Raw genomic sequence first — 72,089 nt, forward strand, 5'->3', positions numbered from 1 at the left:
ATTTACTCCCCTCGTGCGTTGCCCGAGGGCGCACGCACGAGGGGAATAGATCACATAACCCCTCGCTTCAGGCCGATAACCCTTACTTATTTCACTCCATTATTATTACAACAGAAAATATAAACATATACATACAATAGATGATAGGGGTGCTAGCTGCCCGAAACTGAACCTGAAAGTTACAATTATGCCAGGCAGCCAGCTCTAAGAAAAGATATTTAAATGTTAAGGTCAAAGACACAAGAACAAACACACATAAATACACACAAAAAAAGTTAAACAGAGTTAAGTAAAGTACCAGTCTGGTTCGCTAACAACTAAGGACTCATAAATATCCTTTTCGCACGTCACCTAATAACTCCCGTACATATATAGCGCTGAAAGTTCACGTGGGCAAGTGAAGACTTTGTATCTTTTTTCAAGTTCCAAGTTCAACTTTTTGCTTTCTCTCTAGTTTCGAAAGAAAATTTGAAGTATCAGTGACTACCAAGTCAACTGTCCTTAGCCTGGTTCAAACGAGCCTTTTTTTCTATGACAAGTCAGTTATCTGACCACTTTTGTTTGCTCGTTTACATAAAAAAATTTTAACGAATGTCATGTGGGAGCTGCATTTGCTGAATAACTGATGCGCCAGTTTTTGTGTGGAAAAGAAAAAAAAAGTATCACATGCGAAAGTTCGTATAAAGAAATGGTCCATTGTAGTGAGTCAAATTCGTCTTCACAAGTCCAAACAAAAGCCTTTTGTTGTTTATTGCGCTCAGGGAATTGCTCCGAGACTCGGCGAAGATGAATTTCAAATCGTCACAAAATTGTCGGCGTGTCAAATTAGCGGCACTAGGGGAGAGGGGTTTGGAAAAATGCAGAGGGTTTACTATTATTGTTATTGACCCCAAGCAAGAAACCTGGAAATGCTGAGTTCCTTTATACGATTTTGGATCACTTGATAATAGCGCGCAGCACAACGCCGCAAAACAGTGAAGCTTTTATCGATGGTTTCACTTGGTCAAGAGTTGTGAATTTCAAAACTAACTTGCCTTACTCGTAAAAAAAAAAAAGAAAGGAAAGAAAAGGCTTCGTTTATGAAAACTCGCGCTTTGGATTGGAAAAATCGCCCGATTAGACCGCTTGATTGAAAAGGATCAATGTGGTCGTTGTCGTTTAGTCTTAAAACAAAAGCATCGGTTGCTAGCGCGGCTCATAAAGAAGAGGTGTTAGTTTTAAAACCATCACGCTTTCACTCGCGACGCGACGCTTTCGCCAAATATGCAAATTTCGAACTCGTGCAGTCATCGGTTATTTTTGAATTTCCCTCGTGAATTTCGCTATTGTAATAACAGCGAGTTTGAATTTCCCTCTTGAATTAATAAGCCTTTGTCTGGCGCTAAAGCTATTGTTTCAAAATCTCCTTTTATGGCCGTATTTGCGACGCTAAACAAAGATCATTGTCTGTGAATTTGATCAGCTTTTCTTGATACGTGCTCATGTGCACAACTCGTTACAGAAAATTTGTTGTATTCAGAGGTTGGCAGTGGTTTCCAAGCACCTCTTCTCAAAAACAAGATGGCCAGTCGTCGTCCTGTGTTACCCGGAATGGAACCCACAAAGGCTTCTTTGAATTTTCTGTCTTTTTTCCACCTCGAATATGTAATGAAAATGCCGTTATTCCACCTACAATTCTTGCCTGTCTTCTCGTAAGAGGCGCCATCTTTCAGAACGAACGATTTTAGCGCCCTAGCTTTGTTGTCATGCGTGTCTCCGCTGTCTAAATCCATTTCGGCACATAGACTGCAACGAGTTCGAGCAAATATCTTTGTCACATAAACCTTGCCACTGAAAATTTGCACGGGTGGCAAGGCTTTAAATAGCCAATCGCTGTTTACCACAGATCATGCATGATTTGCTGTTCTTCATTGTACCGGTAAGCCACATGATGTCTAAACTCCTCGGGAATGAGGCCATTTGTAACGCGTATTGTTATACTGCACAATTAAGTGCTGTCTTGTTAATAGCCTGCAAGACAGTCTTTAAGACTCCGTATTTAAGAACGCAACATAAACTAGTTTCTGTTCCACAAGTGAGAGGTTAAAGTTGTGAAGTTCGACTAACACGGCCATATTTTTATTGAACATGTCATCAACAAATGTTAGCAATAAACCAGGAAAAAAGATAACTATCGCTTCCAATTGAAATTTCTCTACGAAGCAAGATTAAACATTTCCTACCAATTTGATTGTAATAAAAACGCTGGCAGAGTTTCATTAAAGCTGGCATGTAACGAGATAAGTCCATCCGGATTGAAGCGAATTCACCGTCCACTGTCCACCATCATGTTTTTTAGCCGCTGACCAGTTCGTTTATTGACTCAAAAAATAAAAAGATGGTGGCGGACTAAAAATTCGCTTGCTTTTACACTCGATTGCAAAAACATTGACACCTAAAAAGCATAAACCGTGAACGATGAGACCCAACGGATTTGTGGGTAGTGTTTATACAATAACCTCATTTCCATAATCAATAATTTACCATTCTCATTCTTTGCAATAAAAAATACAGTGCCGACTTATTCTTTCGAATAATTTTCTACCAAATTTTGCTTAAGTTCATTGACTGATTTGAACTTAGGGAAATCGCGAATTGTATATCACTCAAATTGGTCCTTGTTGGCCAACTTGGACACTTTAAGGAAAGCTTGGACAATTTCCATCATTCACCACGTGCAACTAATTTTGGTCATCAACCCAGTCCACGAGAATAGAATATTATGCAAATAAATTTAGTACACTTGTACCCGTAAAGCCGTTGGGTCTCATCGTTCACGGTTTACGCCTTTTGGGTGTCAACGTTTTTGCAATCGAGTGTATATTAAAATACATATGAATGCCCAACTCAGAACTGGCGCCTCCCCCCCCCCCCCCCCCCCCCTTCGTCATCACTTCGTCTGTTTGTTCATAAATAACCCCCTTCCGCGGCTTCCATTGAAGGATAATGCCCAAGGCTGGAAGCCAAGGAGCGGAGCTTCGAGGGCAACGGTGAAATATTGAGGACATTCTTAAAGCCGAGGGCATTATCATCCGATATACCACCCAGACGGGAAGTGGTTTCGATTAATTTCTGGAACGCGCGCGCTTTACAGCGGAAAAGACAAAAATGCCACTGATGGTCACGGCGTGATTGCCGCCAAATAGATGCAGCCAAGCTAGTTAACTACATTTTATTAAACTCTTTCTTAACTCAACTTAACTTGTTTCTTTATTTTTGTCGTCGAAAAAAAATTAACGATTGTTTTCGTCTGATAACGGTTTCCCGATTTTGTACCACGCGACGTGTTTGGCTGGATTATACTTGTGAATATAGGTAGGGGTGCTCAATAAAAGTGCAAAATTTGACTTATTTGGTTCACGCTGAACTCGCTCCAGCCAGAACGCCACACAGCGTGGATTTCCCGGCATTTACTGTGTTGACGTTCAACGAGTGACATCCAGAAGTCACGTGGTTTGCAACAGTTGCCAGGTGCGTTTGTTCAAATACTGAATAAGTATTGATAACGATACCTGGCTTGCGATCATCCAACCAAATCCGAGCTTTCCCCCCGAAGCCGTTGGTACGAAATACTACAACGACAGATCTAGTGACATTAAAACCTAACATGTTATCTTGTGGTAAACATATTTGCAGTTTTAAAGTAGAGTTTTCTTTCTCCGCTTGCCATCCGCCAAACCCATCGGATCTTGAAGGCGCAACCATACCGTCTCCCTGTGCGCGTTTGCGAAAGCCGATAGCTTCGTTGTGAACTTCTTGAAATCCTATATTTTTGGTCTCCTTTGCATACAACGAAGGATTAAAGTACTTATCATTGATATCTGGTGTGATTAGACTAAAGCAAAGAGGTTTTGTACCACTATTGTCCTTTTCCATGGAGTAAAAGACATGCCTAGGTAACTGCCGTGAAGGTTCCCTTAATAACCCAAGCTGTGCGTTATCTATGGCTCCCAGTAAGGCATTGCGGGCACTGTCAATAATCATCAAGGCAATTTGTGCATGCCCAATAATACTTGCGTGATAGCCATCGGATGAAAACATTGCTGGAGTTTTAATATTTCCGGGATTTGGACATAGTGAGCTGCGCAAACCTACGCTTGTGATCCCATAATGCCAGGCAAGCATGGTCTGTCCGTGGTTTTCCAGATTGTCACACTGGGCGATGCCTAGCTCACCTCGGATAAAGTTTACAAAGATGACTGCTGGTGAATTCGGTTCACTCAAGACGCTTCGTGTGAGTTTCTCGAGAGATGATGCCATTGGCAATGAAGAGTGTTTAAACAGAAACATGTCGTTAAGTGAAAACTCAAGAAACACGATGTCTAAAGAATCTTGGGGTTTCAATAAAGTTTTATAACAATAGGAATAAAAGTTGCTGGAAGTGCCCCCTACCGCCAGATTGCGAAGCACAACCTTAGAGTCCGTGAATGGCTGTATAGCTTTTTGCCACCAATCAATAAACACTCGGTAATAAACGCCATTAACAACCGAGTAATCATTCATTAATCCACCCCCCGCCGATATTGATCCGCCCATAACTATAACGCCGATGTCTTGACCGAGTAAAGCCCTTGTCATAATGTTTTGAAGACGTAATTTCGTTGTTTCTCGTTCGATAACCGCGTTGTTGAGAAGCTTGGGCGTTAGAAGAATATCCTGCAAGGACTTGAACGTTTCTTTGTAATACCACACCTCCAAAATATTTCTTTGAACCGAGCGTTGCAGTGCATTAAGTTGGGCAGGGTTATTTACTTCGTCCCTTTTGGATTGCTCATCAGTTAAAGAATAGACTTGTTCCTCGCACGACAAAGTTAATAACATATCACTAAAAATAAGCAAAATTATATAGCGCCTCGTAGTTAGCTTCCTTCCCATCTGAATTGTTAGCTTTGTCGTTATTTGCCTGAGTAAAGTCGAAAATATTATGTCTTCAATCACTCTTGGCCTGTTGAATATGCCGTGATCTTATTTTTCCCTGAATAGAAATACGCGTTTCGCGCCCTTTAAACAACCGGTGCCAACAGAGTCACCTAGACGTTAAAGACTGGTACCTGGCTGTTGGTGGGACTAGCTCGGGATTTTTTAATTTTCTCTGTGTAGAGTACTAAGGAGGGATTGTCATGTGAATTTCGTTGCTTTTTGTCCCAAACTAACCAGTTTTCAGGGCGTAGGAAAAAAGTCCAGCGAACTAGTGCGACCGTAGATGCCTTTGTTAATACCAAAACAATTCTTAAACGCGTCACTAAACGGACAGGTATGGGCTGGTGGAAAAGCAAATAATACGCTTTCTTCAACCACTTTTTTTTTTTACAAAAAGGTTCATTTAATATACCAGGCACGCGAGGGTGAATCTCATCAGGAAAGTTACGAATTCTTAGATTCGCTCTGATGAAGGGCCAGTGCTCGAAACATCAGCTCTCGAACCTTTTTACGGTGACCAAATTATCTTATCAATTCTGTTGAGAAAACCAAATATACGTTTCGCCTCCTCTGGTGACGCAGCACCACAATTTCTTTTGAAACTAACCCATTTGTCTAGGTTGTTGCTAATATTTTTGTTTTGTCTTTATAAAGTTTGAAATTGTAACATCCTGATAAAACAGACCTTGAGTGTTGGTGTATTTGTTTTCTCACTGAAGCACAGGCCGAGAGCTAAATGAAACTAAACTGAACAAAATTATAAAATCTTTAACTTGTTTAATAGAGGACTGAGTATCCAAACTTCGGGTCTTGAGCAATTACTTGAAAGTCAGCTCAGTATAGTTTGGGATACAAAAATTTAAGGGTGGCCTTGAAAAATTGCTGGAGCTGAAAGGTTTGTAAATTGCCTAATCATGGACAGGATCGAGCTGAAACTGGTCAAAATTTGGCTTTGTTTTGCCTGGAAAATATATGACGTATCATTAATCAAGATTAATTAATAGAGGTTACGGGGACATTGGACTAAACTAAACTTTACAGCTGATGTCTGAAACTCTTTGGACATTTCCCTAAGACAAACGCCCTCCTTAGCAGCATGGCTTGTCCAAAGCCAAATTTTAATTCATAATAATATAGTATCCTCTCTTTATATGGTTCCTATTTTTTAACGCAATTTTTTAGCTTGTTAATATTCTTAACTTTTTCTGCTTTTCTTAATTTACTCTAATTCGCTATGTAACTTAAGGTTACCGTTTACCTTTAGAGGTGTCTCGCGTCCAAGCGATGTAGCGCGTCTGGTTAAAACTGTAGATACCTAGTAAACTCTTATATCAAATTAAAGCTTATAGAGCGGGCTATCAAACTATACAAAGAATTTTAGAATAAAATGAATTGCCGAACTTTTAGCACTGTTTTCTCGAATCAATTTTTTTACTTGGAGGGGACACTTTAAATAGCTAAAACACAAAGGGAATTTGTTCATTTGCCTTCAAATTTGGACAGTAGCTAGTTTAACATATCAACAACAAACTCGTGTCTGCGAATTTTTTCTTTCGAGATATTTTTTCTCCGAGAGCGATTTTTGTACGATCACTCACATTTTTTCTATCCTATTTCGAAAATGTTCTGTAACTTTTCACTGCGATTGAATATGGCACAACGCAGACACGGTTTTTTTTTAGCGCTTTGGATCCCACGGAAACTGAGGAGCAAATTACATTAACGAAAAACAAAATACGTTTTGACTTGTAGCTTTCAAAAGGTGATTCGGACGCTCGCATTTAGAGGTCGTGAAAAATTCGACAATTTACTTTATTTCAAAATTCGTGGTATAGCTGGATAGCCAGCTCTATAAGCTTTGATTTGATATAGGGGGTTTAGGTTTCTACGGTTTAAACCGGACGCGCTACATCGCTTAGACGTGAGGCACCTCTAAAGGTATACGGTAACCTTAATGTTTTCTTTATATTTGTTAATCATTTAGCTTTTTTTTTTTTCTTTTATTTTGTAATTTTTCTTTTTAAGACGTTACTGTAAACCACTCAGTTGCGTGATGTCGGCTTCCTTAATATAGAAAAAAAAAACCCTAGGGACCGGGTTGGCTCGCTTTCCGAGATCTTGCCTCGCCACTCTTTTCTTTACAAAGTATGTTTATACGAGAAGGCGGGCTGGCCCGGTTATCGAGATCTCGGTTTTTGCGACCGAGATCGGGTAATGGGCTCCTGATCTCGGTAACCGAGCTGGAAATTTTTTCCATTTGAGCACCCCAGCCCTGATACAGGGACTGTCCGTGACGAAACATTCTCAACTGCGCATGGCTTGTAAGGTCGCTGACAAGTCGGACCAAGGTTCCACGGGTATTTGGGGGGCCTTTTGGACATTTCTCATCTCGGTAACCGGGATAAAATTTCCCATATGAACAGAAGACAAAATTTGTCTCGCCTACCGGGGCAGCCCGGTTACTGGCCGGGGCTAACCTTCTGCGGAATGTATCTGTTATGGAAAGAAATGTGTGGACATTGCGTGCAACTGTGACATTTTTTGGGCTTTCGGACAGTCTGAGCAGGTGAAGATAAAAGTCATAAAATGCACCATCTCTCTCGCTTTACTAACATGCAATCGAGAAACGTTGACTGATAGATTTGATTACTTCCTACTCTAGATTCTTTTCTTATCAGTACAATGCTTTTGCGCCATGACGTTTTTCGCGTTTGTGAATGAATGTCTTTTTAATCGTATCCATGCATGTTACTTGTCAAATTAAGGAATATGACTGCATGCTGGCTCTGTTAGCATTCCTCGGAGACATAAAAAAGGTGATAACTTGTATAGCTTTCACGAATTAATAAAAATCCGTCAGCGATAATTTTTTTGTAGTTTACTTGGATCCAAGTGGATGATAAGCAACATAACTAATAAAGGCACGCGTCAGTTACTTCTAATTTAAGCTTTAGTCAGTTCGTCTTACAGGTTATCATGAGGTTCATTCTCTAAGATTATATCTACTGAAAGGAAATGTGATGTAATAAGCCTGGTGAACAAATGAGCATGATTTTTTATTCAGTAATGACACAGGCAAACTCGGAAAAAGAAATTCCGAGTACTCTTATCAGGAGTCGAACCTTAGACCTTCCGACCACAAGTTTGGACGCTCTACCACTGAGCTGCAAGAGACTCGTGGGAGCTAGAGCTAAGGCCATTTAACTAGGTTCATCGGACAAACATTCTGCAGACTGCTAGGATGGGAATGTCAATGAGTGACATATGCGTGTATCATTACTGAATAGTACATCATTCTCATTTGTTGACCAGGCTTAAAATATTACATCACATTTGCTTTCATTGCGCATACGCCACTCCTGATTCTAATTTAATGTATCATCAGGTCTGGATTAAGCAACAAAAAGTGTCTTTCCATGTCTTTATTTACATATGCACGTATGTTATACTTTTAGCTTCACTTATAGGTCAGTTTCATTACAGTGCGACGCGCCTTACCGTGGCCACCCAACAAACTTTTTTTTGTTTGTTTTCAATAATTCGTTGTTACGTCACTTGCCTGTTGGACTTTGCAAGGAGGCGTGTTGGGTGGCCACGGTAAGGTGCGTCGCACTGTACGTAAAAATAGAGAAGCATGGAAAGCAATGCCAGATGATAGAGCTATTCCCGGAGGAAGAGGGGGGGGGGGGGGGGGGAGCTCCTCGAAATTTTTGTCGGGGGTATGCGGCTTTGTTCTCCAAACCCTGATCCTATTTGAGATCAAAGGTAATTTTCCACTACTCAGTAGTCAGAATTTCAAACTAAAATGTTTAAAATTTATACCCTCAGTTTCAGATCAAAAGGACTCAGAAACAATACCCTTTTGGTGCCACAAACATACCTATATACCGGCATACACCCTTCCCCCCGTCCCGGTCACTATGATTAATAGGAAACCAGTAGCAGTTCCGGTTTCGACAAGTTACAAGTGCCATGTTGATGTACTATGAGCAAGTTTATTTTTTTAATCTGTGTTATTCTTGTAGCAAAGTTGTTGTTTTTTTTTATTATTATTATTATTATTATTATTATTATTATTATTATTATTATTATTATTATTATTATTATTATTATTATTGGGATCTACAAACCTTCCAACTACCTTCATATATTGACAAAGTTGTGGGCTCAGATGTTCAGTAACATCGAAGTGAAAGGTTGTTTATGTCCTTTTTCTTCTGCATCGGTTTGGGGAACTGGTACGTTTCGAGTTTTTTTTTCCAAAGGTTTTTTTCCCAAAGGGTTATCACTTTTGTGGTTTGAAAGAGGGTCGTTCATACGTGCCTCTGGTGTGCAGTTGAAGGTGAACAAAATGAATGGAATGTGGATTGCCTCCGGATCCTGTGTAGCGAAGTTGACCCTTTCATCTTGTGTGTCTGTTTTTATTTTTATTATTATTTTTTTAAATATATTTTTTAACTTAACAGGCTCGGATATCGGGGTCATAGCTTTAGAAAAAAAATCATTTACATTCCTGGCATGATAGTTTTAAAGTAATTAATCACGCAGCTAGTCCGAGACCACAGCTTTGCGTGATAAGTACGGTAAAAACAAAGTAGCCAGCATCTCAAACTTTGCGTATGTACATTTTGGCGAGGCAAAGGGTACATTGGCAAATAACAGCTACAATTAAAACTAACATTCTAAGCATGCTTCTCATTTGACTTTAAAGTGCCTTGTGGGACTTGTCTGTAATAATCTGTCTGTTTTCTCCCTCCGTCAGGAAAATAGACAGCAATAACGACAGTAGCCTGCCATGCAGTCGTCATTGTTTAGGGGACTCGTATTATCTCCTCCCTACGATTCCCCTAAAAACGACTGCGTGGGAGGCTCTAACGACAGAGGTCCCCTCGGGGTTTATTTTCAAGCGGGGTAGCAATACTTCGTTTATTGAAGTTGGTTAATTACGATTTAGTGCTTTGTGCATGTCTGCGGTAGAATCAGTATCTGGACAACTGGGTGGCACATATAATTATTTGTTTTCGTGACCCGAGGAATGGGTAAAATTGCAAGACTATCCCATAATGTTTCACAGGTTTTCGTTTTCCGCATTTCAGGTAAACAATTGAATTCCAAAAAAAAAAAAAAAAAAAGAAACAAAATCCCCAAACTCCGTCAAATTGGATTAGTGTCTTCTACAGTTTCGTCTCGAATGTTTTTACTGCTTGATGTATTTTTGATTTTTTTACAACCCACGGTTTATAAGCAGTAGGCCAGGACCTTCATTATCGTCCAAATTAAACAACTGACAGGCAGACTAAACAAGTTTTAATGACTTGAAGACATTTATTCGTATGTCCCATTTGGCAATTTTAAAAATAAATGACCTGTTTAGCATCCAATTCACACAAATGCCCGGGGTTCTCCTGCAAATGTAGTTACTTACTTGGCATGTCCTATCGAGCTATATGACTTGCAACACACAGCTACTTTCAGTTAACGTTGTCGGATAAAAGCTTAAAGCTAAACATCTTCAAAGAGGCTGCCACCTCATCCACTTGATATCCTTAAATTTCTTTCATCCTCGCCATCGTATATCTTCACTAGACGGAAGAGGCATGGCTGATTTTGATGAACTTATACATAAAAAAAATCCACAGAATCTTGAGGTCTCGTCTTACAGCTTTATACTTTGATCCGACAACGTTAATTGAAATAGCTGTATAAACTGAAATAAATGGACAAGGAAAAAATGTAATTTATTTAATGCCATACATTAACACGGGGAGCCCGGTACTTGTGCAATCTCCCGAGCCAGGGTCTCAATTGAAAAAGTGCTTGACAGTTTAAATCCAAATCAAATTGGAATTTGGAAATGTTGATTTTTTTGAGGAGAGGGGAAAACCGGAGTACCCGGAGAAAGACCTCTCGTGGCAAGGACGAGAACCAATTCAATAACTCAACCCACTTTTGACGTCGAGCGCGGGAATCGAACCCGCGGGCCACATTGATGGTAGACGAGTGCTCTCACTACTGCGCCACCCTTGCTTCCCCATTGGGCGGCTTGTTAACCTATTCAAAAACGGAAAACGATACCGCGTAAGGCGCTAACAATCAAGGACTAATTCTTATTACACTAAGTGGACTGCTTTTGCATTTTGTAAATGGATTTGCGCCATTTTGATAGGATTAGCTCCATAAGATCTTCACCATTCTGCTGTCTGAAATGATATTCCTCACCCCTCATAAAGAAAACACCGCAGCAGTTGGACACAGGCTGTAGTATGCGCCTCGCCTTGAAGAGATTTTAAGGTTGCTCTTGATTTGAAATTTTTACAACCTCCAAAAAAAGCATCCTTCCATTTCCATTTGAAATTCTCGAGACAGGTTTTGGTCCATGATAAGACTGTCTTCTAATGCTACTAGACTATTCATGACTCCTAACAGACATAGGCGTTTTACAATAACAGCAAAAAAAAAAACAAACAAACAAACAAACGCACAATTCAAACGAATGCAGCAAGATAAAAAAATATGCATCATACGGACACAAAATGAAAAAGAGATATTTTTAAATAATAGAAAAGACATTTAAAGCGGTCTGTTGACACTCTGGGAAGAATCAAATCTCTGCACACACTCGAATTTTCAGGCCTGATTAAAAAGAGGAGGCCCTCGTGTGCTGACAGAGTTTATTTTATTTTGCCGTTTGCTTCTGTTTGGATTTATTTTATGATTATTTTTCGTTTACCTCGAATTCACTTTTACTCCAGAAAGAAACCGAATCATGGCCGTCTGAAAAGTTCCTGTCTCATTTTTGTTTCCGTCTTCAACTGCCGAAAGGTACTGTGCGACGATTTTAAAGGCGGTGATTTTAGTTTTCAACGCGCTATCGGCTGAGCAAAGACTGAGAGGTACCAATCCACAAATTCTTCCATTGTACCCCCTTTCCCCGCAAAAAATATAAATAATAAATGAAAACGAGAAGAACAGAACACCACGTAATTTCTAAACGAGAATCAGCCAGCGGGACAACATACGGCAGTACCCTCACGGGCATCTCCCAATTAGGAACTACGCACTTTGTCCTGGAGAAATTAAGTATGAGTCATAGGCAGTGAGGATCCCTCACTAATAAACTATCATACAATCATACGAGCAAATTCATAAAGCTAACTTTGTACCCGAGGAAACAAAAAAACGTAGCTTCATAAGGCACACTCAGTTATGCCCTACGGTGCCCTGTTATTATTAAACGAGGTTCAACAATTCTCTGTTGACAAGGGAACACAATTTAAAAAAAACTTTTTAATGTCGGCTGCTTAGCAAACCTTCACAAATCGGGTTTAATCGTTTATGGTCTTAAAAACAATAAATACTTTACTTGGTGTCTGATCCGATAAGGGCACATTTGAACTTAGCTTGCGTGGTGTTGGAAAGGGCAAGGAAGAGGAAGTCGGACGCGCCGTGCGAAGTGTGTTCTGACATCTGCAAATGCAGTCTTCTCGGATAAGAGACGAAAAACCGTGTCACAGGGAGGACTGTGTGGTAAGTAAAAGAACCACCGTGAGGGACGTAACAAATCTCTCGCAGTGACCACCATTAGTGTCCATAACTAATTATTTCATTAATTGTCTGACTGCGCCACATGCAGTCTGGCTGTCAAAGTCCCCCACACGGTGGTGAAAATTATCCCTGAAAAGCCCCGAGAGGAGTGAGATATTTGATAAAAATCAAAAAAGTATCCCACAAGTTATACCCATATACCAGCACTAGGTAAGGCATGTGGCTCTCCTGGATCGACAATCTCGAGCTCATTCCGCCAAGAAAACTCATTCTGATGTCGGTATAAGCGTTTTCAGTACATTTTTTTGTTCTAGCCCCAGCTAGCTACATTTAATTTTCGACTACTGAAATGTAACAATTCTCCCATCTTAATCGGCAACCCTATCGGACCATGCCCACGTTCACCGGCCATTCAGTCACAGACCGGTAGGGAAGACCATACGTATACCTAGTATTTGAAACCGACATGGCTCTACGACTATTTAACGAGGATTTGCGTTCGCAAAGATATCACTTTCGTCGTCTCTTAACGGTGGTTTTCCATACCTCAGCTCTCCTGCCTACAAGTTAATTGTTCCCTTTAGCTTCAGGGTAGGTTTTCTGCTGCTTCAGAATGATTCGCAGATGGCCAGTCAAGTGTGGGATTCATACCTACATGCACTATTGAACCAAACGCAACAGCTTTTCTGGATACTCATTTGTCTTCTGGAAAATTGGTTGTCCCAACCCCTTACAAATTTATGCGCTTTAGTAAATTATTTTAAGTTATCGACCTTCGAATTAACAATAACGCCTTGTTCATCTGAATCAGATGGATGCTGCCGATTCAAGGTAACTTGAAACAAGTGCTCATGCTTGAGTATTTTCATGGCGTGATATAATTACTTTTACTTTTTTCAGATACTAAGTAGTGGTTTTGTACTCAGATTTTTAAAATAATTGGCCCTTAACAGCGGCAGATTCAATATGGTCTGATAGTGGCTTATCTCCTATTGACTAACAAGATTTGTCGCAACTCTTAACTAATCAAGATTAACGTACTTGATAAAGCAACCACCAACCACCAAAAAAGATAATACATACTCCTATTATTATACCTGAAATAACTGGGATGGTATAGAACATGACTCAAATTGAAGGCATGTATATATTGAAATATTAAAAAATAAATAAATAGATAAATAAATAAATGGAGTTCAATAAAAATGCTATAAAATTCTAGGCTTGGTATGATGCTTTATAGTGACAATACCATTTGACAGTTAAGTCGATATCAAAGCAGTCAAACTCTGCAAATAGTGATTATATGCGATTACCTTGAAATTTCACTGATTGTGACTGCACCTTAACCTTCAGCATATTTTACCACTGTCAATCATAATTACGACGGCAACCGACTGACCACAGAAACGGGCAAAGCGGATCGAAATCCGCCAATCACAGCGTAAGAACATGACCTATTGATCCCGTTTCTAAGAGCAATGATGGACGGTAGTAAACAGTTGATTGTTGAACTCCAGCGTTCACATGTTATTGAAAGGCGCAGAAACTGAATCCTGTTACAGAGGGTAAGTGTTACAAGTGTTTTTTTTCGGACACTCACAAGCCTCCCACGTAGTCGTTTTTGAGGGACTCAAAAAACGACTTCTTGGGAGGCTACTCGCTATACAACAGTGCCATGGCCACTATAAATTATCGAGCTCAAAGCCATACGCGCATTGGATGTTTATGCCGATAAAAACTTATTAGACCACAAAATGGTTACGAAATCTTGAGTCTCCAGCAGCAATGCATTGTCAAGTTAAATTACTTTTCGAAATATTTTTGTTTCGTGCGAAATTTACTTTCCCAGGTCGTGAACTCGAAAAGCTCAAGGGTTCTTATATTCACGAAATTTTTGTCTCTTATGTTCAGCATTCCCGTCATGGCATTTAACCTTTGCCCAAACGTTCATATATTTTTGTCATCGATCTCTGTTGTCGTGATAAATTATTTGAGTGATGTGTTTCAGATCCAGTAATGGAAACTTGATGAGGTGTGATCTTTTGCAGCAACCTGTAAACACGTTTGCTGTGAGACCTAAAAAGGCTCGTGGCTCGCGTGCGACGACGTCACTGACGTCATAAAGAAATATCCTGAAACTGTTGTTATAATCTGTTTGTTTCAACTGCATATTATTTTTGCAGTCACTGTCAATATAATAGTTGTCAATTTTACATCAAAAGAGCCGGTAGCATTCTCCTATTTCTGATTTTACGGTCGCACATTTGTGGTAACCTTTTAATGAATTCCCTGTGCTTGATGTCAAGAATAGGATCGGAAAAAGTGCAACGATTCCCAGACACTGCCCAAGGGTAGGGAGAATAGAATTCTTTCTATCTCCGGAAAGGAGTGCTCTTGATAAGACAGTACTTACAAAACAGCCATCGCGCAATGCACTTGGGTCTCAAAGAGGCAACTGACGTGCCACAAGTTTAAGCTGCCCAGCTCAGCCTTTTTAGCATATTTATGGTGGTACGTTGAAATTGCTGTTTACAAACACCTTGCCTTAAACTTCTGCTCACCACTTAATTAGGGGGAATGGATAGAATGGTACAGTGACAGAAAGGGGGATTAATTAAACTGAAAATTAACCGAAGCAGGCCTGATTTTATCTCCAAGCAACCCACTGACCTCGGCGCGACATCTCACGATCACATGCACACGTGTCTGTGAGTTGTCAGATTCGGGAGCAAAGCTTTACTTTTCGAGCTGTTAATCCGTTCAATCTCTTCTTCTCTTTTGTAATCCGTGTCTTACACTTTTCCAGGAGGCATCTATAACCAGTTAACCACTTGGGACTTGTCAGCAGAGACGCACGCAATCTTTCCATCAGAAATGTTTAAAGATTTTGAGTGGCTCTTCATGACTACGGATAGGGAACCATTTTTGCTTGTGCTGTCTGTGGCTATAGTCGCAGCAGTCAGTGTCGTAGCTTCTTTCGCATTTGTTGTGATTAAAGCTTACACATGCGTGCGAAACTTTGAAGGTCCACCTTGCCATTGGATCAAGGGACACCTCGATCAGGTAAGTGGTTAGGGACCATGCCTTCATAAGTCTATTACATTCTGACATGTCCATATCTCCAGCCTCTTTACGACCCTATTACATGTTTTTGTTTTCATACTGTATGTCTAAACGCCAAGCTTGTGTCCGTCGATTGAACTTGACAGCATAACTTAACAACGTAAGAGAGTGAACAACCGCATGAGCCATATATATTGTTTCTTGAGAATCAAGAATGCGATTGCAGCTTTAGGCAACCATGATTCTAAACGACTTAAATGCTTGATCCTCGAGCTTAATTGTCGGGGATTTTATTCATTGAAGGAGCACCATCGTCAACCCATTTATTTATATGTTCCTAAATGCGCGCGTGGATCCGGGCGTGACACTAATGGAGAAAACACGAATACGAACAAGCACGCGACATTATCGCTATTCGGACTAATAATACTATTAGAGTAGGTGCTGTAATGCAGACAATTCTAACAATTAGGATTAGCCTTTGCGCTCTTCAGCAAAAACAGACGGAAAAGAGTTCAGTTCACAAACTTGTAACGGCTTCCTGTCAGTAGATCTATAGCTCGTTAACAGTTCGGAATAAATCCCACCGGTCCAGGAAATCTGTCATTAATTTTGTTTAAAAACATTTATCTAGAAGGACGGTAGAAGATATAAAAGCAGTCGGGGAAATAATGAAGAGTATATGTATATGTAAAGACAGACGATTTGAGTGAAAGGGCGAGTAACTGGAAGTTCGAGATATCCCGATTTAACCAGTTTCGCAGCGGAACTGCCTGTCTGCAATAAGCGGCAAATTATTCATCCGCCTCCGTAACTGTAAAACGGAAAGAGGCAACAACGGAAGGAAGTTCTAGGAACACTACTTTTGTTCAATTATATTTCTGCTTGCCCAAGTCATGTCACTATCTTTACCTTGCTTTGACCCCTTTCTTTGTTTCACGCAACCTAAAGCTGAGATAACCAAATGGAATTCACAAGGCGGAAAATAGCTACACGTATCTACAGGCCAGCCAAGTAGTCAAAACATTGTCACAAACAGATATGTTTGCTATTTGTTGATGGAAAAAGGTTAATTAAAACCACGAAAAACAACAAAGTTTATAACCAAAAAGAAACAAACACAGGTTCTGTAAGGTGGAGCGTTAATCCGCCTCCACAAGTCAAAAACATTGTTGCCATTTTGCAAACCACTTGGGGTCTAATAATAACTAGCCTGGGTTTACTCGGCTTAGTACCCTGTTCATATTTGCGCTTTCTTAAGTTATATATAGTGACGCCTTTGCAATTTGGAGAGCGATTAAATATAAAGGCCTTTTGGTCTTTGGAGACGGAAAGCGATATTCTGGTGGCAAACTCAGAAACAGAGATGGGAAGTCGCGGAAGCGTATCAGTTAACTCTTTGAAGCAACCCTTTCGTGCGAGGATAAAACAGGCTTTAAAAGATAATTAAAAATACTTAATTGTTGCATCCTTTAATATTAGATGTCAGTTTATCCGGGAATATTGGTCTCCTGAGAAAAAGTAACCATTTCTGATTTCTTAAATTGTTGCGAAAAGCAAAGACAACAACAAGCTCAGTTGTTAGTAACATTATGCTTTGCTTCACAACGTTTTTTTTTTTTTATTTATTTATTATTTTTCCCTTTTAACTCTTTCACACGTGTGCCGCTAAAGTACACGTCAATGAAGAATTTGAAGAATGTTCTCCTTTTTTTACTCTTTAACAAAGAACATACGCTTAAGGAATGTATTGCTCAAAAACGACCAATTCACACAAACTGGTTAAAACTATAATTGAGCTAAATTTTAGACCGAGAAGAGCGAAAAGAAGGTCAGGAAGTGTATTCTAATGTAGCTTTCAAGTGCATTATCGCTGAAAAATCCTCAACAAACTGTTGTTTTAAGGGCAGCACGTAAAGAAGACAGCAAGCAAGGAGCATTAACCTTTTGTCTGTCCGTGTGTCAACGTATTCCGAACTTCCGTTATCGCTTTGCATGCCTAGCATGTTTAAGCTTGCTTCTATGGAATTATAGTCTATCCTCCCAGTCTGTATACTGTATCATTTGCAATAGCATGAAGGCCAATTTATACAACATGGAAATATTTATCATAACAAATTTCGTGAAAGAAAACATGTCGTAGGTATTATCATTCCACACCCTTCATCATGAATATACAATTTCGTACGTGGCGTGATGTTTTATAAGTGTGCTTTGCTAGAGTGGCAAATGAGATAACATCTCTGACGTGCGCTGATAAGCAGAGACCAGAAAATGCTAATTTTGTGCCGCAGGGTTTTCCGAAGCAATTTTTGGCCTACGTGGCAGGCGTAATCGGGGAGGGGGAGGGGAGCGCGGGCAGCGAACAAATTTGAGTCTCCCCCTCCTTTCCTTCGTCCCCGCGCTCCCCCCCCCCCCCCCCCTCTCCTATTACACCCACCACTCAGGCTAGAAGCAAATCTCACTTGCCTTCACGAATGGTTTGGTATCAGAAACGTTGGACAATGCAAAGAAACAGCCTAAAAACGGATTTTTCGCTTATGAAAATTTTAAAAACTGCAAAAGCCGTGAACGAAGATCCTGCTTGCTTGTACGTTGGATCTCACAGGAGATCTAATCAGCCAAACTTGAAAAATAAACGATGAGAAGTCCAAAGACTACTGCAAAGCTGACACAACGTAATATATTTTAAAACAATATTTCGGCTGGCCAAACCAGCCTTCTTCAGGTTTAGATGTTACTAAATTATATAAATGAAATTACAATATTATATGATGGAGGATGTTGCAATACATGGGAGCGGCGGAAATGACGTTTACAAGGTGGTACCAAAGGATGAGGAAATAAGTAAAATAAAATAAAAAAAATTACAATTCATCACGTCTATTCAAACCGTGGGGTTCCAAGGTCCCCGCTAAATCTATAAGAAAAGACTCTCTGGCTTTTCTGATTGAATCACGTGAGGAGTGGATAACTTCAAGTGGTATTAGTTGCATGTCAGTGTGGCAGTGGTTAGGTTGAGAAAGAAAATGTTCAGAAACAGTGGTTGGTTTGGATGTAATGTTAGTTTTGTCAACTGGGCGTCTATGTTCGTTGAATCTGTCTTTGAGACGTCGCTTAGTTTCACCTATGTATTGTAAATGGCAGCGGTTACATATAACCCAGCACTTCCTCACCTCTCTAATATATTACGCAAACATTTTAACATATTACTTTCCTCCGACCGTTGCAGGGACGTTTTTAAACACCCACCTATCGTCGCTTACAGACGCACTTCCAACCTTCGCGACATTTTAGTTAAAGCACAGCTACCGACTGTCACCGCTCTTAACAGCACTAATTCACCACCAGGATCTTTCCGCTGTGGACAAAATTGCGCCACTTGTCCTTACATTACTAACGGTCTTAAACATTACACATTTTCTTCCACAGGCGAAACCCGTAACATCACTTCACACATAACTTGTAACACCAAAAATTTAATCTACATGGTACAATGTAACCGCTGCCATTTACAATACATAGGTGAAACTAAGCGACGTCTCAAAGACAGATTCAACGAACATAGACGCCCAGTTGACAAAACTAACATTACATCCAAACCAACCACTGTTTCTGAACATTTTCTTTCTCAACCTAACCACTGCCACACTGACATGCAACTAATACCACTTGAAGTTATCCACTCCTCACGTGATTCAATCAGAAAAGCCAGAGAGTCTTTTCTTATAGATTTAGCGGGGACCTTGGAACCCCACGGTTTGAATAGACGTGATGAATTGTAATTTTTTTTATTTTATTTTACTTATTTCCTCATCCTTTGGTACCACCTTGTAAACGTCATTTCCGCCGCTCCCATGTATTGCAACATCCTCCATCAAATAATATTGTAATTTCATTTATATAATTTAGTAACATCTAAACCTGAAGAAGGCTGGTTTGGCCAGCCGAAATATTGTTTTAAAATATATTACGTTGTGTCAGCTTTGCAGTAGTCTTTAGACTTCTCATCGTTTATTTTTCGCTTAGACAAGCGACTGTCGTGCAAATGAAGTTAGTGTGACTATTGTTTGTTATTGGTTGTCTCTGAAAGATAAAAATTTAACCGACATGTCTTACCTAAACTGATTCTTGAAATCACGGAGGAGAGAAAATGGCGGAGAACATAAGGTAAATTTGAAAGGAAGACCGCTTGCCCCTTCCCATGGTACTACTCCCATCTCGTCACACCCACCCTCTACCCCTCCCCCCTCCCCCCCTCCCCCCTCCCCCGAAAAACAAAAATAAAAAAATATATATCCGGATTTTAATTTGGTTGCAATATCGAAGTATTCCTGTTTTGTATGGAATATTACTAGAATCGTAAACCATTTTTGATTTTTCGCACTTAGGAGGGGGTACACCTCCCTGACCGTGAAATCAGCCTTGCTCTTTTTTTAGATTATTTGGTACACCTGAAAGCCGTTTTCACGCCGCGTTAAATCGGTTTAACGGAAATATCTCGTTCGCGTTTCAAGCAATGCAAAAACCCTCAGCTCATAACACAAATCAATGTTTTGGGGTATTTTGTAAATTTTTGGGGGATTTTTAGGTATATTTGGGAGAATACAGTTTTTCTCAAAAGAGTAGTAAAATTTGGAAAAATAAGAAATTGTTAAGATTTGATGTAGTTTAAAAATTAGAATTTGAAGGTAAAAATTGATAAATGGACACCCAAACAGTCCCTACCAACCTGGTGTGCTCTTGGGTTGGGGGCAACTGTCTGTTGGTGTTCCAAAAATAATTTTCTTTCTTTTACCCCTTCTTTAAACCTCTTAAAATTCCATCCAAATTCACGTTTACCCCAACCTTAAATTTTGGGCGAGACCATGACCACACACCAAACATCTTCCTTTAATTAATAATTTTATCCCTTTAATTTATTTCATCACTGCAAAAAGGTCGCGTCAGACTGCAACGCAGATGACAGCAGATATTTTTTTCTTCTTGTGCAGGAACCGAGTGAAATATTTTGTCTGCACAGTGAAAGTTAGCACCGATGACAAATTCACATTTCCTTTGTTGCTTGCAGGCTACCTTCGATGGACGAGGACTGCAGTTTCACCTGAAGTGTACAGAACGTTACAAGTCAGCATACCGCGTCTGGTTTGGACCCACAAGGCCAGCGATTGTTCTATGTCATCCCGATACGGTTAAACCAGTGCTACCAACTACGTTTAAAGAGAAATCAGTGTGCCGCCTCCTTTCGCCTTTTCTAGGTAAGAACTGTTAATCTCTTCCGTATAGAGTGGTCAAACGCTAATCAATCAACGCCTCCACTTTCCATTTCAAGTACAGTAGTCGAGCAAGTGAAAAAGTTTACAAAAGGGACGTGTTGCCCCTTTAAACACCAATATCAACATGTATATTCTTCTTACTATCATTAAGATATTTCTTATTGTGTTAGTTAGGAGAATTTAAACATCGTGACTTGTATTTGATGTTTAATTGAGTAGAAGTTAGATATACCCATCAATATATGAGCAGCCAGACAGTTACGGTTCCGAAAATTACAGGTGGCTACTATTTTAGTTGATAATAAACCATCTAGAAGCAATGGTCATACGACACAGCTTACAGTCCCATCTACAGACATGTTTGATAGTGTTGGGCTGGTGCCTCTCTACCCACCTCGACAGCAAAGGGTGTGTAGGATGACCATTGCTTCCGGGGCCCGGTTGTTCGAAAGCCGATTAACGCTGGTCTACGATTAAAATCCTAATTTCAAGCTTAAGATAAAGAAAAATCTAAGCCAAAACTGAGGGACAAAAATCTTTTTGGAAGATTCCTTAGCGATTAGGAATTAAACTCGAATGAAAGTTTACGTTAATCCAGGATTAGCTTAATGGGGCTTTGAACAACTGGTCCCTCATGGTTAATTTTAGTTGAATTCCCCACTCCAGTAACTGTGACAAGAATGGTACGAGTAAGAGATTGTGGAATCATTTGGGTGGACAGATGCATCGAAAAGACAATTAAACACATTTTTCTTGGGGTAGCGTAACTCCTGCTAAAATAAATAGTTCTCACCTAAAATAATAATTCCTAAATAAATGACTGACGATCGAGAAATGCACTAACTCATCGTCTATCCAAACAATCCCATAATCTCTCACTCGTACTAGGCCAGTCTCCCCGTACTGGTTTCTAGAGTTGGGAACAGTTCCCGCGCTTCTTAGTTGAGGCGTTTTGTCGTGATGAGCTGCAGGTTAGGCCACAAACTCAAAACAAAGTAACGTTTTTGTACCCTTCCTTTAAACGGCTTTAAATGCGGGATTGATGCATGGCCCCAACCTCGTTCCCAGGGCTTTTCCGTTGTAAAATCCCCACCCAATTCACACGGGAAAGTCCTGGGAAGGAAATTGGTATGGCCCCTACCTATCTCGCGTGTCCAGTACAAGAGGGCCGATTGAGAATGAGCCAGCCGATCCTTGATCAGGCTAATCGACCGGATACAAGTACGATAAATACGTAGAGAACTTTAGGATCGTCTTAGTTTTAGGATAACAAGACCAAAAGAGCTCATTTCTTTACCTGATTGTTAAAATTTCTTTCTTTCTTTCTAGGTCTCGGTCTCGGTCTCCAAGATGGAGCCAAATGGAAGAGTACAAGGAAGCTGTTAACCCCTGCATTCCACTTTGAAACAATCAAACCCTACATTAAGATTTTCCAAGAATCTGCAGAAGTCCTCTTGGTAATTGGTTTACATGAATTAGCTTACTATTAAGTGAAAGTCTTAATGGCAGTAATAATCTATTGTAGGCTTTTCTTTCTATACCTGGTCAAACAAGTGTTTCAACGCTTTACGAACTCTAGAAAGGAAGGAGTATCCAGGGACCTGGGCTGTAGAGCTTCAAGTCCAGGGTGAGAGGCTTAAGGCAATCAGAAACAGCTGCATCAAGGCTCTTTCGGGACAATCATCGTCATTAGCTGAGAACCCTAAAGTTCTGATAGGTTATGCTAGGGATAAGTAAACAGCTTCTTAACTTTGCGTACGCTGTAGACATCACAAAATTTTGAAAGTCAAGTATCTTTACATGTTTCAGGGCAAGTGGTCCTCATCCCCAGATGAAGATGTGGAGCTTTTTCATGACATCGGTTTATTGACGCTGGACTCTATTTTGAAGTGCTCCTTCAGTTACTGGAGTGACTGCCAAATTAAAAGATAAGCTTGTTTGTTTTAAAATAGTTATTTCAAAACAAGGTATCCATTCAATTATAAACTAGTTGTCACTAGCTGCCCCAGTTTTATATGGGAAGCCAAACCGACGGTTATATGGGATTGGATAGTATGGGTTGGATATTATAACTGACAGCAAGATAACACCCTTCTTCTGGATACCCAAACATTTGCCAGCCTAAAATGACATGGGTGTTTAGAATTGATAAGGGAACAAAAAATTGTGAAAATGACTCAAGATTAAGGTCTAACACCTCTATCCAACAAATCAGTTTTGTCTCAGCTTACTTCTGTTTACCTTTAGAATGAAAATAACCAGAATGCTCAAACAACTTAAGTAAATGACCAAAGTTTCAATAGTACCACTTTAGATATATGAAAAGAACAGGACTTGGATTAGTAATGTGCAATGAACCTCTAAGTTACGAAATCCTGTTTTTCATCCCCAAGAATTTGGCACCTTTCCGGTTTGCAACTCCTCTGGCCTCGTGTAATTTTTTTCGACAAATAAACTGATCTTGGACCTCAAGTCGGAACCAAAATATTCATTTGAAAATGGAATCTATAATCCGGCTTTCAAACAAGCCCCCGGGCTTTTGTTCATGGATTTACGGTATTTCGTTTTAGATTCACATAAACATCTGAGGGTGCTGAAGCATTATTCAGAGAAACCATTTTGCTCCAAAGCTTTACTGTCAGTGTATTGCCGCGGGACATATCATTTCTCTCCACTGTAATAAGAAGCACTTTTGAGATAGGGGGTGCTCATCAAGAAATTCCCATTCAAGCGAAGGCGCTTACTAGGGTGAATGCCTTGAATTGCGTCATAAAGTTAAAACGCCGTTTAATGTACTCTATGACTAGTGGACTTCACTGGACCCCATCTCTCTGATAGTTTATTTTCAACCAACAGGCCTAGAAACCGAAGCTAATAGAACTACTTGTCCCAAGTGAAACTACGAAATATTGAACTCCCTGATTAACTTAATAACCAGTAACCCGCAGATGCTTATCTCAGTATTTTCGATTTCAGTACACCTGACGAGTTTTTGACTGCAATTCATGAAAACACTCAAGCAATCATGGACAGGTTTTCGTAAGTCAACTTTTCGTTTTGTTCCTCCCTCCGCATTTCATCTTCAGAACTCAAAATTACCAATTGGTGAAAGGTCACGCATTTGGTAAATTATTTGGGATTAACCAAAAATATAATAATTCCTCAAAGGTTTTATAGGTTATATGAACGCTGTGTGATCAACCGTAAAATGTACCAAAGACTTCTCCGTTCGGCAGCCTTTTATAGTGGTAAATGTAGCGACAGCAACAGCAAGAGAATGACGAGGGCGTCACAAGTGTTCCTCTCTCACATTGGTCAAGTATTTTTTGTTACTTTTTCAGAAATCCGCTGTACCATTCTGATTTCATCTATAACTTGACTCCCGCTGGAAGAAAATTCAAATATAATTCGAACATTGTGGCTCGTAAGGCGGACGAAATTATAAGGACCAGGAGAAAGAATCTTTTGGAACAGGTATTCATACATTCATTCATTCATTCATTCATTCATTCATTCATTCGTTCGTTCGTTCGTTCGTTCGTTCGTTCGTTCGTTCGTTCGTTCGTTCGTTCGTTCGTTCGTGCGTGCGTGCGTGCGTGCGTGCGTTCGTTCGTTCGTTCGTTCGTTCGTTCGTTCCGTCCTTCATTCATTCCTTCCTTCCTTCCTTCCTTCGTCCGTCCGTCCGTCCGTCCGTCCATCTATTCATTCATTCTTTCATTTATTCATTCCTTCACTCGTTCATCCAGTTGTTCCCTTGTCCATTCATTTTGTCGTTTGTTCATTTTATAGCCAGAAAAGGAAGTTCTCAGAAGGGGAGAGCATTTCGACTTTCTAGATGTCCTACTCGAGGCCAGGGTATGAAACCATATTTTATTAAGTATCTAGTACAATGGTTATTTCCTTTGAGACAAATTTAGGTGGTCCAAGTATTGAAAATCAATCTTCTCTGACATTTATGGCATGGTCTTATTCCGGTTTCCTCGGCCTTCCCTTTCAATCAATTATTTTAACCAAGAAAAAAAATTTCCACCTTATCATTTCCACGGTCACTTTCCCCTCTAATTCTGCTTTTCATTACCCCAAATGCATGTTAAAAATCGGCAGTTTATGCAATTTAATCCTAAATGCGTTTAGAAAACCCCTCCACAAGAAAACTAAGCTTCATATAATTTTTGTGTTTATGGTTAAGTATTAAACCTCCTTCCGTACATTAAGGTTAATGTAGAGTAAAAATCGAAACTGAGCAAGTACACGATTGCCACTTTTCAAATCTAGTAACCTTGTTTATTAAGTTATTTTAATGAGTGAAAGGGATCCCCTTTCTGTTGCCGTCCTTGCTTGCAATCACTGAATAACAGGAAATGAGCAACAAGGTGGCTGCATGGCGGAGTGGATTTCCTCTGAGTCCCCTCTTCAAATCCTCTGCCAATGTTAAGTTTGCAACATTTCCTTAACTGATTTAGGGCCTCTTCATATGAGCCCGGTCGACCTGGCTGGCCCGGTAGGCGGGACGAATTTTGTCTTCTGTTCATATGGGAAATTTAATGCCGATTACCGAGATGAAAAATGTCCAAAAGGCTCCCAATAATACCCGTGGAACCGCGTTCCGTCTTGTCAGCGACCTTACAAGCCATGCGCAGTTGAAAATGGTTTGTCACGGACGGTCCCGGTACCCGGGCTGGAGTGTTCATATGGGAAAAATCTCCAGATCTCGGTAACTGAGCCAGCCCGCCTTCTCACATGAACTCATCGAAATTTTTGTAAAGAAAATAGTGGCGAGGCGAGATCTCGGAAACCGAGCCAGCCAGGTTGACCGGGCTCATATGAAGAGGCCCTCAAAATGTCCCCAATAAATACAGGTTAAATACTGCTTTTTTTGAAATTAACAAAATAGTTTTCTAAATCCACAATGTGTTTCAGCGTGACGACAAACAAAGCTTAACTGACGAGGAGGTTCTAGCAGAGGTGCGAACTTTCATGTTTGCAGGATTGGACACAGTCACGAGTGGTAGGTGACAAGCTTCTTTGGCTTCTGTTTTTATTCCTCTCCACAGGCCATGGTTAGGATCGCCATTTGCACCTGTCGAAGCTGTTTTGCGAACTCTGAGTACTATAAAAATCGAACAAAAATCTTATTAATTTTTCGGAGAAACGAAATCAATATTTTCCTTGTTTTATTTAAAACTCGGCTAGCCACATTTTAAGTGGACCGCTCTTCAAGTTGTAAGAACATCGTTTCTCGGTCCTGCTTCTACACCCCTCTTCTCCCCACCCCAACCACACTGTTATAAGAAGTGTGCATGCATCACCTTGAACTATGGACACTGCCTTCAAATCATGGTTCTCATTGTTTGCATGTGTTATCATTTGCAGCAATTTGTTGGATTTTGTATTGTTTGGCGTTACATCCTGAACACCAAAAACATTGCCAGGAAGAAATTGATCGCATCTTTGACCAAGGCAAAGACCTGCAGTGGTAAGAATTAATACGAGTGGACCCTTCTTGTACGAGAACGACAAAAATATTAAAAAAAATACAATATTATTATGAAAATAACGTACACAAGTCAGCAACAATAACATTATACATAATGATAATTTCAGCGTTGTATGTCATGCGGTAACGTTTTTGAAAAGCTAGAAACTTTTATATCGCCATCTGTATGTCTGAAGATGAACAGTTATAATTTCCTGTTTTCTTTACGTAGGAATGACCTCTACAATATTCCTTACTTAAAGCTGTGCATCCAAGAGTCGATGCGACTGTACTCTCCTGTGCCAATTATTTGCCGTTCGTCGGACAAGAACTATGATTTACAAGGACGAACATTCCCTAAAGGTAAGCCAGAAAACATGTCTTTGTACAGACTTAAATCCCTTGCTTTATTGGTCGACAGTACTATGCATGCTCCTCGCAAGGGAAATGAACAGAGGTAGTGATGACGATGACAGGGGATGATGATGATGATGATGATGATGATGACGGTGGTGGTGGTGGTGATGGTGGTGGTGATAGTTGTGTGATAGTTTAAATGTTTACTTGTCAATGAAAGTTAAAGTTTAATTAGATCTTAATCGGAACACGAATTTAAATTAATTTTTACTGGCATTTTGTATTATAGGTACCTTTTTATATGTGAATATTTTTGCGCTTCATCGAAACCCGCATGTCTGGAAAAATCCAGAGGTGAGATTATAGCTAGTGAGTTATTAATAAGCACACGTAGCAGCTACAAGTAGAAAATGACAACCTTTTTGTACAGAGAATAGCTCTGACTTGCAGTTTCCAGCTCATAATTTACCTTCTTTTACTATCCCGCCTGTTGGCATACATTTTGTTTTAATCAAATATATTAGAACCAAGTTCTTCAAGGTCCATGTTGTTGCTAGGAACAAAAATTGTGCAGGGCGTTAATTTCAGGATAAGGATATGACGGAGACACTTATTCTGGGAAGTGGGTGTGGAGCACGCATTTCGTTTTTCTCAAATCATGGCCACGTGGTTTTATATTTTTGTAACAGTAATATTATTCGTATTCGTGATTATAGAACTGAACAGGGTTAGGCTTCCCAGACTTTCCACCAGAATTAAACAACAACATCAACATAAGATAAGGTATTTGAGTTGTTGTAACCGAATCTCTTCCTTTCTCTTTGCGTGCTTCTTCAGGTGTTTGATCCCTTGCGATTTACAGAGGAAAGATCCAAGAACAGACCACCAAACTGTTTCATCCCATTTTCAGCCGGAGTGAGGTATGCTTACTAGTTTCCTAACTATTCATGCAGATATTATATCTAGCATATAGTGCGAATCAAGAGACTATGAGGTAAGAGAGCGAATCCCTGTGCCCCATGATAATTATTTTCAATCTTTTTTTAGTTCACGTCATGCTATTTTGAGTTTCAAATTAAATGACGTCACTCTAACTGACCAATAAGATGTCGACATTAAAATAGCAACGCAAACAAAAATCATTTTCATAGGAAGAGGGGCATGTATGGGGGATTCGCTCTCTTACCTCATAGTCTCTTGGTGCGAATGTAATATACGACCGACCAAGGATTTAAAGATGCTGTGACTGGAATATCAACGCTAGCTAATAAACTAACTGAAGGTCAGTGAATTTGGGAATTATAAAATACAGCAAACATCCACTTTTAAGAACCTACCTTTTTCAAGGTCAGCCTGGATAATATATGGGTGCATTTCTTAGGGATGAACCAAATCCCGATCAATGATCCAAGATCACTTGGATCATGGTGAATCAAAGGAATCCTTTCCCAGAATGGATTCCTCGGTTCCTTTGATGCACCATGATCCGAGTGATCTTGGATCATTGATCCTGATCTGGATCATCCCAAAGAAACGCGGTAAGTCTTCATATTGAAAGGTTCTTATATAACAGGTGTCTATAATGTTTACCTCATTCCCCAATTTCTAACCGCCAGTTACATCATTTTGATAATACGCTACATTTTAGGAACTGTATTGGCCAGCACTTTGCTATGGCAGAAATTAAGATGACTCTGGCAATGATTCTTCGTCGGTGAGTTGTGAAATTCCATATTCCTCAATTCTTCTGCGTTTTGCCACCCTGGACCGGACATACTCCGTATGTTATTAATTGTTATATTCCGGTCTCCCATTGCCTCAGGTTTGATCTCACAGTCAATCCACATCAGATTGTTTCCATGGAGGATCTGCTCACCGTACTTATGTTACGCTGCAGGGGAGGTGTCAGGATAAACGTTCACCCAAGAAAATGTGATGTTTGTCATGACCGGAATGCTAATACGGTCATATTTTAACAACATTGCCAAGCTAGCGTGGTTTTACGTAACCTGTGAAACAGGAACTAGACAAGAAGACGTCATCGAGGCATGCACAGAAATTTGTTCTTTGCCTTTTCTAGGTTTGATCTCGTTTCACGGTTTATGGAAATACCACGAATCATATTGAAAATCCATAATCACGTGTCAAAAAGTATATATCGGAACGTTGAAGAATTCTTACATCCACGAGGAAATTTTAAATTATATAGATATATATGTACGTGATGCAAAACGTAAAGTGACGAGACGTTTACAGGAAGAACGCTCTCAACTTTGACGATCGTGTTATATATACATGGTAAGCCTTTAATCTTGCAGTCTAAACATCGAAACATGTATTCTCCATATTGAATACTATATTATTTATTTTATAACGATCCGTCAAGACAAATAAGCGCTATTATGCCATGGTCAATATCCAATTTCTTCTTCAAATATAACTGGATGACCCGACTTTCAGGTCATGAGAATTAAGGATCACAGAAAGATATAGTAAAAGAAAGTAAATACCTTACACCTTATACTAAACGAGGATTCGTAACTTGAACTGTCGGGCCGAGAAAACGAGATTAGTAAGATATTTATTATATCTCTGAGGTTAAACTTGCAAATTTAACGGGCCGTACAGTGAAATACGGCCCGCAAAATTGACCAATCACACCGCGCATACTATAAGGTAATTTATTTAATGTCAATGACACGGAAAATGTTTGCATAATCTCCCGAGCCAAAGGCTCATGATCAAGTGCTTGACAATGAAAAATCCAGATCGAATTGAAGTTTGGAAATGTTGGTTTTTGAGGAGAGGGGGAAACTGAAATACCCGAACTAAAACCTCTCCGGCGGAGCAAGGACGAGAACTAACTCAACCCACATGTGAAGCCGAGTCCGGGAATCGAACCCGGGCCACATTAGTGGGACGTGAGTGCTCTCACCACTACGCCATCTCTGCTCCCCATGTCCATTAGAGGCATTCCCCAACTAAGACGGTAGGAAATATGGGACCTAATAAGGGAAGGGTCATAACACCATGCACACATTTCGCTTCCTCCGAATCTGGTTTCCGCCACGGTAGAACTGTTCCAGCATTGGTGGGTTTGTTTACAAGGCTATTTGGTATACTTTTCACGGGCTCTTTTCGTAAAGTTATTTTAACAAGCTGAGCCCCCACCTTTCTCCCCCGGGCCTTTCTATGTGATTTTGAACATGCTTACATCCACTCAGCCAATCATTACACGGTATAATTGTTATGTTCTATATACTCCATAAACTGTCTGAAATTATGTAAAATGGCGTGTGGACTTTGAAAAGTAATAAAAAAAACTACCTCCAGAATCGGAGTTTTTTCTGATTTGAATAAAAGATCACATCATTCTGTCTCTTCGAACTGAACGCTGTTAGGACTCCTTTAAATGAACATCATTATCGTTTGTTTTTTCTTTACAGTTAAAATCACACTCCGAGTCTACTTAATATTGACGTTTTAGACTGAAAGACATTTTATCTCCTGCTTTCAGAAGAATGTAAATATTATAAACAGGAACAACAACGTAGCTTCGGCGAGTTCAGCTCACGCAAACCTTTTATGTTTTACCCTACCGACCGACCCACTTTAATGAAAGAAAACGAAACATTTTGTCGGTATGGCCATATATATCTTGGGTTTTAAGAACGGCTTTGAGTTTCTCAAACTCATAGCTGAAGCAAATGAGCCATCAAAGAAATATCACCATCGATCAAAACAAAGGCATTGCGATTCAAAACACGTGTATCCGTCGCAAACAAAGCAACGTGATTCTGAAATGTCAAGGACAAAATGAAATCACGCTCAAAAATAGAATCTGCATAAAATATGATATCATTCGTTCATAGGACCTAATAGGGGTTAGAGTCAATCTCACAGGAGATACAGTTAAACCTATGAGATATATATAGTACCACTCACATTAGATAGAATTGGATACCAATCAGGCTGGTCTTCTTTCTTCGCTCACGGCACTATATCCCTCTCCAGCCCTTTTAATTACTGGTTTTATTTATTTTATGAAACTGTTGTATTTGGCTCTGCCAAGTCTGGCAGTTGTATAGCTGGTATACATGTATTGCATGCACAGTACGTTGTTATGTACATATGTAGATTCATGCAGGTTTTATATATTTACATATTAGAAATAAAAACATTTCAAAATGCTCGCGCGTGAGCAGAAATAGTTGCAATTGTTATAACTCTGGATTGTCTTTTTCATATGTTTAATAGCTGTTTAAATATACCACGTATACAAGTTATACAAGCGCGTTTCTTGTTTACATAGTTCGGCTCAAACACTTGAAAGTCAGAGCTCGAATTACGAAAATAAGCTACATCAACCTTACATTTGAATCACGGCAATGTAAACGTAAGTCTGGTTCACACTGGCGACATAACAAGGACTTTAAAAGCAACCTGACGCACAATGGCAACACCAACGAAAACGCCACTTGAAAATATAACCTCATTTTTCTTGAACTAATTCGCGGTTATTCCAACTCGTTAAATTTGTTCAAAGTGGCGAACTATCCAGAAACACAATTAGTAGGAACGGCGTTCAAGTTTTAAGAGACAATGAAAATTTGACCGTCACGTGTTCGCGTTCTCGTGCAGAGCGATTGTTTCAGTCTTATTTAATCCAGTTGTTTTGTGGCGGTCTTGTTACCTTCGCCTTAGCAGCTGTCTTATATGTCCCAAGTGTGAGCCGGAAACAATGGCATAAGCATCAGCAACACTGAAGAAAAAGATTGTCATGTCGCATGATTTCGCTAGAGTGAACCAGCCCATACCTGTGCATATTAGTGTTGTTGTTAAATATTCTACTACTATGAACTACAAAGTCTAAATCACTGCCATCGACATACATGTATCCTTTATTTTAACATTACATGGATGCCACCCTTAAAATGTGCGAAACTACACAATGAAAAATAAATCTATTCAGCTAATTTTTGACAATATTTCAATCACGTGTGTTATTTTCGTATTTTCTATACGTTCCGGCGGCATTATTTTTTCTACACTGGAGGAAAACGAAATAATTATTGCAATCCCAGATTTCTTTACATTAAGCATCAATGACATAAGCATCAGCAACACTGAAAAAAAGATTGTCATGTCGCACGATGTCGGTAGAGTAAACCAGGCCATAGCCGCTGCATATTGTGTTGTTGTTATTCTACTACTATGAACTACAAACTCTAAATCACTACGTTCGACTTATATCTATCCTTTTTTAACATTACATGATGTCACCCTTAAAATGTACGAATCTACACCATGAAAATAAATCTATTCAGCTAATTTTTCACAGTATTTCAATCACGTGTGTTATTTTCTTATTTTCTATACGTTACAGCGGCATTATTTTTCTACACTGGACGAAAACGAAATAATTATTGCAATCCCAGATTTCTTTACATTTAGCATCAATGACATAAGCATCAGCAACACTGAAAAAAAGATTGTCATGTTGCATGATGTCGGTGGAGTAAACCAGGCCATACCCGCTGCATATTAATTAGTGTTGTTGTTGTTCTACAACTATGAACTACAAACTCTAAATCACTACCGTCGACATATATGTATCCTCTTTTTTTTTAACATCACATGATGTCACCCTTAAAATGTACGAATCTACACCATGAAAATAAATCTATTCAGTTAATTTTTCGCAATATTTCAATCACGTGTGTTTTTCTCACATTTGCTATACATTCGTGACATTATTTTTTTCTACACTGGACGAAAACGAAATTGCAATCACAGATTTCTTTACATTAATTATATTTTACAACAGTCAGCTATATATATAGCAAATTTATTTTGTTATCTAAGCTCCTTTATCTCTTTGAACCTTCCCAAGGGCAATAACGAAGGCTGTACATTTATGGATCAAAGAATATTCTAGTCTACCGAACAAACAGCGTTCAAGGTCAGGTTTTCACTGATACAAAATTGACTAATTACTACCTAATTTAGACTTAAATGTCATTTTATGACGTTTTGTCTTGCACAGTTAAAAGGGGTTGGTTGTTTTCCCCACTTAGTCTGATAGTCCTGCCTTGCATATCCTTTCATGGAGAAAACCGTAGGTCCAATGAATTGTTGGATGTGGGATTTCTAGCGAATAATTGAAGCTGCATTTGTTCCCAAGAAAATACACACAATATTGAAGCTTTTTTACCCTTATTAAATCTCGTAACGTTTCAATTAAATAAGAGGGACAAATTATGTGACCAAAAAAATTTGATTAAATAACCGAAATTAATTTACTTTGCAACTTATTTACCTATCTACTAAAAGTCGTTACGTTTATCGGTCACATACATCTAATAAAGTTGACAATCATAATATTCGTTGTTTTTAAAAGAAGAAAATAAACTAGAACAGTTTTCTATTTTCTCGTGTACACAAGACTAGCAGTGGTGCAAAGTAATTCCAATGCACGATTACAGTGCTTGTTGACAGACGCCAAACGGAAGTTTGGACTGTTTCCCATTTAACGTATTTTAGTTCTGACGTCATTGCATCGACAATGTCATTTTTTCCCCACTAGGAAACCAAAACAAATGTTTTCAAGCAACATCCCCTAGAAAAAAAAAGGGATCATTTCACTTACGATTTCCAACCTCACGAACTTCCCTGTTCAAGTTCCCAAAGAAGAATTGAATAAACGCTGGGTATACCTCAATGCGAGTCAGAGCAAATATATAGCGGTTGTAGACATGTGTAGCGTGACGTCTTTGACAAATCAGCTTTAAACGTTCGCCTTGATACACCCTCGTAAAACTGCTCTGAATCTGTTTTACTCTGGATTAAATAAAATATCCACTCTCTGGAGGACTTAAAATTTGAAGTAAAGAAACATCAGAACTTTTCGTTTGCGAAACATTGAAGACCCACGTGGAACTAACTGCTTATTACATAATTTGAATGGTCACTGATATAGGTTCAAAGATGCAAAAGGTAATATCAATGCTTCTGTCGCTTGACAAGTGGGTTTTTTTTTTTTTTTTGAGAATTGAGGAAACGATTACATTCCCCTCAGTTCTATAACACTGAACACTTACTCTCCTGAGTTTGTGGTGTTTCTTCGGACTCTTGAGTGATTTCTGCGTTACCGTGCCATCTGAACAGCTTCTTGTACTCTTCTCTAAAGGTCTTGTTCATGACTCCGTAAATGATTGGGTTTATCACTGTGCTTAGCTGACCCAAAAAGGTGTACATGACGTAAGCCTCTCGAGGAAGGTTCCAACTTCCTTGAGCAAATCCGATGAAATCCACGATCGATATTGGCGTCCAGCAGATAACAAAACCGCACACGGTCAGGAACAAGGTTTTCGTGATGTTGATATCTTCCACGGTGATCTGCTTCGCGGTCGAGAGCTGGTCGCCTCGTCGTCTCATACTTCTTATCCGTTTGTTGTGTTTCTTCAGCGCTCGAAATACTGCAGAGTAGCAGAACGTGAGCACAATCATTGGAATCGCGACGAAGACGTACCCCAACAGCGTGAAAAAGTCGACCTCAACGACTTGAAAGCAGAAGAACTTGCCCGCGTGGTAGACGTAACGATGATCGCTACACAGGTAAGGGAGCGGTGCCAGAAGTGAGAGGACCCAAATCGATAAGATCATCAACCGCGTTCGTTTCGCGGTGAATATCTTCGGATAGTTCTTCGGTCGCACAATTAAAAAGTACCTGTTGACAGCGACCAGGGTTAGTGTCAAAAGCGAAACACAGGATAACATGGCGACTACATATCCTTGCAGCTGACAGACAAAATTCCCGTACGTACGTTTTCCCGCCACGAGGACTGTGAGGCATGGCGGTTGGCAGAACGTGGCCATCATGATGTCGGCCAAAGCCAGGGACACGATAAAATGATTGGGGATAGTGCGTAGGTTTTTGTTCTTGCATACCATCCATAGTACTAGGAAGTTTCCTATCAGGGCTGCGAGGAGTAAAACTGCACAAACCAGCGCTTCCACTACAAAAACCCCTGTTTGTCTGTGCGCGAGGAGACTAACATATTTCTCTAGCGACGGATGTCCTGTGTAATGTTCAGCCATCAACTGCAACTATCTCCGAAATCTTCTCGCTGAGACGCTAAAATGAAAAGGAAACAGAAAACTCTCAAAAGGCGTGTGCTACGGCGCCTGATTTCTTTAAGAGCTTCGAGTTTACACATGCGCTTAATCGGTCAGTTGCTGCGTCGAGCTTTAAAGTCGAGCAGATGTCCAATTAATGTTAAGAGCTTGCGAGTCGTGTTTGTTTTATGGATTTTGCACCGCGTTTATAGGCGGAATGTTTTGTGTTCCAATCGTCGGAACAATTCTGGCTTTTAACCACGCTTGTCACTTTAATTCGCGGTAAATTTGGACGGCAGGTGTGGCCTGTGAGATAAGAATAAAATTACGATTCATTCCTAAATCAGAAAAATAAAGAGGAAACGAACGCCTAAAAATTTGTATTAAATCCTCTGGCTACTGAACGATTTGTTTACGAGATCGGCTAAGAACTCAGTGTAAGACAAATTTTGCTAAATATTATTTGTATGACAGACTGAACAAGACTCTTTGACTTTGGACGGAAATTTAATGCAAATATCTTTTTTTCTTTTTGCAATTTTAATTTTGGCTTATGCAATTTCAAGCGGTTTTATGTTACTCGATGTCGCTGTCATCAAAAATGTTTCACCTGAGGACTGAACATTTCAAACAAACGGTGTACATGTGTTGTTTGAAGATTAGCATTCACAGCAGATATGAAATGCTATCAATGTGTGAATGTCTGCTGCGAGCTAAGCTCTTTTCCGAGACAATTCGGTACGTTGCGGATGACGTGGTAAAATATTTGCTATAAGTTTTAATAGATGTATGCAGCTTATAAGAAATATATTTTGATTTACTCTTATCACCTAAATTTCAACACGAACTGAAAAAAATTATCTCACCATGATTTATATTGAAATATATGCCAGTCCATTGTCTTAGAATTATTTAAATCATCGCTTTCCGTTTGGCGGGTAACTAGGTTTAAGCGCTTCCGAAACGGCTTGGAAGCACCTCGGTCATCCCAGACATTCATGACAGGAGCCATAAGTTAGGAACACAACAGAACTTTAATTAAATTAATATGAATAAAAAAAAAAGACACGCTTTCCATTAGAGAAAGTACTCGTTGGCGAATACTAATTAGTTGCGACGTGAAGTGTGAGTGGGAGAAACGAATTAAAGAAAACCAAAAATCACGCGATGGCTTTGCCAACGCATTGGAGTTATCTATTTAATACATTGAAGATAAAAGAATGTTCGGTTTAAAGTAATTATTTTCCGGTTGTGGACGCTTTATTAAAAGGCTTCATCTTAATTGACGATCGGTTTTGTTTGGAAGGAAACTGTATCGGGAACCCATTTACTTCACTGGCCAATATTATTGTGTTTAAGAATAAGACAAAGAGGGGCGAATCCGCCGTCTTCGTACTTTGCCATTTAAAAATAAGCTTTTAAAATAATATTTTGGCTAGGTGCATTCTCTGCGCCAGCCAACATTGTTGCTGTTCAGGGGGTAAAAACGGAACCATTGCGAGTTGTTCGTGGGAGCTTAGGCAAACCACAGGCGCGGGAGGCAACTGGAACGTCAAAACAAATGCCCTTAATGGATCCGTTTTGTTTTGTGTGTTGGTTTATTTCTTTGTGGCCATAGGAATAATACCTTTTGAGTATCAGGAGCTGAAAATGACCAAACTTTTGATTTTTGGGGAGAACGTGATAAATTTTTCCTTGATTGCCTGTACTTAGGCAAAAAAGGTAATTTTTAGAAGACATGAATTATGGAAAACCACTGAATAGTCAAGTCACGGTCAGAAAAAAAAACGTTTTTCACTCCAAAGTTGCCGCCGGTTTCTGCCGCGCTTCGTGAAGGCAGAAGCGGTGATGACCGACCGAACGTACGTTCATTGCATTGCTGTCTCTTACAACCGCTTTTGCAAGACTGAAGATGTCGGTCTTTTAATAAAAAAAAAATAAATGAATAAATAAAGTAAAAGCCACCACGTTAAATCAGTTTTAAACAGAGTTTCCTTTTTCACATAAGAAGCCTAATCCAGAGATGTATCAAGCCAGTATGCAATAAGACAAACCTGGAATCACTCACTGTAGAAAATTGTTACGACGGCCCACCGGTGTCAGATATTGAAGTCTTCCGCCAGGAAATTAAGGTGAAAACAGTCTTATATTTGCTGAGTGAATCTAGCTGCCAAATATTGGTTGTAATTAGAAAATGAAATGTTTCAAAAAGAAAGAAGCCGAAAAAGGCGTCACGTGCAGGGAAATGTATGCGCTTTGGCAGCCAATGATGTTTCACAGCATGCTTACGGAAGTCATAAATCAATTCCCTAACCGACAGTGCAGCTCATTTCTATATATTTTCTATCTTACTAGGCGGCAAATATATTCTTTTAGCAAACAAGACAAAGTTTCAAAATTTCCTGTTATAATCCTGTGCTAATTGTCTCTCAAGAAACTGTGCACAGAGTTGTTTACCGTACCTCTCTAGTTGGTAGGCCGGGCAGGTGGTTAGGTCTGAGTAATATTATATCCTAAAATAAATAATAGTTCGATAAACGATGATTTGAAGTTCACAGAAATTAAAAATACCGACAATTATTTTAAAACATCATTATCATGAGACACTTTTCGTCGTAAACTCAGAGAACTAACAGTCTTACCTAATTGTAATTTATCCGAGGAAATATGTACTCAACAGAAAAAAATTAGCTTGAATTGACTTGTCAAAACGGTTTCAGCTCTACTTATCTAAGGTGTAGGTAACTCAAGAGAAGCCAGTGGCTTTGAATTCACCTTGGAACCGAAGACTTTTGTTTCTCAAAATCATGAGATATCAGTGTCGAAATGTTTGCATACAGTTTCAAGACAGGCATCGTCGAGCAGTTGTTTTGCATCCGGATTGTGTTTTCAAGCGATTTTTTCAATCGACTTTGAAATAGGTAAAAAAAAGAGAAAACCTTCCGTTCACTATGCTTTCCCAACTTTAATTGCTGCCGCAGCGAGAAAGCCTGAAGCGACCGAGCAAGCCAGCTCTCTAATCGACACAAATATATAAAAGGGCCTTTTTTCACCTTTCTTGCGAAATACAAAGCATTGTGGCTGAGGTAAGATCACAGGGACAAGGCATTGTGGTTAATTTTGTTGACACCACAATGCAGCGCGCTGCCCTGCTCTGCTCGCTGCTGGTTGACTTAGTTCGGATAGAGTTGGAGACTTTGTTGAGGTGAATATTTTCTCGTTTCTAATTCCCCTTAATTTTGCGAATTTTTTTTTTTTGTTTGTTTGTTTTTTCGTTTATTTTTTCGTTATATTCTCTAAACTGCATCTATTTTTTTCAGAGCTCGAGGTAAGAATTCTTGAAAATTGTGTTGCTGATTACCCGAATTCACTGCGAATTTTGTTATTTTTTTTAGTATAAAACTTACACAGGCTATAATTTGAAGACTACCTTACTGAAAGCAAAGAATACATTACATGCACAAGGCCGGTGTCAAAGTGTAAATAACGCTAACTACCGCGCCGAAATCGCTGAAACAGCGTATTTTCAAACGTGCAATCAATCTTCCATATCGTCTCTGATTGCATTTTTTTTTCAGCAGGGTAAAACTGCATTACAGCTGAGCTTAACTCTTGAATATGTGAATGACATTTCAAATTTTTTGCTAGATATTTTAAAATCGTTTTCAGTCAAATGACAAGGTTGGCATAAAGGCATTTTATTTCATCATAGACAGATTCTTCATAACACGATTGTCACGTGAATACTCGCCTCTTTGGAGAATAACCAGGCCTTTTTATTCCATTTTATTTTAAGATGGGGAAAAACCAACGTTTCGCCGCGCCAAATCGGAGTGAAATGATTTCCGCACTTCACGATTTCCCGCCGAGTCCGGTTACCGTGACCGTGGTCAAGAGCCTAAGCGAATTGTACTCACTCCCGATAGGGCGGATAGATGTCCTTCCTAGTCTTCCTGCTCCTGGAGCAAATTAGCGTGACGAGACAGAATGCGCTTAGGATTTACGACGTTTACTTTGAATTCAATCAGCAAGTGTTCAAAGCAAGCCTGAGACGAGCTGCAAGGAGGTCTAAATATAATTTCCCGGAATGACCACAAAAAAACCTGAACGCGTCGCACATGACAACGCCAGCCCACCGTGCAGTGAAAAGCCACTCGCTTCCATGAGTTTTCAGAAAGTTACTTTGTATGCGCGATAAATATGCGTTTCCGTAGCAAAAATGTTTTATTCCTCGACTGTTTTAAATGTTTCAAATGTTCGCTTTAAGTTGGAAGAGTCTCGCCCGTCGTCAACGGACAGGCGCGTATGAGGTGAATATATAAGGCATGAAAACCAAACAGAAAACGATTCATATTGTAGAGGTTTGCATTTTTTCTTTTTTTTTTTTTGGGGGGGGGGGGGGAGTGGGGGCTCTTTTAGCATGCGTGGCTACCTAACGGACAGAATCATCTGCCGCGCGCAGAATTTTGATTTACTTTGGAGGAAAGAAAAACGCGAAATTTGACCTTTTGACTCAAGATAATTTTGCGCTTTTGTTGACCCTTGCTTTTTTACTTCGAAGTGTCTCAAACGTGATTTAGTTATATTCGTAGAGTTTTCAGGTCAAAGCCCTTAATGTCACAGGAAACCTGCAAGCTTCATAAACTAAAATGGTTAGCTGTGTAATACACGCCAGATGCTACACTTTTCTGAGAAAAGAAAGGGAAAAGACTGCACACTAGTTTTAGCGGTTTTCGATAAACTTTAGTGAAAAAAAAAAAAGTAAACCTTCAATTAATTGAAAAGTTACAATTGGCGAAAAATACTCAGCCAGCGGTAACCGGTCTTGAGTCGGAGCAGAAACACCTGAGCTCCCAAATACTTAGAAGTTCTTTGGACTGATAACTATAAGCTATGTGATGCATCTGTTTTATCGCAGATCAGAAGAAAAAGGCGCTCTTAAAGGGGAAGTATCGTGGCGTTTTTCATATCTTTTGTTAAAAATGATGAAATAAGAACTTCAATCAGCTGCCAAATAATTCTAGAACGACGAGAGGAAAGAAATCAACTCAATTCTTGAAAGGAACAACTCGTGATCTGTTCTAGTGCATTTTGGAAACAAAAATGCGAGAACTTGATAAACATTAGCCTAACATTTTTCAAGTTTTAATCCACACCAGCCTACTCTGTCTCTGGCCAGAGGCACTAATCGACAGTTTTATTGCACTGGGGTGATAATTTATTACAAACTTGACAATTACTTCGTTGTTTCTGCTGACAGACAAACATATTTGGGTTGTGCATGCAACGACAGCAAATTCGCGTGATACTTCCCCTTTAATCTTTTTCGAGTAATCAGATTATAATCAGGATAAGTATCTCTCGACCAATGCAGATTCCATGTATTTGTTCGCATACATGTTATAGAGCGTCTTTTCGCCAAAATCGTGGGTATATGCAAATTATATATACGTTCTGAGAACGCAATCATTCGAAGGCGTCTCTTTTATCGCCGAATTGTTTGCCGGCTGTAAAACAATGTTCGATGACTGGATGGAAGAGTGCCCATGTTGTTCAGTTTTCTTGAACGTCGTTACTTCATCATGTCTTATTATCACCATATGGGGGCTCGGGGACACGCGACGGACTCGCTCCTCGCGACGTGGTCGCGCTACCAGCAGTGATTTTCTCCTACTTAACGCGTTTGACCTAATTGAGTTTTCAGTACTTTGCAGTAACCAGGCACTATTTGAGCATAGTAAAGCAAGAATCTGCGATGGAGTACATCGAAGCAATCAGACAGCAGACTCCAGTGATATCATTCAAAGCGACGGGCTGGCATTATGTGCAGAAACAAAGGTCAGTGCCCTATAGAGACGCCAGGGGAAAGCTAAGAGAACGGACGGAGTCGTACCATGCAGGAAAGAGTCGTGACTTTTGATTAATCGGAGACATTTAGATAAGATGTTTAAGACGAGATTTGTTAGTAAATAATCATTATCTTATTTAGATAACTTCTTTATTCTAACATGGATTTTCACCGATTTGGTGAGAATAGGATAAGGATCATTAAATGGTCTTCAATCCATTACTTTCGGAAACAACCTCTAATAAGATTATTTGTTGTCGTCTGTGGATGGAAATGTGACATCTTATGAAACTTAAGAATAATCCAAGAAGATGTTAATATGATTTCATCACTTAGAGATAAGAAGCGACAGATTATACGATATACCGTAAATGCTCGAATTAGCCCCCGGGGCGCTTATTTAATTTTCTAAGGCGAGAGGGGGGCGCTAATTCGAAGGGGGGCGCTTATTTCGTTTATCAATTTTTAGCCTCAAAATGACACTATCCAGGAGCCCTGCACTATCTTTATTTCTATTTAAACCAAACTGCAACATAAAATTTCGGAAACCTTATAGAAAACTACTTTTTGCGAACTCGAAACGTTCTTAATAAAGACTTTTTCATCAAAAAGGGGTGGGGGCGCTTATTACAACTTGTGAGCCTTAGGAGGGGCGCTAATTCGGAGCGGGGCGCTTATTTGAAGCTGGGCACTAATTCGAGCATTTACGGTATATTCTACAAGCTCTATTTTCAGCTAATAATATAATTCCAAATTGTTCAAAAACATGGGATGCCACTGCCACCCTAAATTCCCCACCTTGAATCCCTCCATGGAGTATTTTTGCCAGAAGTGGAATGATATCTATGTTGTCAAAGATTTTTTGCTTATGTTATGGTATCCTCTATCTTGTTTTCCTCATTCCCTTCTTTCTTTGTTTGTGTATTTAAAAATTATTACACGAGCGCGCGTTTATCTTTGATCCAACAAGCGCGAGTGGAATAATTTTTTTTTTTTTTTTTTTTGGAAAAACAATCAGAAATATTGCTAGATCTTGCTGATTTCGCTTTACAAGAACAACCAGAAGACAATTTGATGGTCACTATTTCTCGGGCATGGAATAATGGATCATATACCGTGGCCGTTAAGCCAATCAAATTCCTGGAATGCATTATACAATGATCCAGTTTTTAGAAATCATATAATACAGATGGTTTTGTACTGTATCAATTCGTTTCTTTGAAAAAGTCTGAGGTGAGACAAGTAAAGAGAACATTAAGAGAAGATTCCTAAAGGTCGCAGAGATTATATACAGAAGTATAAACAAAAACCAAATGTAACACTCGTCAGTCTTGGTGAAGGACATTATTTTGACTCTGTTGTTTACATTGAAGCCAGTCTACTGAAGGAAATCGCTGCCTTCATTAATTTAATAACGTTGAATCATTTACAATCTGTAAAATCACGTGGATGAGAAGTGACTCATAAGTAATACTACAGATCTCCATGGTAACAAACCCCACAGTTTGAAAGAGTTATCAACTCGATATTTTTACTTATTTCTTTTTGGGTGTATGATACCCCAACCCTCTCGATAAAAATCACTTTTCAAAATGTGGCTGTCAAATATATGATTAGACAAAGGCCATTTCTGAGTGAAGTTAAAGACCTTTGTTTAAAGCGAGATCCAGCATAATCCTATCTATAATTGTATAAGAAGAGTTTCGGTAATTCCGCTGCCTGACAATCATCGGGTCATGGGAACTGCATGTTAACACCGTTGTATTTATATTTAATTATCCATAGTTTTACGAGATGGGCAGACACAACCCGAGCTTCCAGAAGGACTGGAACACTACAGCTTGGCCAACCTGGAATTGACGAAGAATTTTCTTTTTTGCGGACGAGCCAACCAAAACTCTGTTTACAAATCTTTCAAACGCCTTCGAAGCGCACAAAGTAGACACCGGGATAGATATATGGATTACATGGAAGAAGTTGCGATTGTGGGGTTTGAAGAACGCGTGATTGCTTACATCAATCCAATAAAAAGAGAGTGGTGGATTGTATTAGGTTGGTATTGGGTTTGTTCTGCACTGTTGATGTCTTGGGTTTATCGATGGATGATTGCGCGAAGAAGTCGTAAATTAACTTTGACTATTTTAGAGCAGGTGGAAGTATCGTTTTGAATCTTATCAAAACCTAAAAAACAAGGAAAAGAATTGTTCTTGTCTGAAGCCGTATGTGCCTTTGACTATGATCACTGTATTTTTAATGTGTTTACTCTATTTGAACATCATGACTTGACAAAGTTTCGATTTACCGTAAAGTCTACGTTAAGACTTCGAGGATTCATTTCCTGTCTGTTCCAAAGAATGAGAGTTATTAGGCGGGGCTGAATAATCCCTATCAAGCTGACAACTGTATCAAGACAAGAAGGGTTGTACCTCACTGAGCTTTTAATTTCAGTTACAATTAAAGCGTTATTTAAACCCCACCCCACATCTGGATAATCGATCCATAGTCTTGTCTATTGTTTTTAATTTATTTCTAATATATAAATTCTGACCACTGTGCACACACCATGGTAACGAAAATTGGTTTTAATAACTAATATCAGACATTACCTTCACTGATAAATAAGTCAAATACTAGATTTTATATAAATATATAATAACAAGTATAAATAAATAGGCTATTACCAAGCGAGTAGCAAGTCCCCAGGCTAAAATGCGGTAGGAAATTGATACTTTGTGTGTGTGTTTTTGTTTGTTTGTTTTTGCAATAAAAGAAAAAAAGGCTACTAACCATTTTCTGCCTAAATATCGTTATCAACCGTTATTTATATTTTTAAGTACTCCGTTAGAATAATATAATTGACGACTTCCAAATCCCTCTCCTTCCCGTGTTTTTTTTTCTTTGCCATTCAATAAATACCCGGCTTAGCGCGAAGTTACTGAAAACTGTATTACACCACTACATGTGTTCGTATTACTCGAATGAGCCCCTCTTCCCATTTAAGTTCCGTTCAGAGATTTAAGATCCTATGAACGTCACCTAAAGAAAATACACCAGGACCCAGTTGTTCAAAAGGTCGATTGAGCTAATCGTGGGTTAACGTAAACTTTGATTTGAGTTTAATTAGTAACGATTAAAAATTCTTTCAAAAGGTTTCTGTCCTTTTAAACATTTCTTTACCATCAGCTTGAAATTGGCTTCTAAATAACTTTTCTATCGAGCGAGACGAAAACCTCAAACATTAATCGGCCTTCGAACAACCGGGCCCGAGGGAGTGCCATAATGTGCCGGCAACATTGGCTGATAATGCAGAAATTGGGACCATTTAATTGTGCCCCTTCTGGAGCACGTACGTTCTGTACATATATTGGACGGGTTCGCTATCCTGTCGTGACCATGTTTTTGTCATTAGCATACATATGGTGATTGCATTGGTAAAGTTTCCAAGGGAAAAACAAATCCCCCATCTCACAGTGGTTTTCGACGGTGGGGGTTGGGAATGGTAGACGATTAAATCGGAGATGGGCGTTTGTTCGAGTAAATATAGTACTAACAGCAACTAGCAGAAAATTATGACCAAAAGTAAATTGTCTTGATGTTTAGACCTAGGGCGGAATATACATCAAAGCGCTTTATTAACGTCTTTTAAATATCGCTTATGCAATATATTGCATATGGACTTGAGCGTAATAAATTTTCAAATTCAGTAAGCAGCTGTATGAGATATCGTGAAAGTCTTGATATAAATAATCATTTGGCGAAAAATATGCACAGTTGTAAATAAATTTAATATAGAGAAAACCTATAAATTCCTAGTTATTTCAGGCCAAATATTCTTAGAGGGGCAGTGTCACGGAGGTTTTGCTGCATGTTGGTCAAAACGTCTTGCTTTTCTCCAGCTTGAAATTGCTCTTGTAGCAACAGGAAAAAAAAAAAAAAAATAGGAAATGATTTTCCGAGGAGGAATATACTAAAATCACTTAAGCAAGTTTTTTAGCGATTTCTCCGGAATACACAGGAAGAACTTGAAAAAGTCGGCCATTTTTTTTGAAGTTGCAATCCATTTCTATCCCAGCAATCTGCAGCCAAATATCATTAATGCTACACGTAGGTTCTGTGTACTAGTAGGGTTATTGTTAACAAAAATAAAAACATTATTCAAACGTTTACGTCCATACAAATATGTTTTTTGGCTATTCAAAGTGACACAAACCAGTTGACATTGCCCCATTAATAAAGATGTAAATAAATTAAATCAATGGATAGAATTTTACCCATCATAAAAACCAATCTTTAGCATACCGGCTCTGGTGCTAGTCATATATATCTTTCACTTAAAAAAAGTTATAATAATAATAATAATAATAATAATAATAATAATAATAATAATAATAATAATAATAATAATAATAATAATAATAATAATAATAATAATAATAATTGAAGCATTGCACTCGGTTATCAAATGCCACTAATACAGGCAACATTTTGCTTACTGCGCGCTTCATCACCTCACCTCGCAACCATAGCATTTTAAGTTGAAAAAAGTGGGGGTCGCTTTCTACTTTTAGCGGCAGAATCATTTGTGGTTATAAATATATGAAACATATAATTTGAACTGCAGATGAAAGCTTAAATAGGAGAAAGATCCTCGCAGTTAGCACTCAACTTAAGCAGTTGCCAAAAGAAAGCCTTAAAAAAATTCAGGCTTGAACGGGATTTGAACTCATGAGATTTAAACATTATATTACATGTGTCGCCCAAGGTAGCAGGACTCACAAAAGAGATAATTTGATTAAATTACAACGCGACAATATTCTGCAACGCGAGCAGTGCGAAAATGTTGCTCGCATTACCTGGCCTTAAAAATAACGAAACAGAAAGTAAAGATCGATGTTTCTATAGTTTCTACTTATTTAATTCGCTCCACACGGTATTGAGGAGTTTTTACCCCTGCCACGTTGGAGGTCTTTTTATTGTTTTATACCTCCATCATGACCCACTTTATTTAAGATTGTGGCCGATTAACTTTCTGTTATTACCGGTTTAGTTAACAACAAGTCGCAAATTTAGTGGATTCTAAACTTTTCTAAGTTCATACCCTAAAATATTTCCCCAAAGGTGTCTACAGCTTTACAGCCGTTTTCAATGCCCATAATAAGTCACCTGTCGTGCAACCCAAAAAATAAAACCGTGCCCAACAGAGAAATCTGTCATTTTTATCGAATCTCCCACTCCAGAAATTACGGGGTGAGTGGCACGAATGAGGGATTATGGAATCGTTTCGGTAGACGAATGAACATCGCGCCCGTGAGTAAGTGTATTTTTTCGACGTACGGTGTAACGTAGCTGCTTGTTAAAGTAATCCTTCCCTACCACCAAACATTGTCACAATTTTTAAAAGGAGGAATAGAAAGTCGGCCACTTAGATTGGGCCTAGAAAGAAACTGGACAAGTTGGCTCACGTTACCGGTAGGCACTCCATCTTGAGTCGCGCCTTTCTTTCTTTTCTAAACTTTCTCAGTCTCGTTAGTGACACTTGTCCACTTGAATCACTGATAATGAATTCGTTCGTTAATTTGGATCTGAAGGTGAAGACCCCAGCCAACCTTAACACATGCAAGAGGCGAAAGCGGTGAGCATCAGTTTCAGTGGAAGTTTTCTTGGAGATAAAACAGAAAAAAAATATACAGTTAAAACTAAAAAAAAAATATCACGGAGCGTTTGCATGTTTAATATATATCAGTCGTCATTTTCTTTGAAAGCCTAGCTGTCCATTCCAGTTACGGCAGGGAATAGGCCATCCTCGGAGACCCAGGGGCAGCTAGTCGGGTGCAAGGGATTTTCGTAACTTTTCGCTCACGAAAATTCCTTCCACCCGACTACCTCCCCCCTGGGTCTCCGAGGGAGGGAATAGGCGTGTTTATTTAGACCTCAAAAATCGAATATTATTTCAAGCTTACTTCGAGAACCACCTTTCCCGATTTCACTGTCAGAATATAGCTTGGACGGAGGTTCCATCGTATGATATAGTCTAGGCCTATTCCTGCTGAGTTGCGGCAACGCTTAATAAGGAATTCTGTGAAACACAAACGAAAACAAAGATAAATAAATGAGTAAATAAATTAAAAAGGCGTTGTGCAACAGTCTTTGCCTTGTTTACTATTAAAGTACATGTACAGAAAAGATTTTTCGTGTTTTTGTTTATAAGTGTGATTTTGTTTGGATCGAATATATTGGAAATTAAAGAAGTGGTTTGGGAGACACTCAAACCTTAACGATAAAGAAATCTTTAGCTGTGGTAACTTGTCAGATTTCTCACAGCCACTGATGTTGCCAGCAACAACCACACAGAGGTACGTTCTTGGTAATTTTTTGCATTGTTTCTCTTCTGTATTTTCTTATTTAATTAGTTGAGCGTATACTAAATTCAGCCTGCAAACAACATAGATCCTCAACATATATTTCTAACTTAATAGTAAATCATTATTGGTTTTTGTACTTAAATGCTCGGCCCCACCAGCACTAGCAATAGTATTTATTTATTTATTTATTTTTATAAATATTTTAAATCTTCACGTTTAACTTGTTTATCCTTATACCAGAAGAATTTGAAAACGAAAATTTACATTTGCTGAAAATGTACATATAATGTATAAAAAATAATAATAATAATTTTTTTATTAACATATTAAAAAAGATTGGTATTTACAAGTTAAAAGTAGAAAAAAGAAGTATGAAAACAATTCATTTCGATAATAACAATAATAATAATAATAATAATAATAATAATGATAATAATAATAACAATAATAATAACAGTAATGATGAAAACAACGACAAAAACAACAAACAAATCGCCAGTATCATTACATCATCATATATTTTCTATACTGCCGTTGAAAGGTCCTGGAATATTATGGACTCTTCCTTACCGGTAAAATCAGGTTCGTTTTGTCCCCCGTCAAAGGCTATCTCTGTTCGGTTTCCAGCTCCCATTTTTACTTTCAAGAAATTGTGTGTGTTGCTATTAGCAGCGCGGTAAGATGACTTCAACTTGCATCTGGCTTTTAAACACTGTGTTTTGACAGGACTCCATAAAACTCCTGCAGTGATGATGAGACTCTACAAAATAAAAATAAAAAAAGAGAGAGAAAGAAAAAACGTGTTAATGAGGAATAACTGTTTTTTTTATTTATTTATTTTTTAAGAGTGTTTGAGTTGTCCTGATGTTGTTGATCAAAAAAACATGGTAGAATTTGTGTGGAATCAACCTTAACCAGTTAAAGAAAGACAAAATTATCTAGTCAAGCTTTGGTCTCACACCTAACAACTGAGCCCTTTTAGATGGATATCGACTACGAAGCTGTGTATGAAGGTTGGAAAAAAACAAGAGAGATTTTCAAAAATTAAGGATGAGGACACCAATATGGGTAATTATAGACCGGTCCCTCCTCTTTCTGTTCCTGTAGGAAGCCTGTTCGAAGCTAAAATAAATGATTCCATAATTTTCATGTAACAAGAAATAACTTTAGTTAATAACTCCCATCCAATGGACTTATAGAAAGGCAACTTCGCTGAACTACTTCATTTGCCATTGGACACTGATAACCTCGAACGACATTTTTGCTACTGCTAGGTGAAACCCCTTATTTCATCAATCTGAACTCTCTTTTTTTTAGCTTTTCTTGTAAATTATTTAATGACTTACTTCCCTATACATGCACAGGAGAGCTGCAAAGTTGCTTCAAGACTGTGCTAGTCTCACAAAACCGAGTTTTGTTTGTAAATATATGCTGTTGTATACAGAGGGCTGTCCTATCTCTGGGATGCACTGGAACGGCCACTCCAAGATGGAACGGGTTTTGAAAGTATGAACATTAACGGTCTTTTTCGAAGAATGTTGTACAGAGCTATACTTTTAAGGAATTCGCGTTAAAGTTTAAGCTCAACAAACAACAAACAATGGATCCAGGTATTTTGATCATTTTTAGCGTTAAGAATTTTAGATTGTGTTCTTTACTAACGTATTTTTATTAATTTCTTTTAATTGTTTTTTGTTTTCATATGATCCCACAAACTATTTGTGTATAAATAAAGGTTGTATGTAAATTATGATAATATTGCCAAAGTCATATAAGCTTTAACAAAATATGAAATAAGTTGGACCCATTGCCAAAAGGAAAGCTGAGCTTGTGCGTCAGTACCACGATCTCTGAATAAACAAAGAGACGATGTTGCACGTTTTTGTATTAAAAAATTCTGAGTGTTAAACTTGCAAGTGAGCAAATTAACTAAGCAACTTAATAAAATAAATAAACAAATAATTGAATTGCTAGATAGAATGGAGGGCAAACAAATGGATACGGTAATGGTGCATCATAGATTGATGTATGAATAGGTGATGATGCAGGAATGCACGACTGCATTAAAAAAAAATTCCTGCTCGAATGCACGAATGTCTGCAGGTGTGCAGATGCATACACCCGTTCAGGCATTCATCCATGGATCAATCCTGATCCCAAGTTTAACCCATTCATTTCAAGTATACTCACCCAAAAAGTAATCCATCCGCCCAATACAATACACTTTTTCTTCGAAAAATGATTTTGAAAGTTGAGTGACACAGTAAGCAGGGACCACATGCTACTAAGTTAAATGCTGCTTGTCGAAGGCAATTCAATCAGTGGATATAGCAACTGGCCCAGATTTGTCGACGTGGCATTTTAATACCCCATGAATTATCGAAGAAATATTTAGCACACTCCCAAAACAAAAGGGATAGGGAAAGGGTTGGGCAGAGGGTCGTTTTAGTGATGTAGTGATGAGAACACTCAGTGCCTCCCACCAGGGTGTCCCTTGTGTGTGAATTCTCTAATGCTTATTTTTCCGGCGAATTCTCTAGCTTTCCTCAACCTCCCTTCTCAGACATAATTCACGGCAATTCAAATTTTGATCTAGCCATAAAGGACGCTCATGAAAACCATCGACAGATGACAGATGGCGTTTCTTCATCGATGAATCATAAGTTTACAGAAAAAGCCACTAGCGGTGCTTTGAAACTTAATTCAGTTTTCGTCCATTAACGAACTTCGTTATTTGACATTCGGCTAGATACAATTACCATCCTGGAAAGAAAATAATCAGCTGACCAAGGTATTCGAATGTTCCACCTTTTTACGTGGGGCCGCGAAAAAGGCGTCACACACCCATTATACAAAGACTATCCAAGCCCATTAAACGATGATTTTTTGCTCCTAGGCACACCTCTTTTTCGGGAAAAGAAATAATGCTAATTTTTAGTATTCCCTTTAGGACTTTGTGGAAGGTCTAACATTCCATTCCAATTTAAAAACTGGGTGAAATAACATGTTTCAAAGATTGATTCATTTATTGTTCGTTGAGAAGACCACATACAAATGATCTCGACGCAAATAGAGCAGAGATTTCGCGCTGTACGTAAACGTTCTAGAACTCTCACACGTAAGCAGAATGATACCAAAGAGCTTCTCATCATGTAAGGAAAGGGGGAGAGTTCGACTTGCTATGTATTAACCGGAAGAAGACTAAAGGGATTAGCCACTGAAAATCATTCTTTAGGCACATTCCAAAGTCTGCTAATGATACAAAATCCGATTAACCAATTCAGAGGACCTAAAATCCCAATTTAAGCCAGCATTGATCCACGTTTTGTGAAGTCGTCTTCCAGAGAACGCCCATTGAACGCATCCCAAATTTGAATGTGTCGGTCTACTGTTGCAAGCTGTATCATTTTAAATAGGCTTTGGATAGGTCAAGGTTTAAACGCTCCACTAAAAATAGGTCATGGAAAGTTGATCCAATAAATTAACGACTTACTAGTCGCGTGGTAAGACAGAAATAGCTACTTCTTTAAGTGACGGCTGTCCGTAAACGCAGACTATTGTAGTAGTTAATCAATAAGAGAGAATTAAAAGCCAAAGCTTTACCCATGTTTGTCTGTTGTGTACCCGGCCGTCGATCTAGGTAAAGCACTTTGATGGCAACGTCAAATGCATTACGTGAACTGGGAAGACCATATCTGTCATCGCGGTACTAGAATTTTCACGAACAACATAGAACTCCTTTGTTACAGAGTTCTTTCTCGATAAATGGCTCTCTTCTTTCACTTATTTTGTGTGGGAAACCTTTCGTCTTCTAAAACGAATGTTTGGATTTAGCATACGTTGGTCTTTCATTCAGTGTTAATTTGTTTGCAAGCAGACTGTCTGTTTTAAGCCTTTGAAGCCCAGCTGGTGATCTGCCCCGTTGTTTACCAAAGGCTTATTGAAGGGAAAACATATGTTCGAAAGATTTCCGTCCTGCAAATGGAGCTTACCGTAAACAGCAAGCGTGATGTTGAATTGAGTGCACCAAAGGTACAACAAAGGGAATATTGTGAGTGTTCGTGATAGAAGCAATAATTAGTTTCTATTGCGTTTTTTTCTATCTAGTTGAGTGATTTGTCCGTCTGTGATAACAAGCTAACAAGGTGTTAGTGATTTGACAAGCCGTAAGTCTGGGGGTGAAATTGAGAATTTTGAGCAGGAGACGTCCGACCTAGATCTCTAAGATAGTAAAATCTTTAATTCTTCCTTTTCAGGCCAAATATAAATGTAACACTACTTATAAACGGCCTTTTTATACACGGCTGATATTCATGATCGTTTTCACATGAAAATGGTCAAACGTATTTGTATGCAATTTTAGACCAAGAGAGCCTTAAATTTTTTAATGACTTTTTATGTCCCAAATATGCAAGCAAAACTTTCACTGTGGACCCCTTGTCCCCCCCCCCCCCCCCTCCCCTACCTCCGGCGCTTGCACTATTCGACCGAAAGTCGCAAGTTGTCAATGAAAGTTGTTAACAGCAGTAAATTGAGATTTCTGCTTAGCCTCTTTCGTAGTTATTGTCATTCTCGATATTTCTTTTATGTCTCATCTAGATTCTTACGTTGGAAAAATTATGAAAGGGTGGCCAGAAATCGTGAATAATTTCCGGAAAAAGCGAATTCGTTTCCATGAATATGATGGTTGTAGAGTAATGGTTGAAATTTTTGGTCCCTCCTGGAGCTTTTAGTGCTTAGAATAGCAAATAACAAATTTGAGAACAATCTTTCCGGCTTTGACCGTTACCCCAGGAGCGAAATGCAGCATTTAGTGTTTCCTTAGGATTGCCACACAGAGACTTTAGAGTGGAGGAGCCACACAGCCGAAGTTTTGACTTTCAATTTTCAGTATTTATATCCAATTGCTAATTTCGAATCATCGGTGGATCGGAGTGAGCTGTTAATGCAGAGTTCTAGAAGAATGTCTTTGAAATAGAATACTGATTAGTTCTACGAGACCGTGTTATCCACGTGAGTTAAGGTTTTTTCTTAGTAATTATGCGGAGTTGTCAATTGCAATTCCCTGAAGGACTGAACAGCATACACGAATACAACATCTAGGCTTTAATAAGCATTTAGTGAAAATTATCACAACATCCCAGTGAATTGGTAATGACGAGAAAACGTTTGATCTTAAGATTGTTTCTGAATTGGTTATAGTCAAGTATCGCTAGCATAGTTATTTCGGAAAAAGGTAAAGTTCAATCGTTCTTTTTTTTTACCACCACTTCTTCAGAATTGTGAAAAGAAAATATTTGTTATTTGTTAATATTTGTCTTATTCTTAGATGTGGACATTCCTTGTATTATGTCTGTAGAATCTCCATCTCTCAACACCAAATTATATTTATTGAATTCTTTAACTTTAGTTACTTAAATTTAACTTCATAGGCACTTGAAATGTTGACCTTTCACTACCTCTTAACAAACTGCAAAGTTTAATGCTATAACAGTGGCCGCTAAGAAAACCCAGACCCTCCTCCATACTATTAAGTAAATTTGACTTACCAGGAGCTTTGTCAACATTGTTGCGATTAGTAAAGGGTCGTAAAGGAATGAATTCTTTCTTCTCGGCTAGAGTTCCCGCGGAGAGCATACGAAGATACTTAAGGTGCAGTGGTTTGCAAATCGAACTGTTTTATAGCGCATGGGACGTGCTTGGTGCGATCGGAAATTTGCAATTAGGTTTCAATTTTACGCGTGTCGGTGTTTTTCCTTTGGAGTCCGTTCGATCGGAACACTTTCGGTTATGCGGGAATATAAAATTAATACTTAATACTTGGTACTCAGTTCAACCGATTGTTAATTACACTAGATTGATTTAATATGTTGAAGTATTAAACAACATTTAAGGGGCCGATGAGTTGAAAGTGTGTTCCGCGATGAGGGTATGCGACAAGGGCGTGGTTCGTACTGACGTGGACTCCGTACCCTCTTTGAGTTGGCGGGCCTGGGGGGTCTCTATTACCATTTGATTGTTACACCTGATTATCCGCTATAATCAGATTAAGAGAAGGAGGCGTGCTAGATTATTTATATAGTATTATTTGTTGTTTTTGTAAATCGTTTATCGCTTATAGTTTTCAGAAAGTCAGTCAAGGATATCACAGTCCTTCACAATCATATGGATACATGTAAGTTGGGTGTGTTTCGTTTAACTGTGCCTTACAATAAATGGATTCGGATTGATCTAGCTGTGGATTGGAAAATTGTCTTTCTGCGGAAACGTTTATTCGGCGAATAAAAGGTCACCTTTGGCAGACGGTAGAGAAAATATGCAGTACATAAACATTACTTAGATTTTAGAAATTCCGAGCCCCAAATCACGTTGGACAAAATGTATCATCACATGTTGTATTATCCTATAAGAAACACCATCCACGATGTTTGCCTTGTGTAAGCTAAGGCCTGGCGTAGTATCAGCAAGTGCGTTCTTTTTATTCCAAAATTTATCTTCAGTAGCTTAAATTCAATAGACTGCTTCAAACTACAGCTTCATAAAGAAACGGCGAAAACAAACAAGGGAATATCTCACACAAAGACATTTTAAAAAAGATGAGTCGTGCATCCGGCGGCCTTCCATTTTAAAAGAGATCAATTTCCCTTTGCACTATCGATGCCGGAACTGGACTGTTGACAACGGGCTGTTTATTATTCAACTTCTGTATATAAAACATTTTGATACAAACACGTGCGCATGCACCCAACGAAGAATTATCTGCCGCAACACCCTTTCAATGTCCCACGCTTTGAAAAAAATCAATATAGCTAGTTTGAGGTCCTCACGAAAGCTAAGTTGATATATGGTATGAGGACTAAATACCCTACTCGACGTTTCTGCTGAGTGGTACCATCAAGTGTTGTGCCAGTCCATTCATGTTATTGTTGAAGATTGGTTTCTTTTCAACTTGTAATTTGCAACAGTTATACGGTTGTTGTTGTTAGTTTTTGTTGTAGCTTTTTTTTTTTTGTGGTTGGTTGTCTTTTTTTTTCCCGGAAGGGGTAAAACGAAGATTCATTGCGTGTTCGCAGGAGTCCAACGCTTTATAGATATTTTCAATCCTTTCATAATTAATTCATCATTGAACGTTTTAATCCGTTTTTATGTTAAAATTTACTCTCTGGAAGAAGTTCTCTTTCCTCCCTTTCTTATAAGTAAAGATTCTATGTAATACAACGTTGCTGTTCTTGCTGTAATAATGGCATTTCATACACAACTAATTTTATGTACTTCAAACCGAATGCCAAGAATGTGAGTTTTTTCCTATTTCTTTTATTCTCTAGAGGAATTTCTAGTACTGCACGTAATTTAGTGTCTCAAGTCAAACTTCCTGGTTCACTTAAAATAACACACCAACTTCGTAATAACCACCTCCACCATATTATAGTTTCTTTGGTAACACCGTTCCTCGTAATTCGACGTCAAGAGTTTCCTTTTGGGAGATCACTTTCATGCACCGAAAAACATTCTTATACAGCCTCTCAGTAAATATGTGCAGTTTTCGATACATTGCTTTTTGATGACACACCAATGGCATGAAATTAGCTTAGTAAAAATATATATACTGATACATTTATTGTTCTTGTTATTATATATGTCGTACTGTTATGTTTACCATGTGGTAAGACTTCGCGCTTACGTGAGATGCTTTGGCATGCGCATCGATCTGCACGAGAGTAAAGGATCACCGAAAAGCTCAATTACGCGAGGCTGGTTTCATCAAGAGGAAGGTCGTTGGGTGCCGTTTCACGGTTTATGCGTGATTTCCTATAACTTAACATTATTTTTCATTTTTATCCGATGTTTTAGTCGAAAACGTGCTCAAACTATAAAAAATTTTGAAAGGGTGGAACGTCTTTTTTCAGAAGAGGGCGCTTACTTAGGTATAGGAAATGAATAAAGGTCGCTGAATCATGAATGTATGGTATTTTAACTTCTTTCCTGTCCAGATACCGTTAAAATTAACCACATCTTGTGTGGTTATTACAGAAATCCCGCCAAAACCAAACTAATAGTAGCGGTCCAATTCCTCTGGAGTCACGTGCTACAAAGCTGACGCTTGCTGTAACTCACGCAAAAGCGAGTATAAAAGCTTATCTTGTCGTTAATAAATCAATGACCTGCTGTTTCATTTGTTGTTTCCCAATTTAACCGGATAATTTCTCCTTTTCAGTGCCAATGTTACTTGCACATCATTCAACAGTCTGCAACAAGCAGCCAAAATTTGAAAGCACTAAATTAAGACTTCAGCCTTTGAGGTATTTGTCATTGCTCCTGTATGTGTGGAATGTTAAAGTACAGAAATCTTGAGGAGGCGTAAAGATTTAACATTCACGTAACTAATGCTACAATTTCGAATTGATAAACAAGGGAAGGAAACAGTTGACCATTCCGTTAGAGAATACTTTTGCACGTCATCTATTTATTGGAAAATTGTTATTTTGGATGTCATGTCAAGAGCTTAAGAGGCCATGCAGATAGCAAGTCTTATCTGCACGAACGTAGTCTTTGTGACTATAAGTCAGACGTGAGTGTTTGCAAAATTAACAACAAGGAGCCAGTAAAAGGCCTCCATGGCGACGGCAACAGGAACGTCAAATGCCCTGCGCGTGCATTATAAATTTGGGTACATTTCTTCACCGTACTCGGCGTGCAATGACTAAATTAAAGGTTTTGTGGAGAACGTGAGCAAACGACGGCAAATCTTTCATGTTCTGTATCAACTTGAACGCCGTTCCCACTTGTTCTGTTACTGGATAGTTCGGCCACATTGAACAAGTTGAACGGATTGGAATAAGCGTGAAGTAGCAAAAGTAACACGAAATTTCAAGTGAATTTTCAATTGACGTTTTCGTTGGCGTTGCCGTCGTGATTTCCTTATGAGATCTTTAACGCCCCTATGCACGAAACAAAATGTTTGAGTGATATGTGCCAACATTGAGTCAATACCTAACGCAGTGAATTGATACGAGAAATCGTTTGGTGAAAATTGTCCCCATTACGTTCAGTGATATTGCCATTGACGAGTCCCTCTAAGATTGTACGCCTAGTGGGCAGGTGTAAATTTAATTGCTTCGTTCCACTCCCAGTCGTATGTGAAGAGAACCTCATTAGTGATGAAGCATTTTCACTTGCAACTTTTTTCCAAACGAAAACTCGTCCGGCGAACGGCAAAAAGGAAACTATGAAGAATAGTTTATTCGGAAGAGTTCTCAGCCATTCCATACCTATTCTATACGAACTGCCTGGTTCCTTTATTGTTACTTCTGCATCTCTCTGTCGATCAATACTGAACTAGCCGCTGCGAGCTCACATTTAATTTAAAGGGTCTAATTCGAACTGCGGAAAAACGACCTTTCACTGTCCCTGTTAAACTGAAAATTATGATGCTGCTCAATCAATTAAAAACTGGACCCTCCATCTCATAGAGTAAACCCTGACTTACCAGTAGTCTTGTTGCCATGCTCTCCATAGTTTAGCCAAAATGAAGTCTTTTTTTCCGGCTAGAGTTCCCACAAAGAGAACGCGAAGATACTCTATGTGCAAAGATTTCAAATTCGGACTGTTTTATAATGGCTTTTGCTTACCACGAATCGGAAGTTTGCAATTAGGTTTCAATTTTAAGCCTGTTTCTGCAGATCGGCATTTTTTCTTCCTTTCCAGGATCCATTTGTTTGTTTCGGAAAAGCTTAGAGTACGTACAGGGATTAAACGTGCACCTAATACTTTAAATAACTTAGCAGCCTTGTTATCAATTTTACTTAACTGATGGAAAACATGGATATTAAACCACATTTAAAGAACCGATTCGATTTGATAAAGTACTTGGACGAGAGCTTTCGTCAATGGGCGGTGGTTCTCTTTGTCTCTGCCCCATTTACCTTTACCCCCTATGAGTTATTTATACGCCGGAGATCACTGTTACAACATTATCACTCAATTTAACCAGATTAAGCGGGGAGGCGTATCAATGCCGTTTTTCTTCCTGTAAATCATTGTTTACCGTTTAATTAAAGCTTTATAGATGTTAGGAACTAGTAAAGTAAGAATTACTTCATTACCTCAATCAGAAATGAATACCAAATGCGGGGCATGGGAATTCGTTGTTTTTGTACTGCAATGTATAAGAAAGAGGTTATTTTGTTATCTTTGTTATTGAAGCGTTTCGGTTACGGTACACGAATTTGACAGATGGTTAGGCAAATATGCAATACAGAGCATAATCAGAATTTTTCAAATACCAAGCAAACAAAACGCATGAGAATTCCCTGTATCTGAGCAGGTCGCAATGCAGTGCACACAAAATTCTTTTCTATAAAATAAAGCCACTATTAATGGTATCAGATAGTGTGTGTTACTTTATCTCTATTTGTGTAGCCGTTGTGAATAACTGGCTGGATAAGATTTTAAGAAAAAAGGAAAAATAACACACACAGTACACACGACGATAACAACGAAGCTCTAAAACTACTAAAAAAAACAAAAACAAAAACATCCACACGCACTCACACACGAAGAAAGTTGTAAAAAGATGGTTAGTATTTCCGGCGGTCCAACTTTTCATATCGACTTCCATAACCAATTGAAGTGTTGATTCAGATAATTATTGTTCGCTGCCAGTCTCGCGTGCCGTTTTCGTCCACAAGGAGTTTTGCAATCATAAATCTGGAAACAAACAGGCCGACCATCGCCTTTGAAGTGTGTGGTCGTATCATTCTTTCGACAACCCACGCTTTTAATAGACTTAATAGTCATAAAAATTGATTGGGGTGTGCATTTCTCATGAAAAAAAAAAAAAAAAAAAAAAACTGGCTACTCCGTACGTACACAATTGAACCCTTCTACAGTGCAGTGATACATAAATTGCTTTTGCTATTACTTTATCTTACAAACTAATTAGTAACGTATCTATTTACCGTATTAACGCCTTGTTTTTATCACTTAGCCTCACCCTTGCCTCAGGCAGTTTAAAGCTAATTTAACGTACGGTTAGTAGGTTGAATCGCATAGGCCAATTTACACATTGCAATTTGTCGGCCGATTTCTCTAATTTTCTGTTGATGTATTGGCCTGATTCGAAAAATCTGTAGCACTTTCATTTATCACAGATTTTTATAAATAGGTGCAATTTTCGCTCATTCATTTTCTTAGTCAAATTGGGCCCGGCTTCCTAGCTCGGTTGGATCTGAAGTTAGAGTCTTATGTACAATCCTTTAAATACTAAACTGCATGCGGCCATTCACATGAAAAACATTGAGCAAGGAAGAGTCAGTTTGCTGTGGTACAAGGAGATCATGAATGCTTGATGGACGTACCTAGTAAAGTTCTGCCATCAGGGTAAATGTTTGGGGAGACCCGCCATTTCAGATTCTGGAATCTTGTAGAAGGCTCCATTGATGGAGATCTACTGTGTAACGATATGCAGAAATAATACTGGCCCTCCTTTTTTAAGTTTAATTATTCACAACTATAGTGTGTGTTCGTAAATGACAAGGCTTTGTTAAGCAATAGTAGGGATGGAGAACGGAGATTCTGAATGTGGTAACTGACCAGTACTTTGCAGCATAACTTTATAGTCAAATTATCGGTATGCATCAACCAGGTAAATAACTACTAAATACTGTCATTAAGTTGCAACCTGTTATTACCAGTTCATCTCATATTTTACGGTAATTAGGACCATATTCAATATACTGTATCCAAAATTCTGCTCTCTTAAATTTAACGACCGTAGATCACGTATCTTACTGCAGTATAATTTGTACTCAGTTTCCCATTGATCCATAAGTTGTTGACCAAATGATCGCATTGCCGAGCAATCGGAGATAAATGGGACCACATCAGAAGGGGATACTGAGCTTGTCTCTAGGACCACATATTTCAACAACATCATAATGCTCTCGTTTTTGCTAGATTCACAGTTCGTGATAAGAAAATCCCTTATGGCGTGCTTGACTCGATCACCAATCATCAGGCTGTTCCTGATCGTTAGCCACTGGCATCACATCAAGAGAAAATTATGATCCTCTTTTAGACCACATCCGACAATGTTCTGCTCTCTTTATTCTACGAGCGTGCTTTGGATATGAGATCAACGAAGCACGTAGCGCCGAGCTGGTTTTAATCAACCCATATATCAAACCAGTAAAAGTGGAATAATTGTTTTATTTAAAAAAACGACAACAACAGCTGATAAATATCGCTGGATTTTGCTGATTTCGCTTTGCAAGAACGACCAGGGGCCCGTTTCTCGAAAGTCCCGGTAACTTACCGGGCCCGATAAGTGTCTTTGGTGATAAATGTTTCTCGACAGAAGTCAATTTTTGTTAGTTTTCAATACTAAATTTTAAAATCTTATAATTCTATGAAAGCATTGGCCAGGTGCCGTGTATGAAACTCTGCTTGTTTATTGCCAAAAGACACAAAAACTAGTTGATCATAGTAGCAAGCTTTGAACAGGGCCTTTGAGGTTGGACTTATCAGCACATGCACCATTATCATCGTGCATTGTTATCATGCCCGAGAAGTAACTTCTGCCTGATGAAATCAGATGTCATATTATTATGAAACTTGAAAAGACACAAAGCCTAGGTAATTGGGAAGCGTGAACAAGACCTTTGGGGTAGGAGTAATGTCAGCACGTGCAGCAAAGTAAAAGATAATTCCAGGAATATGCATTTTCTTTTTAATTCATTATAATCGAAAAATGTTAAAATGATCCTAAAATAATGTCCAGCGCTTCTGTTAATTGTAAGTGGTTTCTCATTAAGCGACTTGACTCAGTATAAAAATGGACTAAAGTTGTATGAAAGAAATCTAATTATAAGGCTTGTGTACAATTTTATTTGTAAGAACTCTCAATTAGTCTTTGAAATGGTAGAGAAGGGGAAGTGAATTTTTCTGCTACTGGGTAGTTTTCATTCGATAACGTTGTTGTGTGGTCGATCGCTCGAAAAACCACATGAACCACAGATAACCCAAGCGTGATAGAGAAAGAGTTTGTATGAATCACGAAAGTTGATCCAAAAGTCTTGAAAATTAATTAAAATTAAGTGTAAGAAAGGTTACTTTTACCTGGCATGTTTCCTTGCTTTTGTGGTTTCTCTGAGCACCTAGTTGGAAGCCGTTTTGAGTGATTTTCCTCTTGATGGTTGGCTAACGGCGAGTTATCTAACGTTACGCACCTAATGGAGAAAGCAAAGGTTGGAAAACGAGAAATACCTGGCCGGAATTCAATTTTTACTCATCATTTGAGGAGACCAGGTCGAAAACGGCTTGTAATAAATCGCTATAAGGTGGCTAGCAACGGTTTCCAGCCCTTTTCAGGACGGAATCACGGATCAATACTACGACTCTTTAGTCAGTTAATTGATACATCAGCAATGGTATTAAACGAATGTCTAATAATTGGTGAACCAGTTATGGTCGTTTGCGCGAAATAAAAGGGTACCACAAACCCTAATTGTAGCTTTAAATGGCTGCATAACTCGAAACGAGCTCGGTGACCCTGGAATAGCCAGTTCATATTCAACTTTTTACACAGCCGCCTTTGATTTCTCATGTCCCATCATTCCTAGAAGAAGAACCTTTCTGTGGGAGTTAAGAATTGAACTGGATCATTTTTCAAGGCACAGTCCTCAATTCAACTCAGCGGCGATTTTAGCCATTGTAACAAACTCACGATCAAATTTCTTTATGAGTGATTAAAATTCCCCTACCGGGATACTGCACGGAAAGCTTTCGGTACCCGCCACAATTCACCGGCATAGCTCTCCTGGGTCGGAAGCCGTTGTTTGGTTGGCTGGTTTCAATTTGGGCTTCTTCGCCATTTCTTCTCTGTATTAAAGCATTTTATACTCGAACTTTTGAAAAGGTGACCGATGAAAACTTGACCGCCTTTCGTGAAACGACACCGAATCATGGCGCCTGGCATTATGGCACCGAGGAGGAGCAGAATGATGCAAAAGAGAGAAGAACGGAGAGAGAAGAGAGGCGGAAAAAGGACGATGCAACCTTTTGTTTTTATAATGCCGAAAGACAAAAACCATTCGCACCGAAAATAAGAAAAGAATCTGATCGATAAAAGATGATAACTTCTGATCTGGTTAGAGCTGGAAGATGGTGGAGTAAACATTCTTACGGTGAATAATTCCTTTCTTGTTTGCATTGTCTCGAATGGATGTGTCAGGAAGTGTCACGGTTCAGCTCTAGTCACGTAACCTCCGAAGGCTGTGAGTGGATACGGGTGCTAATGAGACAGTTATGACAAAAATGCATGACTAATTTGTTTATCGATTTTTTAAGTCTTCAATGATCAATCGGTACCTTTCACGTTTATGCACAGTATATACTGATATAACCAATAAAAAGGTAATTTCACTCTTGTTTATCCTTGTTTTCTCCTAATTCCTGGCGATAGTTTCTATCGGTGTAGATTGAAAGATAGATGCTACAAACAGAACTTTCATGCAATAGTGCATCATTCACTGTACAGCCGCCAGGTCAATCGAATTTGCAACTTTCAATCTTATTGGTCACTGTCCCAATAAGGACCATGAATGAAAACACTGGGATTTAAGTTCTCTGTGCTACAAATTCTAAAGCAACTAACGTATGCGTACACTGACAATTAAAAAAAAAAAAAAGAACGATCGAACAGAAATCGTTTACAATTAAATTCAGTAAACACAACCCCGGCTATTTTTAGGAAAAAAAAAAAGAGCTCTATACAGACTATAATTGAACATGGAATTTATAGCGGTTACCAGTAACACGCGACCTAACGCCTTCAAAAGACTCCGATAAAGTTGCGTTTTGGTGGACGTCAATCAAAGAAAAGCCGTTGAAATTGTTTTGAATTCTGAGAACATTTCAAGGCAACAGAACGAAGAAATTGACAGTTTTATCCGCTGACAGATGGTAAACTTTATGAAAGTTGCTTTCCAAGACAGGTTATCTAAAAAATGCGCCTTGTTTATGAAATATTTGAAATCGCCAAACCTGACAATTAAATCAGCAATGCGTGCAAGTGAGTAATTTATCATGTGCAGTGAAAATCGAAATTTTAATTCAAAAATACTTTTTATTAGCGCTTGATCTGGCTGGAGAATGAATTTAAATAAAGTTTACCCTCTCTTAGCGAGGTAAAATTCTTAGTTTCTTGCCGGGTTACTTTGGAATCTATGTCAGAATTCAAAATAATTTCAACGGCTTTTCTTTGATTGACGTCCACCTAAACGCAACTTTATCCGACTCTTTTGAATGCCGTAGGTCGCGTGTTATTGGTAACCGCTGTAAAGAAGCCGGAATCGAAAATATCATTTTTGTCAGCTGGTGACAGAAGCTTGTTAAGTTAAGTTAGGCATGGAATTGATAGCTAACGAACTTTAAACTTACAGGTATGATTTACAAGTCTAACCGAAACTGAGACATACTTCGGAAATTGTTTATCCGTTCAAAGTCAAAGTCAGATGTTTCTAAGTTTTCGGCTTATTTGAAAACAGTGACACCTGCGGGTTGTGAATTTTTATCAGTCGACCAAAAAAAAATTCGGGATTATAACCAAAAGCTGAGTTTCAATAACTAAAAATAACAAAAACACCTTTAATTATTTGTTTAGTATCGAGTTATCGATCTCCATATAATTTCCTTCGTAATTTGCTAGCTTAGTTATTTGTTACAGTATTATATTGACTAGCAGATTCATTCATTCTCTTAATTATATATAAGCGGTAGTGTCCCTTCTAAATTGTCCAAAATGACTTTCCCCCCTAATATAGCAAGCCTAAGGGATTGCTATCCATCTGCTTAATTTTGACCGGATAAGATTTGCCGATGATTTTAAATACTTGTGGTTAATTAATAACCATGTCTTGGATTGTCTGACGACATGATGGCAAACTCTAATTTTAGCAGGAAAGTATGGAAGGAATCCATTGGAAGTTCTATGCGCTCTTGCTTTTTACTTAAATGTCAACCCCAAGTTGTTTTAATGCCGGAACACACAGATTCTCCGAAAGCCTTTCCTTTTATCTTGGCGATGGAATAATTGTTATTTTTTGGTGGTCAGTCGCATTTCATGAGAGCAAATTGCCTTGAACTGAAGTCCGAATGCTTCATAGCATGTCCGCCAAGAAATGTAAAAGTAGCGTGGGAAATATGTGGCGAATTAACACATTTTAACCAAGTGCATCTGAGGAGACTTTACCAACGAGAGAACATTTCAGATTTGGTGGTGAGTACGACGGTTTTGCCGTCTTTTGAAGTAGTGCACGAGTAAGTATACACATGCTGTCCCTTGAAGTGAATCTCTCAGATTTATAGGGAATTAATGTCTTTTATGTATTACCAATATGCAATGCCGCTTTATGTTGAATGCCACACACGTGGTTACCACAAAAATAACAAAATAAATCGGTATTAAACTCGTTTCATTCGAATGATAGTTTCCGCCGAAAAGGTGACCGCAGCATACACGCCCCGCCGCGGCTGATCGGCGGTAATAGCCGGTGTAGTTTTAGTACGTATATTCTTTCTCCGATGAATTTAAAATGAAAATAAACTCTATAAAGCTATTGCATATAAAAGATAGCATTATCAAGATAATATATTGAAATGGGATGTAAAGTAGAAGTACTGACTGATCCATTTGAGTTCAAAAATCCGCGGCATTCATGTCACGATGAATGTTTTGCATGTTGCAGTGTATGTTTGCTATTTCCAAGAACAGAGAATATCTAATTTTTAGTTGACAGTGATAAATCAAAGACAAAAATAAATTGTGCTAAATCATTAAATGTCAGAAACTTGAAGATCTCGATAACCAATCCGTTCAGTAAACACTGATCAAACTGAGCTAATCACTGGATCACTGGTGACTTGAACTTATAGCATTCAATCAACCTGGATCAGTAACAATATTAATCTGAAACTGTTCCATCTCTATGGACCTGGACGCTCAGTTCTAATTGAAAAGTGAAAATGATCTGTACGCTTGCCCTCTGAGCTAGGGAAGTGAGAGAAAAAGTTTCAATTACTGAGGTTAGGTACATGTACAACGATTTGCCTAGCTAGGCCTATGATCAGAGAGTTCCATGAGGCCAATCATGGACACTAATAAAACTGTGTCGCTAACCGCCAGCAAACTGACTACAGTTCGGCAGTTAAGACCGTTAAGACAGCTCAGTTAAGACCGTAAGCCGATTCACAACGTTTCAAGTGTTAATCTATGTTGTTGGCAAGGAAGTTTGGCCCTATTGCGAACAAAAGAGTGGGGTGCATTCCCGGCTTAGCTACACTGAATTCAAGAAAGCATTTGAGTACACTGAATTAGTAGCTTTACGCCTTCTGCATGCATGTTTATCCCTGATTTCGCATGTTTGTAGATAACCTTATTGAATCCGTCTATGGCATTTCGTATACTGATCATTTACATTAAAAGAAATCGGTTTTCTCCATGCAATATTAGCCATCATGACCAGCTGTATGTGTAAGTTAGCTGATGCATGAGATGGATCCCTGTTGAATCAGTTCCATCGATCTCGTGTCCAAAGGCAAGGAAGCATCTCAAAATTGTCTCCAACTCGAAATCTCCAGACAGTTGAGCTTCAATGAATTGATAATTTTATCGCAATCAGTTCTTTCTTAGATGATTTAAATGTTTGTGAAGGTAAATGCGATTAACTCATAAAGATCAGCATCAGCCCATTTGTTCAAATGCAATTCAGAACTGACAGTGGAGGGTGTATTTTGCAGATCAGTTAGTTTGGGTTTAAACCCGATTACAAACAATACATCCTTAAAAAAGAGCAGAAACGTTAATAACTGCTATTAATTTCTCATGTTGAAATCACGAGGCGTTACAAGCTATGCTTTTGCAAACTGTAAACATAAATTTAATTTGATGACCATGAAAATCGCTAAGATCGTATCGTGTTGGTAGTATTTGCTTACGTTTTATTATTATTAGTTTTTTAATAACCTGCCCTGATCACTTCGGCAGTTCAGGACTATCAGTTGAGGATTTGGAACTGGAACTGATTGCATTTGACTACCAGAACGACAATTTCAATAGTTGTTTTCGAAGGGATGCAAAGAAGGATGTTCTACACAAAAGAACTTGGCGTCATGTTTGCCCAACCTCTACCAAGATCAATGACAACAGATTTTGAATTCCATAAGTTTCAATTTTGATTTTAATTCAATTATTTAAGGATAATTTTATGCTTTAAAAACTAATTGTGCAAAAATAAAGGACAATCGATTTCGCATTAGTTGAGGCACTACTACAAGGCCGCTGTCACTAAAAATGTTAGTGTTTGTGGCTTCCTCTCGATGTTGAGTTAAATTCTGTTACAGTGAAGTCTGCTCTATAAACTCTTGTTTTTAAGAAAGGGAACAGACCGGCCTAACACGAAATTGCACTTGTATGATAATCAAAATAAAAGCCTTTATTAAGTATGCATTATATAAATTCAGTACAGCATCATGGCTGCAAATGTAGTCAGTGTGTCGAGTTATAAACTAAAAACTAACTGCTGTGAAAGCTAAAAATTATTGTACAGGATAAGATTAAAAACGTTTAGCACTTTAAAATGGGATTAAAAACTGTGAAATTTACATTTAATTTTCTTTATCGATCTTTTAAAAGTTCAGTGAACCGATTCCCTCGTTTGATTTTCTATCCGGTTCCAAAGTGCAGCACCTCCTATGCCATTTCTCACAGTTTGGTCTGGAAATCTTGAAAACAGTTGTTTTTTTTAGTCCCCAAAACAATGCTCATGTTAAACGGCATAGCAAAAAGTTAACTGTTTTTTTTTTTTATTAATTGTCTCAAACTGACTTATAATTCAATCGGAGTAAATCGATCTGAGTAAGTTCTAGAGATGAGGATCTGAAGTAAACTGAGCTGCAGTGCTCCTCTAAAATTGTTGAATATGATATAACGTTTACTCGTCTTCGTATTAGCCTAAATTTAGTGTGCAACTTTTTTCAAACAACCTATGGTTCACAACTCGTGTAACTGTTTGGATCTTAATTCATGACGCCTATGTGTTTTCATGCATAGCAAATAATTTTCTCTTCATTTGCGCTGGCCTTCTTGTGCTGTTTTATTTTACCCCATCATTAAACCGACGTGGGCCTGCTGTAAACCATTGTCACACACACCTTTAGGAGGGTGGCATAAATCCTGTTTTACATGAACACATATTCAAGAACAAAACTCATTAAAGTACTTCCTGTTTTATTGTTTAGGATTATATTCAAGAGGTTTGTGCTTAAACAAACACCTGTTGGTAAGACAAAGAAGTTAATTGGTTCTCTACCCCTAGCAGTTTGTGCATATGAAAATTAAAAACACAATTTCTAGCTAATATTCTTCTGAACAACATTTGTTCAATAAATCCTAATTCTGTGATCCAGTCCACGAATCGACCCTCGTTTTGTTGACGCTGACCACCGTTCGTGATCGTCTTGGCAAAAAGGGAGTAAGATTGAATCATAAACACCGTTCTTACTGAAGTTATTGTCGGCGGAAATTGAGGTAAACATCTGCACCCACGCGGAAAGGTGTTGGTCGTTTACAGAAGTGTCTATCCCGGGCTGTTTTATTGTATGTAACGTATGTGCTTTAATATGTAATCGATAGATTTGATAATATAGGGTCGAGGAAATTAAGAGGCACTGAGCATAACTCCCTACAAACAAAAGTTTGCAACTTGAGCAAGTAGTCCTGCTGATTTCAACAATATAGTTCTCTCTACAAAATCCGTATTTCACAATATTTTTCCGCAACGTTATAACCGTCGTTGTGTAACTTGAAACATTAAGCAATTGGACAACGCGAAGATGCAGGGTCTGTTAAATGCTTGTAGCTGTGAATATCACTCATGTTTACCCTTACTTCCACCATCACCTGTTGCCGTTGTGGGCCTCTTACGTTTTACTCAAAAGCAACACTCATCATGTTTAAGGCGATTGTGGTAAGTGCGCAACTCCCTTTTTAAGAATTACGTGGGTAGATAACGAATTAAGACAATTAATGTAAAATGTTTTGGTTGGTTTCCATGTGGTTCCAAACGTGCTTCGAAGGAGTTTTTACTCGCGCTCAATGTTGAAACTCAGTAAACTATACACAATCTATAACTGGGGGAGAAATAGTTTGAAAGAGAAAGATTCAACATCCAAAATAGAAAACAATCTGTTCTAATTTCAGGGTTTTTTTTACTTACGATTGGATTTGGTTGTCACAGTGTCACACAGTCATGCTAAAAAAATGCCGGAGTATATTTATGGCATCGGTTCTCGGAGTTTTTTTAAAATTTCTCAATTTTAATTTAATTTTCATGTGACTGATGAGAAAAATAATTCCTGGCTTCTAAGTATAAATCGTTACGTATGCATTTAATTCTGAGATTTATAGTAATTAACCAAGTCATTCCTATTTTCTGCAATCTTTAGTTATTGTCCCAGTTAAAAAAATATATAGAATACTTTAACATCATGTTAATACATTTTTGCCGAAATTCCCTGAGTTAACCTGTTACAATTGCAATTTATAAGTATTAAAATATATTATATGAAAAAAAAAACAAGAAAATAATAGGACAGAAAATTTAATAATATTTAATAATTCGTTAGTATCTATTCAAAAAAATAACTTTTAAGCTTGGTAACACTTTATAAAATAAAAAAAATGAAAAAAATACCAGTTCATCATAACAATACTGTGCCTGTGAAAGAAAGTAGGCCCTATTCGGGTTGACATTGTAGAAACCACCCCTCCCTCCCCCTCGCCCTCCCTCCTTCCCCTGAAAGTGTTGTTCTGGTTATATTGTTGTTTCACCAAATTTACGTGCTGTGTCCTAGTACGTTTGGTGCTTTAAAACCGGCATTCTGCTTTTTCACTAGTCGTTTTAGCCAGCTTTGAGCACTTGATGACTCTCTATGTTCTGTTTTTGTTTGGAGAACTTATTCTCAGTTGTCATTAAAATTCCATAAGCAAATAACCATATTCGTCCAAAATCTCACTAAGGGAGAAGACCTTTTCAGATTTTCTGGCTCTATATGTTATTATAGGAATCCTTAATCCTCTGTTGTTCAAACACAGTTCAGCTTGTTTTACCATTCTGAAGTACATGAAGTGGCAGTTGCAAGTTGTTATTGGTCCATTCTTAGTCGCACTATTCTCAATCAGTTTAAGTGGATAGGTACTGACTCACAGAATAGTTGGAAAGTTGGATGGCGAGTCAGGGTCTATGATTCATCAAAAGGACGAAGGAGAACTCTTCACTTCTCCTCCAGCGTCCCTTGAAATTATATAAAAGACCTGGTCCAAAACCATGCTTAGCAAGAAGCATGGTGACCCTTGGAAATTCATAATATCTGCCCAAAATACGGAAATTTAAAAGATTCAAGATAAAACCCTTTCAGTGGCATTCGCTTCAAAAATTGAAATGAGCTATCTCACTTTTACATTTATTAGCACTATTTGTGAACTGACTGGAAAATTCAATTTGGCGACTTTGCCCCTTTTTGTGTAGCTATAACCTCTGGAAGTTTGATTTGGAAATTTCTACAGTGTAATCACTCAATTTCAAAATACCCATCGATCAATGAATGTGATGAAGAAGAGACTGACAGAAGGAAGGGGCCTAAAAAAGTAAACTGCATACCTCCTTCCTTTAAGGATCAATCTACCAATCCTGCCTTGAAGGAACTAACCATTTAGAATTAATCAAACTGGTCAATTAAGTAGCTCCGCTGAACAATTTTAGTCTCTACCAAGCATCTAAGCTGACCCAACATAAATTCCGTTGCTAAATTTGCCAGCGTGTTTATGCATTTCTAAATTAATAGCAGCATAGAATACTCTTAGACTCGTCTCTATCAAACCATTAAGTGTTTCTATCATAATAATTTAAACCGGCTAGCCTGGTATGATGATTGCGACTCCACATGACCATCTAACCTGACTCAAAGCACATTGCTAACATTAAGTACCATATACATTTCAGGCTAACAAGTTTATTAAGTGTTCCAAATTTTTAAAATAAACAAATAGTGCCTCAATGTTCAATGTTCAGGTGAAAAATTGTCTTAATTCCTGGCTGACAGGAAAGAGAAAAATGAAAACCTTGTGTCTTCCACTCATCCATATTAAAACAGCTAGCCCAAATTCACTTGTTCATACCAATGGCCGAAGTCATCTCCAAATGCTCGAATATATTCTAACTAACCATATCAGTTGTCGTAACTTCAAGTCAAAATAAATTTCCGTCATATTTTTCTGCAGATCATGAACAACAAACAACTAATTTTAATCCGACAAATCGTGTCTCTCTTTATTCATACCCATAATTCACGAATCAGTTCCTATCTCTGTCTGAATTTTCCCATACAGAATCAGTATGATTCAAACTTTACCAGCCGGCCCTAAAATAATGTCCTGCCTAATCAAACTGGCCTCGTAAAAATTATAATCACAGTTGACCAGGCATGCAGAATAGACCAAAACAATTAACGAACACTGTAAAAAGGTAATTTGTTTCTACAAGTGAAATGGCTGGAAGTAACGGGGAAAGAGAATAAAGGAAAAAATATATTATAGTAAGCTGATGATATCCATCTTTACCTCCAAACTTAGACAATCACCAAAGAACTATTAAATACGTGTCAATAAACGTGCTATCACTATAAACGTGCTATCACCAAACTGGATAGGCAAAATCACTGACTGCCGAAAACAATTACGGTCCTAAAAGAATGTATAGCGCGAGACCCGTGTTTGACATCAATTTTTGTTTTAAAATAAATTTGATGATCAAAGAACTGTGAATATTAGGATAAACTTATAAAATCTCGACGCTTCGATGTCGTCATGACGCCATTATCAAGCCAGATTCAAATTTGTACGATTTAATTAATATGTTCTTCCACTCGTCAGGGGCACCCGACTAGAACATTCAAGAAAAACACTTAAAGTGTTGTCTCCTGTAATCTATAGTTTTGTGCCCCTTTAAAATTTAAGTTGCAGAAAGTTTAGGGCTATATCAGGGATTTACTAGCTCAGTGTTGTAGGTTTTACGAAAATGACAGCTGATCTTTTTTCTCATTTTTAACAACATATTGCCCCTCCGAAAACAAAAAGAATCAGTTTTCCATTGGTAAGAAATTTTGAACTGGCATTTTTCCGAAGAAAAAGTTAGATTTTCTTTACAACTAAATCCGAATTCTTGAGGTGATTAAAAGAGGCTCTCAGAACCGACAAAAATCCACCATAAACGGTTGGATGCCCCTGACTCGTGTTAGGATGGGAATCAGGCGTGGAATACTCCCTTCGTGTGGGTTCAAGCTGCGTTCAGTCACTTCCGTAGTCAAAAACTGGAAGATACATATACCGCGTAACAGCCTAGGAAAAGAAATCAGCACTGGATCACAGCAATTTCTTAAAGCGAGTGTCCCAAAACATAAACACAATTTCATTCAATTGGCTTTAGCAGGTTCATCCAGTACAATATATATCAGAAGACAATTGTTTCTATTATTATAGGCTAATTCTTAAGAGATATTTAGAATGAAGTTGCTACATGTATTATGTTTGGGGACAAAAGAATGACGAAGTACAGGAGTAAGTTTTCAAGACGCGGTTATTTGTTCATTTCATTTTCTAGACAACGGGCCTCTGGAGCTAGGGTAGGTTCAATTTGGTTTAGCCAACGAATAAAACAGAATACGATGAAAAAAATCGACACGAAACAAATGAACCGCGAAAACGTTATTTCTGGTGCACTGCGTAGGTAGGACTTGAACGAATATTCACTAATTAGCAATATCTTTATAAAAAATGAAACGCTATAACATTTGTATAACTGTAAAGGAAACATTGATTACTGCCTAGTTTCCTTCAAGCCATGGAGTTCAACTTATTAGTTGTACTAAGTTACAAAACGTATACTTTAGAGGGTATCCAATTAACAGATAATTTCTGAGGAAAATCCGTTCGGACCATCTGTTCAGTCTGTATTCATGAAAAAGCTGGATTTGTTTTAATAATATTTTATGGTGGATGTCACCATTGACCATTCGAAACACGGAAAACGCAATCAAAAGATCGATACCGAGTCCGGATTTTCGGAAAGGTAGTCTGTCAGGTTAAGTGATTCCGCGTTTCCGCTGCCAAAATTTTCTACTTTTTTGTTTTTGATATTCCTGGCTCAAGAATTCCTACAGAGAAAACGCTGTTAACTATGGTTAGCTATACTTTAAAGCAATGTCTTTAAGAAAGTCTGAAACATCCCTGAAAGCGACAATGAGAGCACAGAAAAACTTGCACATTCTAGGCTTCAGCTTTTTCGCGATGTGTGTTACCAAGCAAATTTGTATAATTAGTGTAAACTTTCTTGTCATGCAAATAACTTCCGCAGTAGAAATTCTGGAAAACTGGTCAAATTGGACTTTGGCTCTCTCTGGAAGCTATCACTTTGAAAACGGCTTCCTGCCACACGCGTTCTCGAGGAAGCCATATTGGAAATTGCTTAGTTTTCGGCCGGGATCCTTTATGCGTTATCAAACAATTTAGGCTTCCGTTAAGCGTGGGAGTACATCCGCGGCAACTTGTTTTGTCTCTGCAGATGGAATTTGTTTTTCAAAGTCTTCCAACTGCTTTCATTCACGAAGAATATGAAGACACTTCCAATGTCACTAGTTGACATGGTGCTGTCAGTTCATATTTTATGACCAACGAAGACTAAATAACAAAAAAAAAAAAAAACAAGAATGGCTGTTTGGGAAAACAACCGACTGGGTGTTCTTCTTTTGACTGCAGCTTCATCCAAACAGTACATTGCATGATCGCTTTTCAAGTCGTTACTCTAAGCTTGAAGTGAACATTACCGTCTGTTCGGCAGCGGATTCAAGTATTCGATTAAGAAAAGCTTGTCATTAACTAGCTTATAGTTAGTTTAGCGTTTTGTTTTATTCAGTTGTTTGCCTCTTTGAATTGCAGTTTCCGATTGTCGATAACAAATGCATGATAATAT

At 38.5% G+C, this 72,089-nt stretch overlaps 4 protein-coding genes across 5 annotated transcripts in view; 2 read left to right on the forward strand and 2 right to left on the reverse strand.

Moving 5' to 3' along the window:
• The first annotated feature begins 14,713 nt into the window (after window positions 1-14,713).
• On the forward strand, window positions 14,714-29,458 carry LOC146473621 (cytochrome P450 4F4-like). Of its 2 annotated transcripts, XM_085118325.1 has the most exons (15): window positions 14,714-15,018; window positions 15,314-15,570; window positions 20,642-20,828; window positions 22,176-22,303; window positions 22,656-22,774; window positions 23,826-23,885; window positions 24,188-24,320; window positions 24,636-24,701; window positions 25,767-25,854; window positions 26,220-26,322; window positions 26,555-26,685; window positions 26,969-27,033; window positions 27,517-27,599; window positions 28,328-28,393; window positions 28,502-29,458. In XM_085118325.1, exons 2-15 carry the CDS (start codon window positions 15,382-15,384, stop codon window positions 28,653-28,655), a joined length of 1,572 nt encoding a protein of 523 aa, XP_084974451.1. In that variant the 5' UTR covers window positions 14,714-15,018; window positions 15,314-15,381; the 3' UTR covers window positions 28,656-29,458. The 2 variants fall into 2 exon arrangements, with proteins under 2 accessions (XP_084974451.1, XP_084974452.1); XM_085118326.1 differs by lacking the exon at window positions 14,714-15,018 and having other exon boundaries at window positions 15,122-15,570.
• A 1,454-nt stretch (window positions 29,459-30,912) lies between these two features.
• On the reverse strand, window positions 30,913-36,562 carry LOC146473622 (melatonin receptor type 1C-like). The gene has a single exon (XM_085118327.1). It carries the CDS (start codon window positions 34,777-34,779, stop codon window positions 33,760-33,762), a length of 1,020 nt encoding a protein of 339 aa, XP_084974453.1. The 5' UTR covers window positions 34,780-36,562; the 3' UTR covers window positions 30,913-33,759.
• An 8,596-nt stretch (window positions 36,563-45,158) lies between these two features.
• LOC146473623 (uncharacterized) lies at window positions 45,159-47,758 on the reverse strand. Its single transcript, XM_085118415.1, has 3 exons — window positions 47,578-47,758; window positions 46,606-46,721; window positions 45,159-46,304 (listed from the first exon to the last, which is right to left on the reverse strand). The coding sequence occupies exons 1-3, from the start codon at window positions 47,639-47,641 to the stop codon at window positions 46,104-46,106; spliced, it is 381 nt and encodes a 126-aa protein (XP_084974541.1). The 5' UTR covers window positions 47,642-47,758; the 3' UTR covers window positions 45,159-46,103.
• A 15,219-nt stretch (window positions 47,759-62,977) lies between these two features.
• LOC146473624 (uncharacterized) overlaps window positions 62,978-72,089 on the forward strand; it is a 14,943-nt gene continuing 5,831 nt past the window's right edge. Inside the window, exon 1 of the mRNA XM_085118333.1 lies at window positions 62,978-63,283. Coding sequence (XP_084974459.1) covers window positions 63,128-63,283 — 156 coding nt within the window. The 5' untranslated portion in view covers window positions 62,978-63,127. The remainder of the gene's footprint in view (window positions 63,284-72,089) is intronic.

Source organism: Pavona decussata, unplaced genomic scaffold (genome assembly GCF_977016875.1).
Source record: "Pavona decussata unplaced genomic scaffold, jaPavDecu1.1 SCAFFOLD_93, whole genome shotgun sequence".
Lineage (NCBI taxonomy): Eukaryota > Metazoa > Cnidaria > Anthozoa > Scleractinia > Agariciidae > Pavona > Pavona decussata.

Bases quoted from the DNA above. Each gene is read 5' to 3' on its own strand.
- LOC146473622 (XM_085118327.1), bottom strand. From the start codon at position 34,779: ATGGCTGAACATTACACAGGACATCCGTCGCTAGAGAAATATGTTAGT.
- LOC146473623 (XM_085118415.1), bottom strand. From the start codon at position 47,641: ATGGGAGCTGGAAACCGAACAGAGATAGCCTTTGACGGGGGACAAAAC. The intron at 46,722-47,577 runs GTAAGGAAGAGT...TGTGTTTCACAG, and splicing joins AAACGAACCTGATTTTACCG to AATTCCTTATTAAGCGTTGC. The intron at 46,305-46,605 runs GTAAGCTTGAAA...TTTATCTCCAAG, and splicing joins CGGGAAAGGTGGTTCTCGAA to AAAACTTCCACTGAAACTGA.
- LOC146473621 (XM_085118325.1), top strand. From the start codon at position 15,382: ATGTTTAAAGATTTTGAGTGGCTCTTCATGACTACGGATAGGGAACCA. The intron at 22,775-23,825 runs ATAAGCTTGTTT...CGATTTCAGTAC, and splicing joins AGTGACTGCCAAATTAAAAG to ACCTGACGAGTTTTTGACTG. The intron at 26,686-26,968 runs GTAAGCCAGAAA...TTTGTATTATAG, and splicing joins AGGACGAACATTCCCTAAAG to GTACCTTTTTATATGTGAAT.